The following is a 71,657-nucleotide window of genomic DNA, read 5'->3' as shown; positions in this document are numbered from 1 at the left end:
AAGAACAGAGGTCTCGATCTTATTAACAAGATACTGTCAGCACACGTTATAATTTGTATTTCCTATGATATTTATGAAGTGATTGAACCTAGAATGGTACGACAACAAATCATACACAACATCATCAGAAGATATCATTGCTGATTTCTTCCTCTTAAGTCTAATGGTTCCATTCTCCGAAACCATGATTTATATGTGTTGCTTAGGCAACCGGTCTGAAAGAAACCATCTACCCTCGATCCTGTTGCGTGCGACCCTTGTTACTGAGACTTGCATAAATTTTTGTTATGAATCTTCCAATACATATCCCCTCTGTTTCCATCACCAATTTCTTGATACTCAGAAGCCCTGCTGCATGCAATTTCCATTCTACTCTTTGAGCTTGACTAGTTAATATGTTTGTTTTCTTTTTAAGAACAGAGGGTAGGTAACATAACGTACATAACATACACTAGTTTACTACTTCAAACTTTGAAAACCACCCCCATGAACCCTTGACCAGCACCCTACTTAGAACTATAATTTCTTCCCATACATTAATAACGTCAACACAAGTACACAACTCATATAACATAGTGAACGAAATAGAGCAAAATCCTTTCTTCTTAGCAAAAAAAAAAAGAAGGGTTCTTTCTTGCATTTCTAGAAGATTCTATGAGCCATATGGATTGCACCTTTGATCATGAAATAGGGTTATAACATTTAGTGCAAGGTTCATTCATGATTTTGATCAACTGATAAGTAATGCTAGCCTAGGCCTTCGTTTTGTTGGAGGCCGAACAAATCGCAACACAATTTAAAGCTACAGTTCCCAATTTTTTTGCAGGGATTGAGCTGTGCAGCACAAGATAATGAAGCCACAGAATCATTGTCATCCCAGGAAAAAGAAGCTGAGAACTAGTCATTCCTCATAGTTTTTCCTTTCATATCTATATGTAATCGCTTGATAGATGTTTTGTCCTTTATTTCTCGGGGTACATGTAGTTTGTGCGCCCCTGCAGTGAAGACAAGAAAATCAAATTGCTTATTTGCTGTCTTTTGCAGAATATTAGCTGAGGCATTACACCATGTAAGAACAAACAATAAGATATACATGTTATCATACTTGTTCTAAGGCCTTGTTCTTGAGGGTCATAATTTGCAAAACCCAAATATTACATTATTCATCTACACTTCTTCAGTTCCAGCTCTAGTGGCAAAATATCAGTTATATTAAAATATCTGAATATGTTCTAACATTCAATAGCGGCATGCGCTTGTTCAGAGCATGTTCCAATGGTACATGGTTGGTACACTATAACATCTTAAATATGTTGTTACATTAAATGGTCATGTGTAGATTCTAACATCAAGCTTGTTTAGGCCCTCCCCTGCTTTAGTCACAAAAAGGCTGCACACTTAGAACATCTGAGTAGATTATAACTTGCTTAAAGCATACATGCAGTTGACAACGTGTTTAATCAATCAGATAAGCCATGTATTGTTTATTAGTTTGACACCAGTTTATGATTCTTGTATGAGTCATTTGATGAGGTTTCTATGCCTTTATGTTAAAATATTTATAGAAGAAGAAGAAAACAAGAGAGAAAGAAGAGAAAAAGGACATCATATATCTATTCCATCACATTCGGTACACCTCAGGAGTTATATATACTAGTGTACAGACTCCATACAAGAAAAATAATATAAGCTGATATAAGATTACGCCAACAAAGAAAATATTACAGGCTGATATAGATTGTTATATGATCTCTAAAATCATGCTAACAAGGTCATGCTAAGAAAAAAAAATAATACAGGTCAATATAGGATCACATTAATAAAAAAATATATTATGGGCTGATACAGATTGTTACATGATCCCTAATGGTTGACTAATCAAGAAAATAGGTTTTTGTACCTTTATGACATCTCAAGGAACCATAACCGATCCCTCATATCAAAGCGAGGGAAACATTGCTCAATTGATGACTAGGGGAGTAAAGCAAGTTTAGAATGGCTAGAATCTTGGAGAATTTGGGGGTGAAGGTAAGATATGGTTCAATCATCCACTTCTGAGATACTAATCAAAATACAGGGAATGCACAGAGAAGCCCAACCTTTATAGAGGAAAAAGGAGAAGAATATCTAATTATGGAATACATCCATTTCTGAGAATACTTTATTTGCATAAACACATGGAATCACATACTTCTACCTGCACATAGCTAAGTGTGTTTTCTTGTGTCAGATTATTAGCATTCCCTGGCCACTTGCACCTTTGGTTGGAAAAATCTTAAATTTAGTTGTCCAATAGGGAGAAGAATTAAACATGAGAGAAAATTTCGGTTATGACTGCAAAATTACCTGAATGGTCATGTCACAAGCACATTCTCCATGAATACCTAATCAACGTCGAGTTCTCATTATCCAACTTGAAGATGTTAGCCTGATAAAAAGATGATGCATCACCAACCATTCATCTCGCAACTTACATATGAGGAAGAGAGATGTGTGACAATCACTTCAAAATCGCAGAAAGATGGATCTTTGAATGCCTCCCAAATTCGAGCACCAAGAAAATGTGTGCTCCACAGCCTTGAGATAATAATGTATACAAGTATATAATATCAACATTTCAGATCAATTGTTATGCTTAATAAAGAAAAACAAATTATAACCTACAATAAAACATTTAGACACTGTCAAAAAAATTTAAAACAAATGTTCAATTAGTTCAAGAATTCTTCCAACCATGCAAGAGATGATACATCCAACAAATGCATAAATTATTTGCATTCAGTGGGACATTAAAGAAATACAGGGAGAAAGAACATAGAGGTTTTCTATAATTTGTTGATACTCATTCCAATGTACATGAGAAACTCTTCATTCACATGGTTCTCATCTGAGACACATCAAACTAGCCCTAAGTACTGCACTGCGACATATATCTGCTAAGCGGAGAATCTAACTAGCAGAATACAAACAACATCTAGTCCAAAGTTTCCAGGTGTACTGCGATAAAATCCACATGCCAGGGACTGCATAGTGATGTAACAAGGGATTTGATGACCAAAGACTCAGTTCACTCAACCTAAGTTCAGAATCAGAACATAAAGTTGAAGAAGTCAAAAGATAATCCTGAAAAAAGAAAGAAAGAAAGAAAGGAGGGGAAGAAAAAGAGCCAGAGCCAGAGAGAGAGAGAGAGAGAGAGAGAGAGAGAGAGAGAGAGAGAGAGAGAGAGAAGGGAGGGGGCGAATTTCCACAAGTAGTTCTGCAATTAACAGAACTTACAGTGTTTGTTGCAGTTTAGGCATGTCCACAAAAGTTGTCATTATCCATTGTGGTATAAAAATATCTAATTCATCGAATGTTGTTTAGAAGAACCAAACACATAGCCGTGGAGAATTTGCTCTACATTTGTGAGTGACAGACAGTATATGGATTCTGGTCTTGCTGGATTTTGGTAAATCAAGTCATTCTTGTCTAAGTGGCTGCATGGCGGGAATGATAAAAATCTAGTTGTGACAACTTGAGACATGCAAGTGCATGCATGCATACATATACACATATACTTGAAGTCTTGAAATGATAATTTATTATAGTCAAGCGTAGCCAAACCTATGAATGGAACATGAATGAGAGAGAGCCGCCACAGCAAGGTGAGTTGGCTGTGAATTACAAATTTAATGAGAAAAGGTAAAGGTAAATTAAATAGGGTGTTATTGTAAAGGAAAAAAAAACGTGGACCGTTCCCCTTTCCTTCTCTTCCATTTTGACGGAGAAGAGCAAATTTTGCAAGAGTTTTTGGGAGCCTTGACGCGTCTTCCCATCAGAGCTAGCAGACAGACACTCTCTACAAATTCGCTGAAAGAAAAATCCACACTTTCTTTCATCCCAGCAATCCTTGATTCCATTGCATACTTTCTGTCAATCCCTTTGCAAAACCTATGTTTGAAGAACATGATGGAGAACTAATATTCGCTAAACAAGATGATATATTTTACCAAAAAAAAGATGTAAAATTTTGTGAAAGGCACCAAACCAATCAGGAAGGGGAACAAGGGGAGCTACTGGCACAAAATATACATGTTGGGTGCTTCAAATCTTAATTCCCATAGTCTCCGATATCATGATTTATATATAGAATATATGATTTAATATAGAATATAAATTAGAATAGATGAAATTAAGAATGTTCTTAGAAATTCTTCTTGGAACCAAAGTGTGAGGCCCAATAGTTCCACATCGGAAAGACTCGTTTCAGAGCCTGGGTATATGAGGCAGGTATCTTCAAATCCTGCAGACGCGTTTTGGGATGAAAACAAAACTGGAGAGGGGTAAAGGACGCTTGCATGAAGCCTCGGAACCGGACAATATCTGGCAGGGGAGCCCCGTATTCCCCCCTCATGTGGCTCCCATGTGGGCACTGGGTGCCTCACGTGCCCCGCGCAGACAGAGGCGTGACATTTGGTATCAGAGCCGAGGACGGATCTTGTCTGATGGTGGAAAGAGTGTGAGGCCCAATAGTCCTATATCAGAAAGACTCGTTTCAGAGCATGGGCATATAAGGCGGGTGTCTCCAAAGCCTGCAGACGCGTTTTAGGGGAAAAATAAAATCGGAAAGGGGTGAATGATGCTTGCGTGAAGCCCCGAAACTGGACAATATCTGATAGGGGAGCCCCGTGTTCCCCCCTCATGTGGCCCCTACGTGGGCACTGGGTGCCTCACGTGCCCCGCGCAGGCGGGGGCGTGACACGGAGAATCTAAATAATCAAAAAGTTGGAACAGAAGCAGTAAATGAAAACAAAGTATATTTAAAGAGAGAGGATGGAAGAAGAGGATGAATAAAGTATATTTACTTTGCTAGTTTTGGATATATTGAAAAGAATAAATTAAAGTATTTTAATTTTAAATGTAAGATGAAAAATACTGTATTATATTATATTATAAAGATTAAAAATCAATAAAGACATATAAATGGATATATGAAATAAAGATATATGAAGTATAATAAGAATTGTAAGATATATTCAAAACAATAAAATAAAGCATGCTTATTCTTGTTTTCGTACGGAGAAAAATGATTAGTTTTTCATATGAAGGAATTAAGAGATACGGCAATGTTTCTGGAGTAACGCATAATTTTATAAGTAGAATAGTGAATGGTCCCAGCACTGTATATTTCTGTTCAAATCTTTCACTGCAGCATGGGCCCATATATTCCTTTCGATTGAATGGTCAGATATGGTTATCTTTCTCTTCAGAAAAAAAAAAAAAAAAAGTATCCCTGCAGTATAGCGCCATAAATGCAGAACAGTCAACCAAAAAAGGTATGATCATTTAAAATTGTTTCTCCTATGATGCAATCTATCAGGGTATCTCAGGTGATATCACGTATTCCTCTCAAAGATCTACCGTATCTCAACTAGCCAATGGTAGAATAAGGTTGATATCACTTTCTCTTCAGATATGGTTTTCTTTCTCTCCAGAAAAAAAAAAAAAGAAGAGTATCCCTGCAGTATAGCACCATAAATGCAGAACAGTCAACCAAAAAAGGTATGGATATCACCTATGATGCAATCTATCAGGGTATCTCAGGTGATATCACCTATTCCTCTCAAAGAATCTACTGTATCTCAACTAGCCAATGGTAGAATAAGGTTGAGCTTGAAAACTGTCATTCTATTTATTACTCAAAATCCCAACCTACAATAATAGAAGAAACAGTGAGCCAAACCTGTGGGTGAACTGCTCTATAAACACCATTACAAGAGATTTGAAGGCATCCGCACACCCATCTCCAATCTAATCAGGAGTATCATCTCTAGATTGCCGAGCAGATATGTTTCGCTGCACGATTTGTGGGCCTCAACTCCAAGGTATTTTCCTTTCAGATTTTGGATGAGTAACTCTATTTCAAATCTATGCATGTTGAACGTACAAGTGTTAATGGCAAGTAGGAGGCATCGATCCAACATGCTATCATAACTCCAGTCCTATACTGGCAGGCAAGCAATATGTTCGAATATAATTTTCAATTTTTTTAGAGGAACAAGTATCATTTAAAATAACGGTTGTCATAACGTTATGACTGTTGTTGCACCACATTTGGCACACCAAAGCATGCAGAATTACGATGTTGCTCGCTGCCAACGCTTCAAGCTAGTATGTTCGAGCACATCAAGTCTCTCGATAGCGAGAAATAGACATGGATGGCTGCTGGTCTCTGTAGTTCCATGCTGATGTATTTGTCATGCAGGAATTCTGCATGTCTTAGCAAGAGGATCATGCATGCATGTTTTAATACATGCGAGTGTGCTCGGATTACCACTGAATTTTAGTTCGGATGGTACGTCCTCTTGCCCTCCAAGAAAGAGGTTTCAATTCCTGACTAGTAAATCCCCTGTTCCATGAGCAGTGGTTCAGTCTGCTCGGGGTCCTCAGCTTCTAGCTTAGATGGGATGAGAGGAGCGAAGAGTAGCGGGTGGGGATTAGCTGCTTTTGTTTTCATTTTCTTTTTGTTTTTTTTTAAAGAAAAAACTATGCTCTAGTTGCCCAGAGCACTTGATAAATGCATGCATATTTGGACTGATCAAAATTCCTTGCTTAGAAAAAAGAAGAAAAGAAAGGGAATTGATCGAAATTCTCATCTATTATCAGAAAATTCTTTGCATTGATCTGCTAAGTGCGAACAGAACAAAGACAAAACTTACTTACAACATTACCCGTTATCTGCAGCTGATAATTTTAAGGTCGCATGGCCGGAGCTTGTAGGAGTCCCAGCTCTGGAAGCAGAGAGAGTGATCAAGAAAGACAATCCCTTGGTGGACACAATCGAGAAAAAGACTGCACCTGTTATTCTCCCAGTCAAATGTTGCAACCGTGTGATTCTTGTGCTGGACTCACTTCCAAATGGCAAAGTCATTCAAGTCCCTCTCGTTGGATAGGTCTCAAATGCCATGTTACCAAGTTATGCGTGTGACTAAATGCCGCATAAGCTTTCTCAAAATGGTCGATCGGAATGTCGAAGCTCATATCTGATGATATAATAAAACAGATTTCGCTGTCCTCTCATGCTCAAGTGTGCTCATGCAAGACATTAGCGCAAATTATTTCAGCTACAGCAGTGACAACAGCATCCATAAGCTATCAACCTCGTCACGTAATAGATGTTTGCTCATGCTTGGCAGAACCGATAAACATGCACATAATTTATTGCTTAAGCTCCATCGACCCTAGCTATTAACAACATGCAGACCAGATCATGATCTGTTACAACCTCGATTGCTTCAATCAAACTATACCTTCTTGAACTGAAACCCTGCAGGACTTTAGCTGGGGAAGAAAGACTCAAAGACATCATCCGTCTTGCTAGCTGCATGCAAGCATACTGCTTTCATATATATTGCTGCATTCACCATGCACTACGGCAGATGGCTGTCTGCTAGATAATACCATGCATCGTACATGCAAAGATCTAGTTTTAGCAATATTGTAAAATGGCATGATGAGATTCATATTGGTGCTCAGAGTTGATGGAGTGCTTGGCAGTCGCGTACCAAGCAGAACTCATTCAGAAGTTTAACACGAACAGATAGCTCTGAGAAAAATGCAATGACGAGTGGATGGTGGAGTTTCATACAGGGAATGCACCGGCCGCAGGGATAATTACAGAACGTTCCTCTCACGATTTACAAGGCCGTTAATTACCAATGGGCATACAACATTGGTCATGCGAACACTTGACCATTACAATATACTTTTAACACTGGTAACATACTACAAGTCCTACGAGTTATAGTTCCTATGCTCACCCAACTATAGTTTTATTTCGAGCTCATTTTGTTCCAGAACAGGTACAAATGCTTCCCCAGCTACAGATGATCTATGGGCACCATTTAATCATCCATCCTCTTGATAAAAGACTACCAATACAGAGCGATAGAACTTTTCCTGGAGAGGAGGGGGGAAATCAGAAGTAAAATAATTTTTTTAGAGAATAGATTACAAAACATGAAACAATACAGCCCTCTGTTTATAAAGAAATAAAAAGACACTATTATAACAGCCTGCCCGACAACAGAACGAGCATTTTTGGGTCAGGACTGAAGTAGAATTTCTCAACAGCCTGCGCAATCAAAGCTCCCGAGGCCATCAGAACAATGATAGACATGGGCTTACAATGGAATCACCTAGGTGATCAGCCTGTCCGCAATCAAGATCACCAATCAAAGTATTTGCTACAGGTCATCACCTAGGTGCGTGCTTAGGCAATTAAGTGAATTAGAATTCCTGGACAGATCCTGCCAGGATTTGGGCGAGAACCCAGGTTCACCTGGGGTGTGTCCCCATTGTTGTACATACATACATACACACAAAATATGCAGTCATTGGTTTTCTGTAAATGATACATGGATACAAATGTCAAGGTCCATCCCCTGGATTTTTTGCAGTCTCTCACACTGACCTCTATAACCACCATATAAGAAAGAGGAACCCAAGTACACAGAACAAGTTTGTTTAAAAGGACTCCGAGAACAGAAAAGGCAGAAGCTCTCGGTTTAGGTCCTTCCGAAGTAACCCCAATTCTTCATAGTTACATTTGTCAGATATTGCAGGAATTCTCCAAATGCAACTAAATCAACAAAACTGTGCAAAACCACATAAATAACGGAGGATTCTAATTGCTCTGAAAGGAAAAAGTTAAGCCGACACTATTTTCACAGACAATTCTGGAAAGATCAAAGATCTTCATTAATAAGGACCAAGTAGATACCAAAAATAATTTCCAAACCAGTCTGTCCATTTAGAGAACTCAATAGAGTTCATGTCGACGGATCCAGATATGCTTTTCTCCAAGGGAACAGCTAGTAGAGAAATTTCACTTAGCATATCCAACTGTCCTCTTCAAATTCTAATTCAGCAATTCATACACCTCTGAGTATGACCCTTTGACCAGTGGTTATTGCTATTTTAAGGTCAAACCAGAAAATTGTAGAGACTTCTAATTGGATCGTTGACCATTCATCCTAACCTGTGCAAAAAAGGTTGGCTTTATGGATCACAATATGATTCGCCAAGCCTTCATAATCTTCTATAGAGTTTCAATTCAACATAATCTTAAAGCATACAGAGTGTTTATTACAATGATGAACCACAGATTAATCTCATGCACACATTAAGGCACCAAATAATGGCATAGCTTGAAATAGGCCCATTCAACTATAGGTGGCATTCCCAGGTTGAGCTTATCCAACTAAATCATCCAAGTATCATCCACGTACCATCCCTATGAATATAATCAGCAAAGCAATCAATAACATGAAACCCTAGAAACGAAATAAAGAAGCTATAATGAGAAACCATGAACTTAGTAGAGTGCCCTAGGCAGAACCGGAAGGTCCCAAAATACATTAAGATTTCCTAGATGGTTGAACTCTGGAGATACCAAAAACTCTATAAAATATAGTAAAATACTTGTACATAATCAAATAAGAAAAATATAAGATAATCTGGGGAAATCCATACTGTTTTTTGGCACAATTTGAGGTACTTGGGAAAGAGATGTACATAAGGGGGAGGACCCCTCATTCATAAGAATTTAAAGAATTCTTTTTCTAGAATATATGTCTCTCTATAATAAATGTCTCTATAATTTTAACTCTCTTGCTGTCCAAAAACAAAGATACATGCTCCAGAGCTGTAAGGAGAAAGAAGGCTAATTGGTGCATAAGGGAGTATGCACAAGTGCTACACGGGTTTTACATAAAGAAATCTGCTGAGTTCATGACACTAAAACACATCACGTGTCCTCATATAGAAGTTGTATAATCAATAAGCCAAGTTTTTCTTCTGTGATAATAACAGCTGGAGCATCATCCATGGCTCACACAGAACAACTCCTCAGTACGTGGTGCTGGTACTTCCCAGCAGATACACTGGAAAGGGTTGCCTATTGGTGAACCCAAGTTTTGATGGTGACGATGTAATTGGGCCACATCATAGGTAAGATCAATGCATGTTCCATCGTTGTTACACAATGCAAGTCCATTGGATTTTCATGAACTCTAATTCTACATTTTGATAATTTATTCATTACTTCAATATTCTTTATGTTAAAAGAGAAGGCATATAACATAGCATACCAGAATCCACAACACCAGAATCACCGTCCCATGCAGGAAAGACATGTCACTCTCGTTTATCCTCCTCAAGGTCATCTCCCAGCCCAAATACATGATCTGCAGTTTTCCTATTCACCATATCTCCGATTCCCTTGGCGCCGCTGCCTGTGAGTGAAACTCCCTCCTCATCAAAGTCATCACTTATATCCTCAGAATATGCATATCTGCAGAGATAAGACAAAATGTAAAAAGATATGAGATATGGAAATCTAAAGCACCATTACTTGTTTATTCATATCATAGCACCATGAACAAAGACAGCCTTCCATCTTAACCACCGGGCTGATCCTGATTGAATGTGACAACTAAGTTCTCGTTCCCTTCATGCTCAAGTTCCAAAACAACTTCTAGCAATAAGTTCTGGCAGCATCTGAGGTTATAAAAGAAAAATCCAGGCTTACCTGTTACAGGTAGCAGGGAGGTTGGTAGATAGAAGCATAACTAAGATTTTATCTGCATATGGCCCGCATAAAATGGTACCCACAAGATTAGTATGCCATGTAATCAGATATCTGCATGACATCAGGACAAAAAGACTTGGACAAGTCATAACCAAGCGTCCTGGTGAGATATTTGACGCACACTGTCCTCCATTTCTTATAGGTCACTGGAACCAACTTGGCTAGTCAAATATTAATGCAAGCATCCATAAGTAACCTCCCAATATTTAAAGGCTGGTTTGACAAACCCAGTTCTCAAGAGAAGGAAACCAAGTTCCAATTCATGAACAAGAAAAACTTCCATCACAAGACCATCAAAATTACTAAAGAAAGCTTATGCCTGCCTGTGTATCAACTCTGACACGATGAGAATATTATCTAAAAGATCATCATACAAGAAAGAATGCAGCAATATTATATCAAGCTAATACTAGAAAATTCATGTCTGAGGCTATATTACAGAACGTAAAGAAAAGCTTGAAACTACGTGATGAAGCATAACCTTGTCCATTCCCAAACTGGTCAGCAGAAATGTAGAATTTCCATTACAGGGGGGGAAAATAAAACCAGAAGATGATGACTTTAGTAAAGGAGAGTACAATGTTTGGTAAGGTAATGTAAGGTAAGGTAGAGAAAGGGTTTTTGTGAGAAGAGGATTGACCTTTTATTTCAAAAGCTTCAAATGAATGTGTCTAACTTTATGACAGGTAAAACACATTCATAAATTTAATCTTTGATTTAACACATTATTTTTACCGTGGATCTCAAATGATTGGCTGCTACAAAGCATAATTTTGAGGGGAAAGAAAATTTTTTGTTATATATGACCATGGTGATCATGTACTTCCCAAATATTTCGCTCAACCAACAGAAGCTTTGATCGGAATGTCCTACAAAATATAGAATCTCATCCTCAAATCTTAGCACAAGATCATTCCTTACCAGAGTACAACAAAAACCTTATTTTGAAACACAAATTCCTCAAGAATTTAATATATAAAAAAAGAAGCAAAGATCAAGAGATTACCTAGTTGGGTTTTGTGATGGGGCCCAGAGGATGCAGATAATTGCAAGAAGTGCATAGGAGAGGACAGTCCAAAAAGCAGGGATGATCCAAGCCCTTTGCCACAGCTCACTTAATGGATCCGTTGCATTGAAATATAGCTGCATTCTCACAAATTCAGAAGTTCAAATTATTAATATTAACCAGAAATAAAAAAATAAAATTTCTCAACAATTAGTGATTTTTTGAATCATGGAAAGTGATACTAAAAACTCAGCATCATTTATAAAAGTGCTTTAAGTACTTGTGCAACATTTCATAGCACAGATTATCTGACTGTTAAACTGTTCAAATGCTTTAAGTAAAATTTCTAAGATCACCCATAAAAGTAGGACGTCTGCTTGCTGTTACTGCTTTTGATTAGTGAATCCAAAATTTGGGTGTCAACTACCTACCGTAACCAGTTTTCCAGAATAGTATTTGGGAAGGGGTACACACACACGCGTATATATATATACATATATATACATATCTATATATATGTATGTGTATGTATATGCATATATGTACAAATATATGTATATATATTTATGTATATATATATGAACCAGATGTTTTCTTCTTTTTCTTTTTTTCTTTTTAATGTTTAGCATTGTTCACTTTCCTGACTGATGAAAAACATAGCAAGAAAGGAAATACCTCATAGCCAATCCAGGCAACAGAGAGAAGCACAGATATCGCCAGGGAGTTTGTGAACTTCCGATACAGCTCAAGTTTGGCAATACTTCTCCGCAACTGAAGCAACAATGAGAGAACATCAGCTCATTGATTATAGGGACACACAAAATGTAAATATTTAAAATAATTAGTAGTTTGATAAGCCTCATTTTGCTCAGAAATGTGACATGAGTGAAAGAAATTATCCATTTTAATTTGTTCAAGAGACAATGACATTTGCAAGTAGCAGGTGATACTATCTGTAGCATATAGCTTGTTTCAACTTTAACATCTCTAACTTAGTTTTAACAGTTGCAAGCTATACAAATATTGGGAAAGAAAAAGAAACAAGCATTAAAATGCAAATGTCAGTTCTCCATCATAATTTCCACATATGATTGCTGATCAAATGATATTTGCAATCACATCAATGTGCAGTTGACATCTGCAGATGTGTATAAAGCATGTCCAAATAAATTATGCAACATGGAGCCAAAATGGAAGCTTAAATAGATCACAATAAGAGCTGCTATCAACCCAACCTAAAATCCATGATTTATTATTATAGCAAAGAAGACGTGACAGAATAAGTCGATGAAAGAATGAAAGATCTAGTCAAAAGCCTTACTCTTTTCTTGTAAAAGAGAAATTTTTGTATCATGCCTCGCCCAAATCATTAGTTCAGCTATCTTTTTGTTTCTTTGTCAAGCAAACAATCCTTCCCATCATAAACCAGACACTCTATCGTATTCCAATTGTTCATAGGAGGTTTCATGTTTAAAGTTTCATATTTGTTTTTTTTTTTTTGTTTATATTTCTGTCTGAGATGACCAGGTCAGATTCCATGGTTCCATGGCGACTTTACATAAACAAATTGACATGAAAAGATTAACAAATTCAAAACTAAATCTCAACTCAACAGGTAATAATGTCTGGTAAATTTTGAAGTTCATAAAATAGAACAACTGAAGAGCCAATGTGATGCACTGAGAGAGAGAGTGAGAGAGAGCAGAAAGAGGGAAAGAGATAACAATAGAGACAGAGAGGGGGAAAGAGATAAAGATAGAGACAGAGAGAGGGAAAGAGAGACAGAGATATAGAGAGGGAGGGAAAGAAAGATAGAGAGAGGGTAGGGAGAGGGAGGAAGGCAATTAAAGGCAAGTCATGGGCTGAACTGTGGATTTTTGTACAGGTTTCTTGCTTGAGAACCACAAGATCTCAATGTTTTAGAACTTGGCCTTTTCAAGATTTCAGATTGCTTGCTTAGTAGTATAGTGAGAATTTAATCCACACCATATCAGATTTTAATTGAATTTGGATTAAAGTCTTATATTCTTAATTTCATTATAATTAGCTTGCCCACAATAGAATAGGTGTAATCATTTAAAAATACAACTCAACAAGTCATGGGTTGGTTAAAATCCAAAAGGAAGTACATCCAAACATGTAAAATTTTGCATTCAAGTGAAAAAATTCAACTTTTTTAAAACGTCTATAATGTTCTTTGCCTTTTTCTTTTAACATGTAATTTTTACATTATAATTTATACATGTCTGCCTCCATATTGCTATTTGCAACTCTTGCCCATTATCAAAATAATTTCCAAATAACCCCTTGTTAAATTCTTTCACTATGAGTAATGAATTTTAATCATTCAGAGTTCTCCTTTCTCCATCTCTTCTCTCCCCACCAACAAGCTATTTTATTGTCCATCATGAAGCCTTTTAAATGTGCCTATTTCTCTCTCTTTCTTTGCCATGTCACTGAGAACTGAATAAAGATACAATATCCTACCTATAACAAATGGAAAATTGCAACATCTAATTTGAAAGGTTCTATAAAGTTTCAACTAAATTTGAAGGCAACTTAAAGTGTTTATGCATTCGTGCTTTTACACCACAACCATGAAATAAAAGTTTACCTGAAGCTTTTCTAGAGTTTTCGATAGAGATGAAAATATCCACACAATGAAGGTTGCATCCAAGACAGCCACAGGAAGCACTAGAAACAGTCTGGCTTTTCCAGCAAAGTCATTGATATTTCCCAAATGCTCAACAAGTTCAAGTGCCTCTGAAGCAACAAAATATATTACACCAAGAAGAGCGACCTTGAAAGTTATCCCACCCAATGTTGGTCGTACAACACCATAACCCATAGAAACTACTAAAAGAAGAAGGCGAGATACAGTCTTTTTGACAGCAGTAAAACTGACCGCCCATAGGGTTATGCCCATAGGTCTGGCTCCAGTAGAATTAAAGTTCGCATACTCAAAATACCAGAAAGCCATTTCACACATGCCTAGAGCAATTACAGCTGTGATATGGTAATGAAGATGCAATATATCTTTCCAAAATCGTGTAAATTGGAGAAACCACATAAGACCAAGCAAAAGATATGCCAATGACATGAAACCATAGAATGTCATTAATGGTGCCATTTTTCCAGGAAGATAGCCTTGTGGATTTCTCCAAACAGTTCTACCTGTGATTACAGTGCCCTTAAGTTGTGGATCACAAAACATGAAGTAAAGGTAGTACATTCCAGTGCTGTTTATGAAAGCAGTTTGGGTCATCATAGTTGCCTCTTCATTTCTCCCATCAAAAAATGTCTGAATTCGTTTCGGCCAGTCTGGGTTATCAGGATTTGGACGAATAATTACTTCCCCTACTTTACAAGATATCTCTTCATGTAGATCAGGGGTACAGCATATAGCATCAGAGTTAAAATATGTACCACCAATCTTATCCCTGTCTTGAATCTCAACAAGTATAGCTTCTATCAATCCTGTATTCTGTTGCATATCATGATGCCGTGATGCTGACTCTTTCGTTCGGCGGAAAGTTACAGATTCAAACCTGAAATAATAAATCCAAAAAAGAAAAGAACAAAAGTAAGAATATGAGATCCTGTTGAGAAGCTGATATATTTTACCAATGACAGTTGGATTTCTATTAACAGCATGAGATCATTTACAGAATGCAGACACGTGAAGGCAAATACATGAAGAAATTTTCTGACTCATTACATTCCTACCATTACACCAAGCACTTTTCAATTAATAACATCATATTGCATCATTGCGAACCCTCTATATTGTCTACAGATTAGAATAAAAATCAGTACTTTACCAGGTGTTTACACCAAGATACAGGATGCTGCATTATAAGATAATGTCTGTAGATAATCAAACCCCCATAAATTTAATATCCAAAGGCAAAAATTCCAGTACGCATAGTATATTGCTTCAGCATGAAATTAAAGGTACAGAAAGAAAGATGGATTACTTATCCTTCTATTCATACTGAATCAAAATGGAGAATCGGAAGAGATTTATAAGTGAAAAACTAGTTCTCGGAGTACAACAAAAGCATGTTATCTGTGCCCTCAACTCTGTTAGGTTTGCAGCTGATTCAGCATGCTCGAAGCAGATAAGAAGAAACTAATAAAATAGGAAATATATAAGACAGGAAAATAAGCTCAAAATCCAGACATTATCCCAGCAAAATTATCAGATGCCTAAAGATATCACGTAATAACCAAAACAACGACTGTATGCCTTCATCATCAACAAAACATATAAAATCTAAGCAGTAACCAAAACCCTAGGTCCAATCTCTCATCCCTATCGAAAAAAAACTAAGGCCCTTAGCATAAAGAAAACTCTTTTATAAGAAAAAAGATTGTTCTTGAACAAGAACCCTAGCAAGCAAGCCCACTAATTTGCAGGATTTGTGTTATGAATTTCTCAAACTCCAAATGGCCAAAAAAAAAAAAAAACCACAAGAACGGTCGAAATGTCGGCAAATTAGGGCATATCGAACAATGCACACTTTAATCGAATCAACAAGGATAAAAAAAAGGGAAGGACATAGAGAGATCACCGGATGAAGGATTTGCCATCGGAGTTGGGGGAGCTGAGATTGACTTCGGAGGCGTAGAGGCCCTCGCTGCCACCGTGGAAAAAGAAGGAATTGGAACGGGGAACGAAGGGTTCGTTGGAGTACTCGTGAATCGAGGCGAAGACATCGCAGGGGGCGGTGGCGAGGAGAAGAAACCCTAGCAAAAACCCTAGATCGGGGAAGAGGGGGCGAAGCTCTCCGCGACGCATCTCGCTATTCCTCTCGAATTTTCCTCTCTACTTCCAGAATTCCACTTTCGAGAGAAATGATGGAATTTCTCTTTTTTTTCCAGTAAAGACACAGTGGAGTTGAAATCGGAGAGATGGATCCGAAAGGCGTCGAACGCGCCTGCGTGTTGAAAAAACGTTAATTTCGGGGGTGCAATTCGATAAAAATGCACTTCCCAAGTAGGTTGGGTCCAACCTTATTCGGACGATCTTGGTGCTACCGATTGTAATGGAATGACAAATGTCATCAACCGTGGAAATGCATCCCCTCTTCCTTCGTTAAGGGATAGATTAAACCAAGATGAGTACTGATATTAATCGCCCAACCATTCAAACATCACCCCATCATAGATAAAGATTGGAAATTAAAAAGATTTAATTATTTTGGATTGAAAATGTCTGTTTAGATCTGTTTCGAACGAGTTTTTGAGAAAAAAGAAAATAGTATGGATGACCTATTTTGTCATGTTCTTCACTTAAGGAGAGAGTTTAGTGCTATAGACTGGCATACATTTTCTATCATTTAATATGAGAGTAATATATTGGGTAGTGGGAAAGAAGAAATAAAAGGGATTATAAAGAGATAAGCGTTAACTGACACATTTTAGCTGAAATAGATATCATCTCACATCATTAGCCATGGTTTTCCCAAAAAAAACACTAAAGGTTGGCAGGTTTGAATGCTAGTTATCAACCAAAGAGTTCTATCTCACTGATCTAGGAATAGCATGAACACACAACAGTCTAAGAATGAATAAGATACCTGTTGTGGTTCAAATCTGGCCCGAGGGTGACCACACCAGAGGAGCCAGGGGAGCTGCCGGAGTGCGAAAGAAAACAGGAAGAGCCACCTCCTGTGACCGGCGGTGTACCTGCACAAAATCTCACCGGTATTTTCGGTGAGGGTGCTCCGACGATCAAGTTAGAGTGGAGCTTTTTGGGTCCAGCTAAGCGTCCCTTAGGCGTTACCTATTGGGGTCCTTTATAGTCTTGGTAGGAGCGCTCAGGTGGTGGAGGTATGGCCCGTTCCCATCATGAAAGGGAGTGGCGCGTAGCTTGAGCTTACTTATGGCGCGCGGTGGAGTCCGTTCTGGGAAATGGTAAGACGTTGACAGATAGCAGGGCATGGCCCGTTCCCATCATCAGTGGGAGTGGCGCGCAGTGGAGTCCGTTCTAGAGAATGGTAAAGCGTTGCCCTTGGCTGTCGTGGGCCGATAGGCGAAACATGGCGTAGTGGCGTTGCAACGCATAGCTTTATAGAAGGGCGAAGACATGCACATGGGTGCGGTTGCTAGCGAGGTCGAGCTCATCGAGAGATTGGTTAGATAGGTGCTGAGACCAACCTAGCATCCCGGATTCCGGGGTGTACTTGGCAGAGCGCACCGAGCTCGAGGGCCAGGGTGTAGTACTTGGAGAGGGCGCCTGAGCTTGGTCAGGCACGTCGGCGAATAAGGAGGGTGCCTGAGTTTGGTCGGGCGCGTCGGCGAATAAGGAGGGCGTCCGAACTTGGTCGGGTGCGTCGGCGAATATTCAAGGTTGAAGGGGCCTTTGGCGGAATCTGAGACTGAGTTGATTTTGAGCCGAACTGAGGATACGTCTGGTTGGCGTTGGTGTCTGTTGAGCCGAAATTAGGTCTCCCTTTTTTATGTGGGCTGGACGATCCATTTTGCCCCCATCAATACCTATACACAAATATCTTTCTTGTATCCATGATTTCTTTTTTAATTGTGTTGTATACTTCTTTGTCTCATAATCCTGCCTCCTCGATTAACCAAATTTCCACCTTCTTTGGTGGGTATGCTGTAATCTAAACCATTCATATAGAAAGGGTACGCAAGCTTGATTTTAAGAAATAAAAAAAAGCAAAAAATATGTAATAATCTAGATTTTTGGGCTTGTGGGCCGGCCCGGAGTGGTCAGGCCTAGCCCGACCCCGATTAGCCTAGCCTGTGGGCTTGTGGGTCCGCTCGAATAGGCTAGGCCCGAACCTGACCCGTGCTCAGCATGTGGGGATCAGAAAAGATGACCCCGACTGGGAATCTTCTTCCTCTCCGATTCCAGCGGAAATGGCGACTCTCCAAGGGCAATCTGAGTTCGATTCGAACTCAAGGATCTTGCCTATTTAATTCTCCTCCTCCTTTGATTTTCTCTACCCAAATCGTCGAGAATCATTGTGATTCAAGCTCTTCTTCTTCGAGCCTCCTCCTTGATTCGTCACCGAAAAGTGCTGTCGAAATCTCGCCGTACCAAGGTGAGAGCTCTTCGCCTTCTTCTCTTTCTTTCTTGGGCTTCTAGCCGTTGTTCTTGGCCTTTTTGAAGCCGACGAATCGTCAGGAAATCGCAGATTCAGTCTTCATCCTCCCTATATCGCCGCCGCTGGCCACCGGTTGGCCGAGGTTGCGGCCGCCGGTTGGCCGAGGTTGCGGCCGTCGTGGCCCCCATTAAGTGGGGGGCAACTACTATGGCTGCCACCCCCTTGGATTTGCGAGAAGAAGGAGAGGAAGGGTCGGGCTGTTTGTGAATAGATGAGAGAGAGAATTTCTCTCTCTTCTTCTCTCTTTCTCTCTCCTCTCTCTAGTTTTTCTCTCTTTCTTCTTCCTCTTTTTCTCTCTTTTGGTGTCTCTCTTTCTCTAATTGACCTGGTTAGATGGTAACGAGATCTCGGGGGACCTACTAATAGACCCCTGGTGGATACCGGTAAGCAGTTTATGTTACTAATCCACAGTATTATTTTTTTTAGATAATAGAGTTCTATTCTATAGAGGGAGAGTCATCTGCACAAGAAAACTCCGATCGAGGTACTCTGCACCCCAACTCGTAGACCTTGAAGTGGGCTAGTGATCATTATGTTAGTTAGTCATCGGTAAAAGTAAGAATTCCGGTACTTGAATTACTATATATTTATATATATATGTTTATTGGTTAGTATTGCTAGATTTGCATCAGGAGATTTGTATAGATTTGACATATGACTATTTGCTTTTATATGATTTTCAGTACAAATATATTTATGCGGTTATGATCTATTTCAGATGTTGAGAATATGATTATATGATTAAAAATATCTTGAATTTTAAAGAAATTTATTGTATATGTGATAATTGATTTGACACGAGAAATTGGTAAATTAGACGGATAAGTTATGTTTTATACTAATCTCGCCATAGCGCTATGAGATGACACATGGAAAGCCACTACGGGCTATAACATTAGATTTGATAGCCACCATGGGCTATAACGTGGGTTAGATAGCCACCACGGGCTATAATGTGGGATTTGATATATACCACGAGCTATAACGTGGGTTGGATAGCCACCACAGGTTGTAACATGGTACATTAGACTGAGTCATAATCTTAATTAGTTCGAAGCCAGATAAGAAAATTGATAAGAAATCTGAAAATCAAGTTAATAAGAAATGGATGACATGACATAAGAAATTATTGTTAAACAATTAGTTGTATATGAGCTATACTAGTCCCTAAATTCTGTGGGGGTTTCTTTATCCATATTACGAAGTTTTGCCTAATCTACGTGGCCGAGGTCATTGCCCAATCTACAAAGTTTCTTTATCTCTAGTCTTTACGTGGGTACAGCATGCCAAGTCAAAAGAAAGAATAATACAAAGAATGTGGAAGCTCATCGGCATAAGTCCAGGTAAACCCTTCGGAGTACCGAGCAACATAGAAAGCGATCCAGTCTGTCTTTCTATTCGCCTTCCGGTACATATGTGCTGCCTGAAAGAATGCCATCTTGCTGACCAGTCTGCGGGTCTCTCGAATCAATGGATAGCCGTCCTCTTGTCGATCTACTCTCTGTATCCAATTGATCACTATAGATAAATCTCCCTCGAGGAGTATCCTATCAATACTGCACTGCCGTTTCAATAAGAGCCTTCGGATTGGTGCGAAGGCAAGGTTGGGAAGCGAAACAAATGGCGCACTTGTTCCTGCACTGCCGTTTTAATAAGAGTTTGCGGATTGCTGTGCAGACGTGCTTGGGTGTGATGACCCTGCCAGAAGTAGTAGGTAGTAGGTGGATCCGTTCATGCCTTGCTAGTGAGATGACACAGAAAGGGAAAAAAAACGGATAATTAACTTCCCACCCTCCGGATGACTCGGCTATAACAAACCGTCTTTGTTGACCGAAAATGAAACTTTCGGTCCAACGGCTCTCGAAAGTATAATTCCCGGTCTCTGGGAGGAAAAATATCTCAAGAAAATGTGCCAAATATGCCCCGATCCATGCCAACGCCAGTATTTTGAAGGCGGAAAATTGAGACGTTTGGAGTTTCCGTAATCCCTGGCCAACGGAAGAGGAGTTTCGGTTTGAAGGCAGGAGGAAGTAAGTCGTTTGGAGTTTCCGTAATCCCTGTTCGCGTGGCCAACGGAAGCCATATTCGGTTTGAAGGCGGGAGAAGGTGACCGTTGGAACTAGCGATATTCGCTATTCCTTATACTTTGGTCCAACACCGAACCGGTGAGTTTCCCCAAAAAAAAATCTATAGATAAAATTCTACTAGGGTGGAGGATCGCCCGAACTAGCGATATACACGTCAACCATAGCAGTTGACCCACTATGGCTGCGTATGAAATCACTACACTCTCTTCCCTCAGTTCCATTGTTGGATCTTTATGGATCTCCATAAAAGATTTCTTTCGGTAGACCTAACCTAACACACGGCATGTCTCTGAGCAATCCCGACATCATCCAATATCGTTCATGGAAGTATGGCAACACCTCCAACTTAAAAAGGATGCATGCTCCTGAACAGTTAATTAAGTGCAAACCAACACTAGTGACACTTGCTTAGTTGAAAAGTCTATATTATCTGGAAATCTTCCTTTAATCAGCCTGTGTGTTGTCTTCTCTACGTCACCCCTCTCGAGTTTGTTTCTCTAATCTCCGTTGATATGGTGCAGTGGAGTTTTCTCTGTACCCCACTTTTCTTTCAAGAAAGACAAGTGCTGAGGCAGACACCACTATGACGCAAAAGGCCAAGATCCTGGCAACTCCAACAAAACCTACCTAACTGCTACCAATTCCTGATGTCCGCTTCCACCAAAATGGACACTATAAACATGCACCTTTGCTGTGGAAATCTCCACAGTTCCAGTGCATTGGAGAATGGATTTGAGTAGGTATCCTTTGGATCTCATTCTGATGCCCTTGAGCATCTGCCTCACAGCAGGCTACCATGCCTACCTCTGGCACGCCTCCAATGCCAAAAACCCGGTCTCAAACGTTGGACTCAGCATGAAAAGGAGAAAAGCATGGGCTCAAACTATAGTCGACGTGAGTTATAAAAGAAACCGATCATTCTCTTCTCCCTTTGTTCTTTTTTTAGCTTATGTACATGGTGTCATGCAGGACAACAACAAGAAGGGCATTCTCGGCGTCCAAAGCTTACGGAATTCCCTCATGTCGGCGATACTATCCGCGTCGATAGCCATTCTAATCAGCACCTCCTTGGCTGCTCTGTCTAACAATGCATATAATTCGCGCCTTCTCCTTCGGCATGCAGTCTTTGGGTCACAAACGGGGCCTACCGTAGCTCTTAAGTTTGCTTCATCTTCGCTCCTCTTGTTGTTCAGCTTCCTGTGTAGCTCCATGGCGGTGTGGTGCCTTGTTGAGGCCAATTTCCTCATCAATGCTCCAGGGGAGTTATTCCAGGGGCAGGCACAGAGGATGCTGAAGAGGGGGTGGGTTTTAGGCCTTGTGGGGAGTCGTGCGCTCTATGTCACGCTTTCCATTTTGCTGTGGTCGTTTGGCCCTGTGCCCGTGGCTCTGTCCTCGGTAGCTTTGGTTTGGGTGTTTCATAACCTTGATTTCATCAATGGTATTGGATCCAAGGAAGTCCTCTCTTAAGCCCATGGAATAATTGGTGGAGGTGCATTATGAGGATACTGGAATAATATTATACCCTCAAGAGTTTCATATATAATTTTGAATTGGCCCTGAAATGATCCTTGCCCTATGATCACTTAGCCAAAATGTTCACAAAAGTAGTCTTCTCTTTCCTTTATGTTCCCCGGATCTTAAGTCACAGCACCGGCCAGACAACACATAATATAAAATAAAAATGAGTTTCTCTTTCGAATATAAAGTTTTTTCACATAATGGTCACCCGTAGCATATTTTAATCTTGCTATAGCAGTTGTTAAGAGATCAACACGATGTTCATCAAATTAAAATAACCTTTTCATTTGCTTATAGATATGTTTTCTTCTTTTTATCGTCTATATATCCAAAAGATGGTCCAACTTGGGTCAAATCATTAGTATTACCAATTATAAAAATTAGTTTCTAGTAACCAATATCAGAGTATGTTCTTCTAATACCTTCTCTCCTGTGGTTATTAAGTCGGTAATTGAAGTGCCAGAAGGACGCACGTCGTTTACATCCAATATAGATAGATAGATATAGATAGATAGATATAGATATATATAAAAAGTTTATTATTTTTTTTGTACTCAATTTCAGCTCAGATTGGGGCTGGAATTGACCGGGCTTTCAGGCTTTTGTAACAAACAAATCAAGTCAGACTTTGCAGAGTATGAAATCCAAACGGTGCCTACCTTTTTTTTTCTGGATGTGATCTTTCAGCCTCTTGGGCCAGCGCAGAAATCCAAACGGTGCCGACCTTTTTTTTCTCTACTCTCACCAAGCGGGCCCTGTAGAGGCATAGTGACCAGTACAGTGACAGGTTTCCGATAATTAGACATAAGAAAGTTCAAACCAACAGGTGGGCAGAAGTAATGCAAAGTCTTTCTTTCTTTATATATATATATATATATAAGGAAATAACCCCCAAAAGCTGCTTGTGGCATTATTGTTACTTTTTAAAAAAAAATTGGAAAAATAATTTTTATTTTTATTTTTTTAAAAAAAATTATAATAAAAAATATGTTTGGTTTTAATAATGAGGGTCGGCGATGTGGTCCTATGACAAGGGAGGGAGAGGGGATGGGGTTGGCAATGTGGTTGGGGATAAAAAGAGTTCAATGTCAGACAGAAAGGTAATCAAGGAAGCAACAAAAGGAGAGAGAGTGGGAATGGTGTCAGCAATGTAGCCAGAAATAAGAGATAGCTCGATGTTGATCCAAACAAAAAGAGAAAAGATTTTCTTCAACCCGCTTAATTCAAATATCTCTATAAAAAAAAAAAAGGAGAATGCAGAAGAATTGCGCAAGTAGCGCTTAAGTCTTATTTTCTTTTATTAATGATCCACCTCCTTTAAACCAAAGTATATTGCCCTATTTATAATATTAGTAAGACCTTTCCTTTCACAATTTGGGTTGGATTCCTCTCCTAGTTCGAATGGGACTAGATTTATAAAAACAAATATGGCAAATAGAAATAATTAAAAAACTAAAATTCTAGGGAAGTTAGATCTTAACTTTTTTATCAGCTTTGCCTTCTATCGCTCCATCTAATTCTTTGCAGATTAGGAGATAACGTCCAATCAAAGTCTTTTCCAAAAAGAAAAGTGTCATTTGACTAGCATGTTTCGAGGCCCAAACGATGGAATTTTGGTCCATTTAACCTCCTAAAGGGTTAGCCCAAGTTGTAGATCTCAAAAAGTTACCCAATTTCAAAAAAAAAAAGATCATCTTAATCAGATGTTATATGACCAAGTTATAGCCTTTTGAAGTTTGGCATGGGACTTCTACACCCCGTCTAGCCCTACTTATTGTAGCCGAAGTGATCCATATAGAGTATGAGGATACTCTTGGATCAGATGTTGACCAAAGAGATAACCGATGAAGCATGGAGGGTTAATATGGTTGGGCGGGGTCGACGGAGCTAAGGGCAAGATTGGGCGGAAGAAGAGGGGTCGAGAGAAGAAGGGTGAAAGTCTAATTTTTTTTAGAAATAATAGATGGGATTTTTTGTTTCTATTTTGAAAGAGAAGCAATAGAAAAAAAAAAAAGTACAAAACAAGGCCTAAGGGTCCTTTTGGGAGAAACCTTGCAAGATATAGTGAGATTGCTAGGGAATGGGAGTTAGAAAAGATGAGATATTATTAGGGAGAGCTGTTGTGGATAGGGCTGAAATCGGATCGAATATGAATCAAATAATGATATATTCATATCCATATCCATATTTGTTTTGTTTGACGAATAGAGATACGGATGTTAGTCGATGCAAAAATACATATCCATATTTGTTTTAAACGGATACGGATACCATCAGATACCGAAAGTATGGATTTAAATATGCATATAAATTAGATAATTAAACTTTATAACCACAAAATCAAATATATTAGTAAGTAGATAATAAATTATGTTAATAGCATGTGAATGCGGTCATTTATTTTTCTTAAAAAATTATTAGTGCTATATAAAATTAAATAGGTTTACAAATGAAATCGGATATTCGGATACAAATCGGATAATTGTCTATCCATATCCATATCTATTTCTCTTTGATGCATATGGATATGGATACGAATACGGATATTAGTCGGATGCTCAAATTTCTATCTATATCCAGATAAATTCAGATATGAAAATAGATCCAGACAGATATTATCTAATCCCCATAAGATAAAAAATATGGCATCGGCGCTATAAAGTCATCTATCACCTTTAAAACTCTACCATAGCTTCTAGAGTCTATTGTGCTAAGCAAAATTGGACTCCTATGCATATCCAGGATTGCACCTCACTTAGATTATCCATTGCTCATCAGACATCCCGATTTTTGCTGTCCTTACACCACCAATCTCACAAATTGCAGCATCAATCAACTAAATTATAACTTCCTTTATCTCAAAAGATCAATCCCTCCTGCAACCAACATAGTAAGAACTACCAAAATCCAAAATCCAAGGAAGTTTCCCGTACCTTCGAAGGCTGTAAGAATTTCTTCAAAATCACTATCATCATTGTTCTCTGCTCTGACTCTACCGCACTTTCGAAAAACCATCATTATTCTTCTGATTTCGTGCACGTTGCAGATACAATCATCTAATATGGGCAACTCCTTGGATGATAACATTGTATTTTGCTCTTATCTCTAGACTTTTATCTTAATCGTGCACTGCCAAATCCTTTCTCTAGTGATCTTCCTCTCGCTATAAATGCATTATTTGAAGAAACTACCTGAATACTCTTTTGTTGAGCCTCCTCAATAAGCAATACCAACACCATTGAGTTCATATGCTGAGAACTTTGGCACCATTAAAATTCATGATCAGACTGTCCCATGGATCAGGCATTAAGCTAAGCAGTATCGTAACTTTGTCATCGTCACCGATCAAAACCTCAATTGTTGCTAACTGTTTAATCAACTTATTCAACCAATTAAGATGCTCTTGCAATGAAGGTTCATCTTGTGCCCTCAAGATGTACAATTGCCTCTGAAAAAAAATTTCTTGTTCGGCATAGAATTTCCCTTATACACGCTTCTCAGCCTGTGAACCAAATTACTGAATTTCTTATTAGATAAGTAGGGCTATTGGTTTTCAATCAATAATTGGATCTTGAAGCTCATCCATTCAACCAGAGAACCTGATTAAGAACTCAAACTGTACTAGAGAACTTGTCCAATTTGGCCAGTTATTGAATTGCCTTTATTTTTCTATAGTTAACCAAATATTTTTCAGCTTTTCGTTTCTGTATTATTTGATTAATATTTTGCATGCATTACGCATATAAAATAGAGTCTTTAAATGGGTGACTACATGCACCATCAATTCTCATGAGATGAAGGAAATGCTATTTGAACTTCTAAAATATGTTTTTTATTTTAGATTCTCCAAGGAGAGAAACAAAACCAGTGCAAACATTGAAATAAAAGTCTACATATGAAACCCCTAATAATAAAATGTTTAAGCAAAAGATTTTTAAAGACCAAACATTTTAAATTAATTGAACTGCAATCTCAATATATTTTAGCTTGATTGGTTGCTCGGTATCCTTCTTCTAAGACTTTGCCCTTTGAGGAGGTCCATCTTCAAACTCCACAATCACACGTTTCAATCACCATATTTTGAAAGAATAAAAAGTAAAAGATAAGACCAAAAGCAAAAGAAAAAAAGCAAATAAAAATAAAAAAACTATTTTTCGGATGATAAACATGTGTTCTCACCAATTAACTATCTAAATTCTTATATAATTTTTTTTTAATGCTCCACTAATAAATTACCGCAACAATATTACTCATGCTCATAGATATGAGAATGTATACATCATAATTAAAGGTGACAATTTATGACCCGACCCATCGATCCGTCTGGCAACTAACCTGTTTAAATTGTTTAATCCATTAAAAACCTGCTTAATATATTTAATATAATTTGATTCGTTTTAATAAACGGCCAGGCTATTAGATAAAATTTAAATCTAAAATTTTGACTAAATTAATAAATAAATTATATTTAGATTGACAAATTTTTGATTCATGTTTCCAACCCGTCCCACCTGATCGCAGTTAGGGGTAGCAATCGGGTCGGGTCGGGTCATAAATGGGTCGGGTTGGGTCAGAAAATCATAAACCTGAACCCGACCTGTTTATTAAACAGGTCAGAAGTTATAACCTGAACCTGACCTGTTTATTAAACAGGTAACCCGACCCGACCCGTTTAACCTGTTTAATAAACAGGTAATCTGTTTACCCAACCCGACCCGACCTGTTTAACCTGTTTGCCCAACTTGACCCGTTTAATTTGTTTAGATCTGTTTAACATGCCCAACCCAACCTATTTAACCTGCCTAACCCGACCTGTTTAGATCTGTTTAGACCCGTTTAACCTGTTTAGACCTGTTTAACATGTTTAACTCGTTTAACCTGTTTAAACCTGTTTAACCTGCCCAACAGTTAAACGGTTTAAACGGATCAGACATCTAAAACCTATATCCGACCCAATTAATAAATAGGTTAAACGAGTCGACTTGTTTACGACCTGAACCTGTTTAGGCCAAACCCAAACCTGTTTATGGCGGGTCGAACACGGATCGGGTTGGCGGGTCGAACACGGATCGGGTTGGCGGGTCGGATCATATTTTGCCATCCCTAATCGCAGTCCCTTCACAGCTGCTTCAGCTGGGCACGCTACGTACCTTGGTTTGTGTCGTTGGAAATAACGTGGCCTTGGGTGCTACGTTAAAGCAGTTGCGTGAGGCACAGATGATACCAAATATAACTTCTCGCTGGCTGCAAGGTATCGCATGAAATTGCGACGGGTATACTAAGATTCTTGGAAACGAAGTGGCCTGTGCTTCCAGAAGTTGAAACACTGATACAGACAAATGAACTAATTAATTGCTTCTCTTTTTTATTGTTGTCTACGTGGTGGTCTCAACATCATCAAGTTAGTAGATTTAAGAGAGCAGAATGGCATAATGGAGTTGGCAACTCATATCAGAATCTGAACACTTTCGGTCAAACAGAGAAATTTATTCCACTTGCTATAATAAACAGGTTTCAAAGAGAAGTAGAACAGCAAGTTCGTGTGGGAACCAGAGTGGAAGGAAATGGGACAAAAATTGAAGGGGACTTGAACCCAGGCTTTTAGTATCAAACCCCACCATCTGCATGACTGCATGGCACGAGAATGCGTCAGGTTAGAAAGCGTTCCTGCAACATGAAAGAAACATCTACGTCGTTTTGGATGGGAATCTCTTCTCTTCAATTGGGCAAAAGATAAAAAATTCTGATCAGATTTGTGGGTGGGAGATCAATATAGCTAACCATCTTATTCCCATAACTGTTTTCCAACACTCCCAAGCAGGTGATATCCGTTTGCGAGCACATATGGAGATGGAGCACCAATGGATCAGTCTTCCCAATCTTATCAATTTATAGATTCATCAACCATGGTGACATCATTTGCTCGCTGCAAGGCAACAGAACAACCTTGAAGAGTTTCTTTTATGATTGGAGAAGGATACCACAACTAAGGACCATCATCTCAGCCTGGAATTGTCCTGTCCTGGCCGCCGCCGCCACCGCCGCCTGTAGTAAGTATATGGAGGGAAAGGGACAATGGACTAATTTTTCTGAAAAAAAAAAAAAGAAAAGCATGCAACTGGCAGGCAGTTTCTCTCTTTGCTACATGGGAACCATTTGTCGTACGAAGCAAAAAAAAAAAAAAGTCGAGTCCTTCTTGCGTTTATTCACCAAACTGTTGAAGTTGTGTGATGATTAACAATTATTTGCTTTGTGGGAGAAGTTCATTCCTCTCCCTTCTTCTGTAGATGCTTTTGTACCTATCATTCATCTTGATGAAGCTAGATTGAGATAGTCTTCTCATTTTTCTACAGAAATAGAAGAGAGATGCTATGTCCATACCTAATCTACGAACCTTTTTTTTCAAAGCTTCCATTAAAACAAAGCCTGTCACTAATTTTCTGCCAGGTGGACTTTGCTGGTTTTAGTTTCTTGACTTCGCATGCATGGGTTGCTCTCACTCATCAGCTTTAAAAATTTCAATAATTAAGTGAGGCGTACGGCATGATACAAAACGTATAACAAATGATCTCATCTTTAAAATCCATGAAAATACAGAATGCATTTAGTTTTTAAATGCTGGGAGGCGATCTTGAATTGTTTTCTAGAGCACTATGAAAAGAGAAATAAGTTGTTTACTTATCAGATTCATAAAGAACGATTCTGGTAGTTTGAGTAATACTCCGAATCTAGATGAAAGGGGAGGATTGTTCACATTTTTCATATGCTTATCTCATCCTAGTAGAGAAATCGCTATCAGCTCACCAGTTGGACATCGTATATGACCTTGGATGACAAATAATATATGGATGCAGTAGAGATGGGTCAACTGATGCCGAAGTTGAAAGATACCCAGCAAAATACTAGACCAGAGATACCACGGAAAATACCTGCTCAGCAACAAAAAAAAACTCCGAAATGGTTCACCTCTACAGCTTGTAACTCGCAGATTCATATAATGAAGATATCAGTGTTATAGCAATCGACGACTCAAGGTGTTATTGAACGTCATGGATGACTTCAAAATTTTAAAAATTTTAAACAAATATGGAACTTAGCATCCTTCATACGTTTGCAGATAAAAATATCGAACAAGGGAGCATCGAACTTCTGATAGCGAAGAAAGTAAAATGAACAATGCTGTATCTTGGACATTTTTTTGTACCCTCTCCAATCACATGAACAGGAAATTGCCTTTAAAAAAACTGCGTTTGGGCTGGGAACTTTCCTTCATAAGAGCCACCATAGAGGTAACCTTCAGACTTGCACAGCTCATTTCGGAATCCAAATCCATAGCCTTCTCGGCGGACAAGGATGTCATTAGAGTTTGTTGGTGATGATGGTAGGAGCACCATCCAACCCCTCTTTGCCTCCACCAACCAGATTCGGGTTAGAGGCCTCTCCTCTGATACAGCTCTTTTAAAGTTAATAATTCTTGTTGCATGTTCCTTTTTAGCAAGAAGAGTAGATAACGTTGTAGTGGCTTTAGACTGTCCGATTCATGCTAGGATCGACCGTGGTGGAGCTGAACTCTACGCACCATGCCGACGGCTCGACATCTTTAGATGTCCTCCTCCGGCAAAACCAGGATCCAGAGCCCTTTAAGGCAGTCCCTGCTGCTGCTTCACTTCCGATGGAGTCCCGAGATGGTGAGTCGGCCTTGCCTCATGACAGCACTCACAGTCCACAACCTGGTGTCCGCTTGGGGATGGCACCTTTGGCGGCAGTACCTCCAGCTCGGGACACTTCTCATGAGAACAAGTCCATGGAACAGCGAGAAGAAGGTCGGTCGAGGGGCCGTGATAAAAGAACAGTCCTTGAGGAGGAAGGCAGAGCCAAAAAAGAGTGGGTGAAGAGGACACAGGGCTTTATGATGGTGTTCACAATGATTGTCATTTCGACGACATATCAAGCCGGGTTAAATCCACCTGGTGGTTCCTGGCAGAATGATCCAGTAGCCACAACAATTTCTGCTGGTGCAAACACTAGCATCACGTACAACAATAGCAGCAATGCTGCTGCTGCTGCTTCTCTGAAGAACGTCAGCGAACGCCAAGCTGGGTATCCGATACTTGCAGACAAGTATCCGACACGATACAATATATTTTTTATTTCTAATTCTATCACCTTTGCCTACTCTTTAGGTGTTGTTGCCTATCTGCTGTCAGAGACAATCTTCCACACGGAAGGTATGTTGATCGATGCAAGGAAACTGTTGCTCCTAGACATGGTTTTTCTTCTGTTTGCATACTCGGCAGGCAGTGCTCGGGATGCATTTCGATCAACTTTTCCATTAGAATTCCTTGCCTTCTGTGTAATTGTTTTCTACGTCGATCGCTTTAATGCAAAGAGAAAACAAGCGAGGCGTTTGTCGATCGTTGGGGAAGATGTGGAGTCCAAAACCAAACAGCAACAACCTGTCTGATGGACTTTGTGGTCTTCCTCAAGCATTCCTGCCTCATATCATATGCTTCTCTCTCTCTCTCTCTCTCTCTCTCTCTCTCATTCCTCCTCTCCTCCATTTTGTCACTGTAACATATCCTTGTGTATGTAATCGGGTACTTCTACGAAGTTCTCCTTCGAAAGAAGAGTTGATGATACGATGATCATTGAATGAAGAACCTTCAGAATTTCACCAAATGATCACGGCTCATGACTGAAACCTTTGTATCGTGCGCTATCTAGAATGCGATCTGGACTGGTGTCCCCTGAACTGGGGGCATGGCATGACCTTACTCAATATTTTTACTAAATTAGCGTAGCATGAAGCTAACCTGGACGGGCTCAGGCTGTAAAATATATATCATCCCGAGAAATTTAGTATCTTTGAACTGATATGCTTATTTCATTTTAATAGCAGACAATTCGAATCAGATGAGTAGTAGAAGATGGTACGTAGTTTAATTTTCATTATAATTTCGAAAGCTACAAGTTTATCCAAGTCAAATCCCAGGAAAACAATCAAGATTAGAACCTAGAGCAGCAGATCCTTTGTCCCTTTTGGAGCTGGCTGGAGAACCATCAAGATGATCTACGTGGCATTCGCTGATTGGTGAGCTCTTTTTGCTGTCACATCTGGTTATGAAGTACAGATTGTTCGACTTCATGCGAGTATAAGTTGTTCATTTACTTGAGTTCTGCTTAACGGTTCTTTTGGTGAACTCGTTTTGTTGCGTGCTATAAATATGCACGGGGTACCGCCTTTGTTGCAGTGATGCTGTAGTTGGCTTGCAGACGAATTTTTTTCCCGTCTCCTATCCTGGTCCAGGGTTGACGGAGACTGGCAGCGACTATTGCAGCGAGGGCAATGACCTGGTGGAGAGATCATGCTATCATATTTAGGTTGCTGACATCTGATGCCTCGCAGATGCTAACAATGATCTAGAAACTGCACGATTAAATGGTAAACTAGATGACCTGCAGATCGTTATAAAATTACGCATTCAATATGAAAGAGGGAATAACGTTTTGTTTCAGACGGATCATAATTGGAAACATCCTGATAGTCCTGCTGGCTTGTTCCTCTTGATGCTCAGCCGAAGCACGTAAGTTCATTTTTTTTTCCACAGCATCAACGCTTGGGTTTGTTTGTTCATGGCGTCGATGCCTTGATTGCGAAGAGAAGCAGCCGGTGCAAGGCGTTTGTATCAGGCGGCGAGGAGATTATGGATCTGTTAATATATATATATAAATGCCACCTTTCGACTCACATGTTATCAACCAAGATAAATTCGGATCCACGAAAACAGGAGGTGCATCACCAACGCTCGAAATTTTTCTTTGCTTTTGCTTTCTCAGCAATACGGCCCAAGTCAGGCTGCAAGTAACGGTCTCAGTGCACCTTTTAAAAAAAAAGGAATGGTCTCCGTAAATCGTATTAGTCACTCACATATATAATTCTTCTTATACACATAAATATTTTGACTGGAGCTCACTGATATTGAAAGCTGCCAGAAGATGTTAAGAAATGACCTTAAGCAGAAAAGTAGTCATTTATGACACGAGCTCTCCGTTGCAAGGAAACCAACATATACTCACTATTCCATGGCAAGATTTGAAATGCTTTGAGAATTCAATTTGAGTAGCCTAGAATACACTGGACTATAATACACAATTATTCAAAAGCAAACATGATAGAAAGCTGCCAAGAGATGTTGAGAAACAACCCCAAGCAGAAAAGTACTCATTTAAAACACAAGTTCTCCCTTGAAAGGAAACCGACATATACTTACGATTCCATGGAGGCAAGAGGTCGTACTGAAACGCTTTAAAATTCATTTTAAGAAGCCTAGATTACAGTGGACTACAATACACAATTATTCAAATAAACATTTGAATAATATTACAGAATATTATATAAAAAGGATAGCCATAAAACAAAAAAAAAAATCACCACTCATCAAATAATTTCTTGTCAATTCCATTCTTTTCTTACAATCCAGATGAGGAAGTCCGATCAATTCGCTGAGCCCCCAGCTTCGCAGAGGCCGGTTTTGCTCCTCGGCCTCGGCCCAAAGACAAAGGCTTGGCTTTGGTACTTGGAGGAGGGGCAGCAATGGCTGCCCATGGATCACTGTCATCACTGGCCATCGTCGTCTTCAGATTCAGAGATTTTGCAGTTGTTTTGGGTGGTGGTGCAGCAATAGAACCCCAGAGATCGTCATCATCTTGCGATGATGCAGGCTTGACATTTAGAGATCTTGATGCAGTCCTGGGTGCTGGTGCAGCAACTGCACCCCACAAATCATCATCATCTGCTTTTGATGGCTTCAGTGTAGTTTTTGGCCGCATTGAACTTGCAGCTGAAAACAGGGAGAAGAATCATGAAGCAAAATAGAAGGCGGCCTCAAAATAGTCATGTCTTTTACAGCTTAAAAGAGCATATGAGTCAACAATGTGTGCCAATTGCAACAAAAAACATCAACATAGAAGGATGGTTGCTGTCAAACATACATAAATTAATAAATAGAGCTAAGCTGCCCTTTCACAAATTAGCTGGAGAAGGTTATTCGTCTTTAAATTTGGCAGAGACGATAATGCAAGGAATACATTGATATCACCACTTAAAAAACATCAGCCGAAAAGGCACTGGGCAGAATTCATTTTCATCCCATTACATAGAAATAGACAGAAATAGTTGAAGTTAAAACATGCACGCTTACCCGGCTTTGGTTGCACTACAGGCCTTTTCTGAGCAGCTTGTATACTTGCAAGTGGAGGTGGTTTCTGCTCTTCGACTGGATCAACATCATCCCAACCTTCTTTATCACCATCATGATCTTCATGAAGAAGCCCATTCTCAAGTTCACCCCAACCACCATCTGTAGATGTTGGAGATGAAGGCTCAGGTTGATCAGAAGCGTTGGTGCCTGAACCCGCATGAACTGGTACAGCATTCTGGGCATCCATTACTGCAAACAGTGCATGACAATGATATTAAAGATTGATATACTTAATACTTCTTGACAAACTAAAATAGTAAAACTTAGGGACCCCAAACCTTGATATCCAGATGGCAAGAGTATATTGCGCAAAGAAAAAGGTATGTGTAATTCTTAGCTCATAATCATTATATTGAAAGTCTATTTGCACACTCAACCATGCTTTAGTAGTCAATTGGAAATGCACCACTAATGTGAGATGGGTCAAAAAAAAGGAAAAGAAAGAAAAAAATTACCTGAGTTGGCATTTGAGGTTGTTGAAATTTGTGATGCATTCACATTTGCAGAAGCAAGTGGAGCATGTTCAGAAGCTTTTCCCTTCAATGTCAAAGAGCTCATAGCCCATCTGTTTATTTCATTTTCCAGTTTTAGTTTTAGTTTTAGTTTCCATGCAAAAACAAATAAAGTAAATCCCAACTGCAAATTTATATATTCTATATGACAACAAATACATAGCAAAGGAAACTAGACCACAACCAAACCATCAAATAAAAAACAAAAATTGGAACATCTTCAGCCATGTCTATAATAAAAAGAGACATCTGAACCAGAAAATCTAGAATTAGTCTATTTTCAAGGTGCAATTGACATCTGTGGCTAAAAAGTGTCCATGGATTTTAGTCCTCACTATCACCATGTAGAGAAGGAGATCCAAATTCCTGGTGACCAGAATAACCTTAACCAGATTTCTATTATCTGCAGTCCCAAGTACATAGCCTCTACAGAAATAGGAAACAGAATTCGACGTTTTGAGGAGTACCCACGGAAACAATGAGAACCCAACTACCTCATGTCAACAACCCACTTGGTGAAAATGGTCGTGTTGGTTCTTCCTGATTTAATTATTTTTCTATGCTTGACTTTTAGCAATTACTGAATGGTTCAGCTTGTGCTGATTAACAATAAAACAAAGTACGAAAAAGTTTAAGATGGAAATATACCATAAAATTAGGGATTATGCAATAGCACTTGCATTAGAATAAATGATAAAACAGAGACCTATGCCTTATTCGTGCTATAATAATTATGACCAAGGTACCAATACGACACAGGGCCCAATATGGTACCATACTGACACATGGTATATTTGTTGTCTCGTCTTCAGCAATGCACCATGTATCGGTATGAGTCCACAGGGTCCTGCTCTGAGACTGAAAAACCTTGATCACGACAACAGACAGCTCTACCATCATATGAAATATAATAAAATTAAAGAACAAATTCATGAACTTAATGGGTTAAGTGTGCCAAAAAAATGTTAACTCACCCAAGTAAGCTAGCATTTCCAGGTATTAATGGAGTCCCAACACCATCACTCTCGCTGGTATCTCCTGTAATGAGCTACAAGAACCAAAAAATTTGCAACTTATAATTACAGCAGATAAAATATAATAGAAGCGAACAATAATGCCAAAACTGTGTAATGCAGTATCTTAGTCCTCAATGGTATCCTCAAGTAGTACAACGATTTGTTAAATGATACAGATATCATACAAACTTATAACTTTGAAGCTTTCATTTGTATCGCAATAAATGTTACAAACTTGGTAAGTACATAGACAAGAACATATATGCACATAAAAACATACAAGGTATCATACAATAACTCTAACAATCCTGCCATGGTATTGGCTTTATGGATCCTCATGCACCACGCATTCCTCTTTTGGGTTACCTCTATTATTATTTCAAGTAAATAGGGGTTCTCCAGTATACATGAATGTCCAATTACAAGGTAGCATGTGCTAATTTGTTCATAGCAAGTTTTGTGTTTCCATCAAAACCAATCCAATTCATCTGAGACCAAACTGAAATTAGGGGCTGATTTTGGGCTTTGCTTTTTCTGATAGTTTTTGTCAATTTCCACTAAAATTGACCATTGTCAGTCCATTCTGTCAGTCCATTCCATTTTGCTAAACCTGGCCCAGAGCTAACCATGGATGTCTTTTTAAATATTTATTTTCGTGTTTATTGTGATATTGCTTTTATTTCCTTATTTATTTAAGTATACGGGATACATAATTTCAATTTTTGGTAGTTTTCGATTTCTTAAAAGAACAGATAAATGATGAACATAACCAGGAATAGGCCAAGGCCTCAAAATGGCCCTTACTACAGTACTTCATAACTACTAAAGCAAACAACTAACTAGAAGACACCATCATTCATAATATTTTTTTATGATAAAACAAATATAACATTCCAAAACTCTAAGTATTCAATTAACCTTAAAATATATGACAAAAAAATGCTGGAATTCAATAAAATTGTGAACTCTACAAATAAAAAATGATGGTAAAAATATTTGAACGCACAAGGCACTAGGCATTAAAGAGTTTCACAATTGCTAAATATATTGAATTTTTGAACAATTGAAGTTCGTAATCATAATCATTTAGTCTTTTCCTAACTATTTGGGATCTGCTTTATGGATTCTTTTTTTTAAAATGTTTTTCTATAGGGCCACCACGGACGTTACTCCCAAGTTTGTCATATCCTTCCTCACAACCTCTATTCATGTCAATTAAAGTTTTCTACTTCGTTTCTTACAACCTTCCATACAAACTAAAATACCTCTCCCTACAGGAGCCACCCTAGATCATGTCAATTTAAGTTTTCTACTTCGTTTCTTACAACCTTCCATACAAACTAAAATACCTCTCCCTACAGGAGCCACCCTAGACCTTCGTTGCACATGTGCATACCACCTCAATCGATTTTCCATCACTTTACCCTTAATTTGTGCAGCTCCTGCAGCTCCTCTAATATATTCATCTTTTAACCCATTCCTTCCTAGTTTTACTACACATCCAACTTAACATTCACATTTCTAGCACACTCAAATTGTTTCATGTACTTTTTTTATTGCCCGGTACTTTGAGCCATATAACATTGCAGGCAATACTGTTATTCTATAAAATTTTGCCTAAAAAAATCTCCAAGGCATGCCCCTATCATTTAATATTCCACATGCAACTCTCTGCATCACCCAACCAGCTCTAATTCTATTACATTTATTTTCATCTATTTCCCCAGTATTTTTTACAATAGATCCTAAATAACAAAATCAATCACCTTGTGATATCTGTTACCCATCGGTGTTAATTAAAATTAGATCTTCATTACCATTATCTTTACATTTTGACCACTGATTTCATGAAGTAAATAATATGGGTTCATAGTAAAAAATACTACTTTTATATTTATATATGTATATATATATACATATAATTTACTTCAGCCTAAGATAGTCTAATCGATATCCATAAACATCCTTCTGATTTAATTTCTTAGAAGTTCTACTCTATCACCATTACATTCAAGTGTTTTTTACTCGCCGGCTAAGCTTCAAGCATGAGCTAGAGCTTCACACGATAGTAAAATCAGATCTCTGACGATCCTGAAACCCAACCAGTACCGCATTATTTATATGTTTCCAAACATCCATATGATATCAAAATTCAACGGATACCTATAGTACAACAGGTAAGAAATATCTTCTTGACACTAGCTACTCAACCACATCAATTAGAATAAGTTGATGCATTTCTTAATTTCCTAAACCAATAACAAGTACATGCAAAAGAACAAACCAAAACACGAAAGAAAATCTATAACAACAAAAGCTCGGACGAAGTTATAAATATGATTTAATGACAAATGACAAGTACTTCATCTCAACAATTCTGACTTTGATTGTTCAGTAATTTAAAACATGAAATATTTCAAGATGCCTTAGATATTAGGATTTTTTGCATGTATACCTTTCTAAAAAATCAAATTTGCGTGAATACTTTCTTAAAATTTATATTTATTTCTGTACCCTCATAAAACACTGTTTTTGCACAAATGCCCCCTAATATAACGGTTCTTCTAACACCGTTAATAAAAACCATATATTATTTTAATTAAAACAAATAAATTTTTGAAATTACTTTTTTGTCCTCCACCGCAATCATCTTTAAAATGTTTTTTTTTGCACATCTACCCATTAAAGATTTTAGCCATTTTAATTTGAAAACCGTTAATTTTTTAACGGCGTTAGATGGCGTGGGTATACATGCAAAAACAAGAATAAAAAAAGGTAAAATAGCAAAAAAAAAGTGTTTTACGAGAGTATACATACAAATATCAATTTTGGAAGGGTATTCATGCAAAATTTGATATTTAAAAGGGTATTCATGCAAAAAACCCTAGATTTTAATATCTAATTAGCTGACTTGTTGATTGCCTTAATCAGAAGTAAAAGAAATAAATGCCATACCTTTTCATGATGCTGCTTGGCAAGAAGCAAAAATTGATCAACAGCCTGAAACGCCTTTGTTCTTACATCACTGAAGTGAAACAAAAAGCATAAAATGGAAATATTTCATAAAGAATCAAGATGAGAAAAAGAATTTTAAAAATTCCATAACAAAAATTATATCAAAACTTTCAGGCTTGAGCCCCAATTCATCAACTAGACCCCCAAAGATCTGGGTGAATTCCAAAAAATTCAATCAACATCAACTGAAATGGTCCCCAAAAAAAAATGATGAGATCATTTGCAATGAATCATAGTGAAAATAAATGTGGAATGTATTTCAAAATACTAAAATGATTAAAGAGCTACATGTCACATTTAACATGTGCATATAAGATCTTTTATAGCGTGACAATCTTTACATATAACAAGGGTGCAATTTAAACCTCAACTTTCTTGCCAGACATATAGGTAACCGAAGCCTGAACTGTTGGTTTTTGTTTCCAACATATAGAAAAGGTATGTGCATCAAAAGAAGGGGTTTATTCTTCACCAACAAAATAAAAGACAAATTAAATGTCACAGATGAGATCATGACCATTTTCTTGAAAGAAAGAAACCAAAAAACTGATGCAGTGTTTTGCAGGGCATGAATTCTAGTGCCCTAACCCTCATTCTTCTCTCCCCCTTCGATCTGCCTTGTTCCCTGTTTCCTTACCCAATACCTTGCCCTGTTTCCTCCTTCCCTACCTTCTCCCTCTTGTTCCTCTCTCTTCTCCTCCTGTCCCCTCTCCTTTCATCTTTCCTCATCTCTGCCTTGAGCCAAGGCCATAAACCTCCATCTGGGGCATGGCACCCGCAGACCAGAATCTGCAGCACACACCCCCCCCCCCCCCCTCCTGCCCAAGGCAGCCCAAATTCCACCATAGCTGGGTCACTGCCTTCTCACATTTTCATCACTCCACCAAGCCCTTGATCTGTTGCCACCAGAGCCCACGACCTAACCATCCCCCACCACATTACAGCCCACCGTCTATCGTCACCTGGAATTGTTCCTCACTGTCCATCAACCACAGTCCACAGACCCTCTCCACCACCACTATTTCCTACCGCTTTCTTCTCTACCTTTCCAGTGTCAGGTTCCAGTCAATATAGTTGACCGCCCATTGGTTCAAGTAGAGGATTGTGACCTGCTGGCTAACTGGTTCAGGCTCAGGTCAAGCTGGTTGGGAATAGCAGAGGTTAACCAGACCTGACTCCACCTATTGATGCCCAGAATATAATAAGAATTTTCATACATCATAGCATCACGTTTAACAATTTTTAAAGCCTTCATAGTTAAACTTAAAACGCAAAGTATTATAATATTTGTTTAGTGAGAAAATATTTAGCACACAACATGATTTACCAATGTAGAGTCAATAGAGCATGGGGAAGGTCTGAAGGAAACCAAAAAAAAACGAACCATTAAAGTAAGCTCAGTGTTCAACTCACCCATCTGGATCAATAGTAAGTACAACAATATTAGGTAGAATGCGTGTCGCAATCTCCATCATGTCATAGTATGAACTAGTGGCACTTAAAGCCATGATTCCTGCCACATTGCAAATTAAGTATTAGATACCAGTAATATAAACAAGCTAGTGTATTTAGAACCTCAGAAGAAAAAAAAATGATGCACGTGATCTCATAATGCAGATTAACAAGAAAAACCACATAACAGAACAAAACATCTCAGTTCAAAATCTGGATCAAAACATAGATGCAGAGACATAGACCTCTGCAAATCACATGCCTGCTGCACGAGCTGGAGCAAAATTATCCCGCAAAGCACGAACTGTGAATGCATTAATTAAAACTCTCCTCCTAGTCTGTAGAATGAGTACAAATCAATCAGTAAACACTTCACAGAGGTAATATCTCAGTCAAATTCTATATCAGATTTGTAACAGCCCAAGTTCTTACAAATTCATGGTCACATTGTCTTTGTACAACCGATAACATGCTATTACTAATGCTGAAGTCCTTATACAGTCTCCAGAAATAACTTAACAATCACTATCGCTCAGAAACATTTAAAGGAATCAAAAGCAATGTAAAAACAAACAAATAATGACTTAAGGACACACCCCCTCATTAAGATAGCTTGCTATGTTTCCAAGCAAGATTGTAGTATTTGTCCTGATCGCGGGCTCTTCATCAACCTGTATAGACCAAATTATAGATGGTAAATGGACTCTTAAACTAAAGGGAAACAGCCTCAGTTTGTCTAATTAAGTACAAGAGTTTGTTAATTGGCATCTATGACATCATTAGCAAACAAGCAAAGGAAATTAATTAGTTATTTTAAAAAAAATCAAGAGGAGGAAATCTAGTTTCACAAATTTGATAACCAAAGTTCAAAGATACCTGTAACTTTGAAAGATATTTTAACAAAGATCCTGAAATAGTTCGCTGAGACAACTGCAATATAGAAAATTTAAAAGTTTAGGAACGCCAATAGAAGCATTAATCAACTCCAAAACATACATGTGGTATGAAATGTTTGTGCCCGTGGTTGCCTCATAAAAGCATACCTTCATCAACAGAAATAAGTCATAATAATTTTTCTCCTATCACACTAAAAGCAAAAGCTCATTTCATCATAAGTTCAGGCTATTCCTTGAAGAAATCACAAGGGAGCATCCATTCTCGGAACATCTTAACCGTAATAATTGATTGACTAATTGAGAATTGCTCACCAACAATAATATGTCTATCAAAAAAATGAGTTACTTCAGTTAGTCCTCTTATACCCATGGTTAAAACCTAGTATAGAAAGTATCTATGTAACCATGATTATATGACCAATTGTATATTGTATTTTTTATTTAGTCCAAGTTAACTCTCTTAGGCCCCCCTTTTACAAATGAATTGATTAAGTCCAAATTCTGGAAAAATGAATAAACAGACCCATATAAATATATGCTATGAACAATCTGAAAATAGCTATACTTACTGAAAAATTGCACTTTTTAAAATTTTTTACCAATTACAGAATAACTTGAATATGGATAGAAAGGTTTGGGATGGCGTTAACCGTTTCGATAATATATCAAAATCCATTACACTTTGATCAAAAGAAATTCCTATTGATCCAACAAAAAAAGTAAATAGTATCAATACAAGCAGAAGAAACAACATTGTCTGATTGATGAGGATACATGGAAGTATATTAATTTCCAAAGCACTAAAGTAGTGTATATTATCATTATCAAAAAATTTATATGTATCTTTTTGAGAAGAAAATTGTAGCTTGTCTATAATTTCCCAGGAGCCATATTTCTGATAGACTGTCATAATAGAATAGTGAAGTATAAAGATAGATACACTATTAGTTATTGCCATGGATAAATGTATCGAATGTACAAACCAAGCATATCATACAAAAAATCAGGGAATCGGTATAGTACAGGGGCTTGACATGGTACCGCACCACTACATGGTATGGGTGTTCTTTCGATTTAGCAGCCTTACCATGTGTCAGTATAGAGGCATATACTATATTGTTCCGTGCCACCTCATACCAATAAAAGCACCAGTGCAAGACCCAGAACTGAAACGTAAAACTTTATCGATACACATCACTCCATATGGCATAAAAACTGAAATTTTTTTAACAAACTCATAATGTTTTTCCCAATACCATGTGCGGGTTGGCAATATTGAAGATGACAAATCAAATAATTCAGTAAGAGTTGAAGCTTCGACCCATTCTTGTTAATAATTTCCATAGCCTTTCATAGTAACATTCATCACCATTCCAAGCTGTTCCATATGATTCCACTTTATTCTCCTCTCATTTTAGTTATGCATAACTGTACCAGCTAAATCAGTACCTCATCATTCACTTTCAGTTTGTTCGCCTCTCAAGTTCCTTTATTGGAATTTGTACCAAGTACCAACTGTGCCCTCCAAAGTCTTATTATGCTTATAGCTTGGTAATCTTGTACCTCTCGTGCTAACCAACATAATTCATCCCTTTTGACAACAGTTCAACAGACAATTTTCATGTTTATAATAATTTCCATAAAATCTTCTATTAGGTCATGCCAAAAATCCAAGGAACATGACACCTCACCCAAAGCACATCAAAATTCAGGAAGAACGTCTCTACAACATATCTCTCCTCCGCCAACTTACACTAATCTAATTGGAATCATCATCATATACCTGTCTATTAATATTTAACTAAATTGTTCATAGTCATGTTAAAGATAATCAAGTTTCAAAAGCTGCAGCATATTTTGGTGCTCTTCTTCAGGTTGTAAAGAATTCTGATCAGTCTCTTGCTCGCTTGCAATAGTTCAGCTACATTTGGACCAAACTTGCAAATTTATACTCTCTTCTTTGGATAAATTGATGATTGTATTATAAAAACTTTCCTCTTCCACAGTTACTTTAGTGTTCAGCTATATACTCATTCAATCAACTCTACATCATCCACAAATAAAAAATGAAACGATCAAAACATGAACACCACACAGCAGAACCACCTTCCCAACAAGAAAAAGAACTCTTGTGCATGTCTCAACCTTCTTACAAGCCCTTTGCAGTTTGTAACAAGGTTTTAAATCCCGTGAGACAGTGGCGTCCCAATTTCTCCATGGAACGGGATGCCCCATTATCCCCCGCCTTATCCCAGTGGTGCCTTCAAGCATCCTGGTAGGTACCTTCCATCTCTCTCCCCTTCTTTCTTTTATTATTTTTTGTTTGTTTGTTTGTTTGTTTTTCTTTTTCTTCCTTCCTTCCTTTCTTCCTTTCATTTTCTTCTTCTTTTTTATCTTCTTTGTTCTTTCCTTTCATTCATTCTCTTCTTCACTCTTTATTCCTTTTTTTTCTCCCCTTTCTTTCTTATTTCCTTCCTTTCTTTCTTCCTTTTCCTCTTCTTTTCTTCCTTTCTTTCTTTTCTCTTTCGCTTCTTCACCACGTGGAAGGGATTCGGAGTTCCACCCCCATTCTGGTCCCATTTTCTCATAGAATTGGGCGAGGACAGTCGGGATGCCTCTGACCTAGCTGGAACATAAAACCTTGGTTTGTACATTAATCCTCCACAAGACATGTATTAAAACAATTAAGCCAAATTTCTCTTACATTAAAAATACTTCTTAAAATTTCATAAAGAAATCAAGCATGAGAACAAGTACTTGTTATCATGATTAAAAGCAATTCAATAACCTTCTTAAAAATGAAAAGCCATGCATAGACAAAGACCATGATGGCATGATTATATACCATATGTAGTATCATGGAAAATAAGCATCACAAGCCATAGCAGTTTTATGAAAAAGAAATTAAACACAAATGTTTCAATAAGTTGGGCCGAAGAAGAATTAAGTTGCATACCTTCGGTGCTAAAACAAGCATGGATTTTAATGTCAGCTCACGAAGAAAAGCAGAAGTATCAGAGAAACCAGTGGCAACATGAGGAAAAACCTATAAAAAAGCATCCAAAGAAAATTAAGATCTCCAATTAGCTCGTAAAAATTCAATGCAAAAAAACCTTTGGAACTCATGATAAGTAACAGCTCATGAATGGCATGCGGTATGTTCACACTGAAGCATACTTGCTCGTCAACAATTTGTGCTGATAATGATTCTCCAAACTGATCTATGTACTGAAGCAGCCCAACTCGAATAGCTCGGTCGTTAGAGGCAAAAAGTTTAACAATAGTTGGCAACACCTGTAAGAAGGAAGATTAGATGGTTTACAAGTGATCCAGATAGCAATAATTAGATTATAAGTTAGAATACTAAAGGAAAAGAGATAAGCGACCTTCACACTGAACTCTTCCACTGAAAGCCAGGAACCCATTTTCAACAATGCAGTCAAGGCAGGAGCAGCAGCTGAACCAAATTCCAAGGCAGAAGCCAACAACGGAAGCAACTGTAATAGCCAAAGTGCAAACTGTGTTAACTTCAATTGCTTAAAATGATAGAATGAGTTCTGTGATCTCTGAAAGCACATGTATGACTTATAACTGCCAGATTTTAGTACCTTCTTCAGCACAATTTGGCGAGGAAGCTGTTCAGCTAAGTTTGGAAGCTTGCGGAAAAAGGAATCTTTCTCGACACCATCTTTTAAATTTAAAATTTCCATAAACTGAATAGTCTCCACCAATTTATTATGAAAATATTCTGCCAACATGGAACCTAGGTCAGCATTCGTGGCAAACACCAAATTGAAAAACAATAATAAAACAGTTTGGTCTAACCAGGGAAAACCTTAAAAAATATGTGCAGAAGGAATGATATCTTTTAAAGACATCAGATTTTTTATGACTGCTAATAACCATATATAGAATAAGATGACAAAAAAAACAAATATTATATCTTGTAAATATAGAAAAGAAGCCATGTCATCTCCATGCACCCTATTTCAAGAGCTAGAAAGTTGAGAAACCAACTGGAGATTTGACACTTGTATCTATGCATAGTGGTTGAAACCCCTACATACCCAAGTGTTGCATCCAAAGGGGAGTAACATTAGCAAATGAAACAAAATAGTTGGCAATTATCACTTTAAGAAACAAAGGAATTAGATTCGTAAACATAATCAAGAGCTATTGCACTCCATTTCCAAAACTACTAGCTCGAATGTAAAGAAAATGAATAAGTGGCATGGAAGTCGCATATAGTTGTACCTAAGATCCGTAGTTTCGGTACTAGGTACCATATAGATATATGACCGGCACAGTATGACACTGAAACATACTGTACCGACTATTGACACTCGGTACACAAATGCATTACCAATTCGGTAGCTGCACAACATTTTTTGGCTTTTTTTTAAAATCCTTTTTTTGTTTTCAAGATTATTTTAAGGCTACTCAAACATTTTAAATCTTTTTAAGTTGAAGGTGGATTGTAAAACTAGAGTTTACCATGAGATGAACTAATTCATTATGTATAGTGCATCCACTGATGACATTCTATTGCATAGTAAAATTGGGATCAGGATAATCAGAGGAATGACCTAAGTGGTGAATTGGGATAATGCTTAACGGCAAGTGACCATTAATTAAAGGTAATGAGTTATAGGAGCTTTGATGTAAATGATATGTAGAAGCTAGTAGGGTGTAGTGTTAGTGATCATGGAGGTCAGCATGTGATTCAAGAAGCTATGAAGATGAGTTGCAGAAAATGTAATCAGTAGTTAGTGCACTTGCACGAGACAGGGATAATGATCAAATATATTAGTATAAATACTATCATCTGCAGCTTTTGTGTTGTCCGTTGTCTATTAGGTGAATAAATAAAATGCTATTTTCTTTTTGTACATGTATTTAGTAGCTTCAGTGTTTTTTTCTTGGGTGACCTAGATCTTAAGTTTGTTGTGAGATTCTCACTAGTTCCATTCTTTCCTTGAAAGAAAGGTAGAGAAGAAGAAGAAGAAGAAGAAGAAAAAAAGAAAGAAAAGTAGGAAGGGAGAAGAAAATTAAAGAAAGGAAGAAAGGGAAGAAGGAAGAAGAACCCTGTATCGAGCCGAACCTCCAAACTGATCTAAACCAACCCAATACTGCGCCAATTCAGGCCAGTACACCCCAAACCAAACGGTTCAGCGTACCTTGGTTGCCCACTTCCTAATTGCTAGATAGGAACCACGGATGCCCTCCTTTACCATATGCAGTTTTATGAAAGTAATAGACCTCGAAAATTTCACAGTTTTACCAGGAACATCAGAAGTAAGAACCCTGGACCAGTACTGCTTAACTTCAACCACAAAAGCTTCAATTCAAGACACCCCTTTCATCCAACGTTTCAACAACAGTGATATTTTGTTAAAACGGACCCCCAACAGTAACTACTATTAACCATTACAATGGTTACTTTATGACAGCAATTATAATGGCATTATAAAGTACAATAACGGACAATAACAGAAAACAACAGCTTTACTTTCCAGGCAACTTTCAGTTAACAGAAATATTATTTTTTTAGACTGTAAATCTCTTTTGCAGAGAAATTTGGTTAAAAATTTTGAATTTTAAAAAGGAACACTATATTATCTAGGAAAACCATAGAAATGAAGATAGTAGCCATTATTTGCGTTATAACAGACCACTATAGTGGCCTTGATCATTTACCATGTTATTATTGTAATGACAGAGGCCCAAAACCATTATAACAGCCCTTACAGCATTACAATGGCCATTGTTTTAAACCTTGCTTTCATCTCAAACAATAGATTGGTACACTCCAAGAACAAACAAAAAAGAGATTATCATGTCACTCATACAAATAGCCTTGCAAATTTCAAATAAATAATTAATAAGCAGTGAATATACTATCACACTAAACTGATGATGGGGACCAGATGAGCTTAGCACAAAAGGATGATAAGGGATGCACATCCATCCTCTCCCCCAAGTTTTAGATGCCTATTTGAACTATACAAAGTATTGTAAGTTTCTAAAATTCCTAACAATTTTCTTGATTCTCAAATTCCTTGTTCTTCAGATAAACCTCCAAACCAATTCCCAATTAAATGTCCAGCCATTCCTTTTTCCCTAACTCTTAAACAAAATAAACTTCCAAATTCCAATGCTTGACTAAATTTGGTAGTTTGCTCCAATCAACACAAAAGTATCAAACTAAATCAATCCCACAGCATAAGTCAGACTGTCCCACCAGATTATAGCACAGAACTCATAGTAAGGTTCCCTCTACACCTTTTTTGACATATCTTGTCCACAAAGCAGTAAAAAAATGTCTAATTGAGCGAAAATTGTTTCAAAGTTGCCATGCTAACTTATTAAAATGAAGGAGAGGACAGAGATGAGGATTCCATTCGAATAAAAATTGCAAGGAATTAGCAGCATTAACACATTACCGCAAAAAAGAAAAGCATTAACACAAACATTTTGTAAATAAATTGTCGTGCATTTGACATGAATCAGTTGTGATTGCTGTAGTCCTTGCCGTCTCACAGAACATATATATTCATCCATTCAGGTCTTTTATATGTGTTATTGCTTTTTTGTTCTCCCTCCATTCTATTTCTCTAACCAATAAAAAGAACTTAAAGGATATTATCACAAACCGTTAAGAAATGATCCAAGGATTTCAGACAAACAGTTCGACAGTATTGGGTAGCCATATCTGGCTAGTCAAGCACTGGTACTTTAATAGAAACATAATACTTATTTTAAGTGGCAAATCATGCAAGAGAACAGTTGCGATGTTTTCCAGAAATTCCGGAATCTAACTATAATTTAAAGTTATGAACAAAAATGAAAAATGAGCTCTTAAAGATTCTGACAAGAAATGAACTTACCACTATTGTCAATAAGCTTTGACGGATTCATCCTCCGAGATGGAGCAGAACTTAACAACCTCTGATAATCTGGAAGTAGCGACTGGGAGAAAAAATATTTATATAACTGGATGTTAACACCAATAATATGATACAATACAACCAATGAGCACCTTATACTAAGGTTTTGAAGTGTGAAGTGGACTATCCCCCTCAAATACTCAGATTTGAAATATGAACAAGATGATTGGATTTTCATTATTTATAATTTAAAATTGGCATTTACACTATGTGCTAAAAAAAGTCATGCATAAAATTACTCCCAAACATCTAGAGAGAAAGAAAAAGGTACAGAGAAACATGAAAAGAAAACAGGAGACACTTCAGTAGTTACAAGCACCAACCTTGGGAATAAAAGCAGTGTTACGCAGCTCCTCTGTTTTGGCCAACTTCGTACCAGAAAATAGTTCATATATTAAACAGCCTGAGAAAATATTGTATGCATGCTATCATGTAAACCAGTCGAACAGGGAGTCAAAGTCGCATCAGAAAATGATAAGAGCAATAACAAAGAAGCAACTTTATGGGAAATGCTGCATATATTAAATTCATTCCTATCATCGTTAGCCATCACTCTCTAACACTTCAGTCCTACATTTTCTGACAAACTCCCAACGTTGGCTCAAGCCACCCCTCATGAAGCAAAGCATGCTCTACAAAAACAAGATGTCCATGTCTTTGGAGTGGTTACCCCATAAGATGGTAGACATACATGCATGAAGCATAATAATATTAGATATTGGCATTACGAAATGAACACATTGAACACAAGAAGTGTAGCTTTTAGGGCCTGTTTGGGTAATCTAGTGAGAACAACAGGAGCCAATCCTACTGGATTCATGGACTAGATAACCATTTGGGCTTCGCCCAAATCAACCCACTCCACCCCCAGAGCATATCCTGCAGGAAAGAAAAAAAAAACTTACGAGGTTTTTTTCTTCTCATGGAAACCGGGACCTATGGATGGTAGACAAACAGACACGAAGAAACACTATTACATGTTGGCATTACAAGCTAAACACGATAAGCGCAAGAAAAGTAGGCCCTTTAGGGCCTGTTGAGTTAATCCAACGAGAACAGCTGTGACCGATCCTGATGGATTCATATACTGGACGACCATTAGGGCCATGCCCATATCAACCAGCTGCATCCCTAGCCCCTATCCTATAGGAAAGAAAAAAAAGACTTTGTGAGGTCCTTTTCCTTCCCATGGCCTCTTGCACTCTCCCTCCCCATCTCATGCTCTCTCCCTTTCACTCTTTCCAGCCCATACCACCAGATCCAGCAAGATTATCCCAACTACGCCCTTAGGAGGAAAATCATACTTCAGATAGAAATGTCAATCCAAATGAAACAGACCAGAAGAACTGACCTTAGGCTTGGTGCCATTAGTTTAAACATAAAGAACTTTTTCTCAATGGAAAACACCCACATATACCTCTTTTTACCTCTTTCTAAAGGAAAAAGATGACTTGGGAAACAGACAGATAAAGAAATCTTGCATTCTTTGTATAAACGACTATGAAGTCCCAAAGTCTTTAGTATGAATTTTTTGTATCTTCACCACTCACCATGAAACAAACAATGTACAAAAAATAGTGATCCTACTAGCCTACATGGCCCACTTAGGTATGACAGCATAGACACCCTCCTCAATTTGCACCATTCAGGTATGAGGATGGGCAGGTTTATAAATTAAGGTCTGTTTGGATAATCCTGCCAGATCCATAGGATTGGGAATAGGATTTCCAGCATTAAAGGATAGCAGGCCTAGGGTAGCCCACATTAACTGGATCTCCCCAGCCCATTACTGCTGGGAATAAAAAAAAAAGACCTCTGTGGTTCCCTTTTCTTCATGCAATGTTCAATCCTCTTCTCCCCCTTGCCCTTTCTCTCTTTGATTTAATGTTCTCAATCCCACAAATCCTAGTGGATGGCATCAATTAAACAAACAGATCCTTAGTAGTAGATTTTGCCACATTGATACCTTCTTATTTCATCTTATTTGATAAAAGTTATATTCCATCTATGGCATTATATGTCACGCCCCAAACCCACCGTTGCCTGGGCATATGACACAGGCCCTCATTCCCTAGGGCAAGGCCCGAGAGAATATGCAAGACCTATAGATTGAACATAACCTCAACATTACTGGACAATATGATCCTTATTTCAAAACAAGATAAAATAATTCCATTATTAAGAAGTAACAAAATTTGTCCAATTGTAGATTTCGGTTACTTCACTAATATTAGTGACACACTAACTATTCCTCCTCTCACCAGCAATCCCAAACCATAGCCAAGTACTGAGCATGCCCCCACATACAGCTCTAAAAAATGATTGATATGATCTAATGGCTAGGTAAGAACACCCCCACATACATCATGTGTAATTATCATGAAATCATAAACCAACTATCCGACACTTGTAATTACTGCTCAAACAAGCCGATATATAAATATATCATATATCATCAAAAATAATGATTCTATTCAAAATGGATATATCATGTATCATCAAAATAGCTATTCTATTCAATAGAGGTTTCAAATAATTTATCTGCCATTTTCTAATTAGCACAATCCAGATCCAACAATAGTTAGCTTCCTAGCTTTCGACTAACCACGGTCACCTTCCAATCTATAAGGGGTTCACTATAATACCACATTCCTGCCCATGGCAAGGTTATCCATAAAGTCATTCCCCAACCCATTAGTGGCAATCCATAAAACCATGTTTCTGCCCATGGCAAGAATATCCACAATGTCATACTCCAGCCCGTGGCAGACAATAAGGGTGTGCACGGTTCGGGTCAGGTCAGTATGGAGATATACCTAAAACTGAACCGATTAAACATAGTTCCCTAAAATTAAAAAGAAATCAAAAAGAAATCGAACCAATTGTTAACAAAAACCGCTTGACATCGATCCGAGAAATTTGATTCAGTTCGGTTCGGTTCGATTTATCAGTTTGATGTTCAATGGATTGGTCTAAATGAGCTAGGCTAAGTCTAACATAAAAAACTCCATTTTATATGCAAGAGAAAATATAAAAAAATAAAAAATGAATATATATAATATATGGGTTGGGTCGTTTTGGTTTGAATCGGTTTTTTAAGAACTCAAACCGAAACTGAACCACATTTTTTTGGTTCAAGCCCTTCTCAAACCGACACCAAGTTTGATTTCAAAAAAGCCAATGTAAACCAAAACCGAATAGACCAATGAGGTCGGATTGGTGGTCCGACCGGATTTTTTGCACACTCCTAACAAGCAATCCATAGTACTACTTTCCTACCCAAAGCGAGGCTATTTACAATGTCACAATCCAGCGAGTAACTTGCAATCCACATTAACAAGGATAGTCCAAATACCACCAGCTCAACCAACCAATTATACAAAATTCAGTCTTATGCTTTCCAAATAAAAAGCAACGTACCATATTCCATGCAAATCAAAACATCAATAACATGACTCATATGCATAAAGAAGCATATACATATATATGTATGTATGTATGTATGCGTGTGTATGTTTTTTATGTATATACGTGTCATATATCAATGATTTTGGTTCGCACGGAATATGATACCTGTTTACATTGAACTTTGCAAGGAATATAGTATTAAATTATTTTTTATTTGGCAATATAAGATGGAATTTTGTATAACTGGATAGTTGATTAAGAGGTATTTGGACTAGCCACACTAATATAGATGGCTAATCACAAGCTGGATTATAATATTATATAGAGCCTCACCAGTGGCAGGAACGTGGTACTGAATTGCCGGTCATGAGATGGAGCATGATATTATGGATATTCTTGCTATGGGCAGGAATGTAGTATTATGGATTGTCTTTTTTTTTGAGAGAGATAGGAATGATACTATAGATTGTTAGTTACGGGCTAGAGCATTACATTATGGATAGCCTCGCCACAAGCAGTAATATGATATCATGGTTTGCTAGTCACGTGTTGCAGCATGATTGTGATTAATCCAAAGCTAGAAAGTTAATTGTTATCAGATCCAAATCATGTTAATTAGAAAATGGCATATATTTGAAACCACTGTTGAATAAAACATTTATTTTGATGATATATGATATATCCCTCTTGAACATATTGGTTATTTTAATGAATTATGATGTAATTATATATATGTGCTTGTTTCAATAGTAATTACAAATGCTCGATAGTTGGTATATGATTTCATGATGAATTCATTTATTTCGGTCTGATTATCTGCTAAGTTTTATTATTAGATTATTTATGCTAGTGTGTGTGGAGGGTGATTTTTACTAAGTTGTTAGCTCAACACCACTCTATTACTTTCTTTTCAAAGCTACATAATGCTTAGTACTTGGCTATGATTTAGGATTACTAGTAAGAAGAGGAATAGTTAGAGCATCACTAGTCAAATAATTGAAAGTTGTAATTGGACTTGTTAATGATGGAATTATTCCATCCTACTTTGAATTGAGGGTCGCATTGTCCAATAATGAAGAGGTTGTGTTTAATCTTGCATATTTTCTTGAATCTTGCCCTACGGAATGTGGCCCTGTAACATGCTCAGCACGAATAGTAGGTATATGAGAACCCATGCAAACATATGTTTAGTCCCACATCGAATATGTGTGGAGATGATCTTAGATACTTATACAGTGCCAAAGAACCTAAACAATATTTTCTAGCTAGCCTTTTTGGGTACGATCTTGGTTTATTACAAATGGTTGAGTGGAATTAGCTCATAGCTCACGTGGACTAGGAGGCATTGCAGCATAGGCCCATTTAGGACTTACCATGAACCGGCCGTGGTACTTGTGATTAAATTTGATTGAATTGGACCATTAACCTGGCTAGGACACCAAGGCTTAAATGGAAGGGGTATATAAGAACCCGTGCAGGCATATGTGCAGTCCCATATTGGCTACTTACACAAAGCCAAAAAACCTAAACAATACTTTCTGGCTAGCCTTTTCAGGTGAGGTCTTGAGTTATTAATTATATCTTTGTAGATTTCTCACAATCTTTACTGACATTTTTAATTCATTTATTTTTGAGCCACCTTGACCATTGAGTGCACACCTAGCACTAAGGCAATTTTTCAAACCATAGGAAGCAATTTATTAATTTTAAACTTTATATTTTCTTTTTGTTCTTTTACTTCCATTGTAGCTTTTAACTTGTATTTCTTAACATCTTTCGAGTAACTTTGATTGGCAAGTTTATGAGGTCCCATTGTGAGTTAGAAGCCGTCAGTTATCGAGACCATCCACAACCTCCCAAATCCCTCCTACTTCTCCACCCTCTCCCACTTCCACTTTCAACTGATCAAGTACTTCATATTGTTTCTCATCCATTTTAAGATATAACACATGGAAATCCAAATGCCCTTGAAATGTGAATATTGCAATAAGCATCTGATAAAGAGGTTAGTCCGAAGAATACTAGATGTGCCATTAGTGAAGACATGAGTAGCTCCAGGCTCTAGAACAACATGCAAAAGACCAGCATCACATGCAAGCAAACAGACTGACCAGATATAATAGACAAAAAAGTTGGACTTACCTAATCCCCATGAATCAAGTGCCCATGGAGGTGACTTTCTAATTGCTGCCCAGTCTGACTTTAACAACTCCATAGGTTTGTATTGTGATCCAACCAGCCACTCAAATTGCTGCAATAAGAACATAAAACCAAAATTATCAAATTCAATAGATATTTACCACCCAAGTTTAAAAAAAGACAATATATGATAATATGTCCAGCAAAGAGAAAACAGATACTTATCAACTTTTGAAATTCATCATGTTGCTGCATCTAGTACCAAAAAGAGATAAGTGGCAACTATTCAAAAGATTTCCCCTTAAAAACATTAAGAACTTGGACACCATAACCAGAAGGAACATAAATTGATATGCATATGGAGGTTACCAGTTTTTTGCTAACTGGACCAAGAAATCAAATCATTGACAAAAGGGAAAATTTATCGAATTAGGAGAACCACATACACCAAGTGCCACATAAATACAGATTATAATTACTGAATGACTTCCTTCAACAAATTCCTACACATGAAAAAGAAAACATAGCAGTACGAGCTAAATATAATATACATGTATGATGTATCCATTGGTCATATGCATGATTTTTTTTTCTCTTGCATTCCCATTACCCATATTCAAAGCTTATGAAGATATTTCCTATGATACTATCTTAGCCAAATATGCCAGCCTACAAAACTTGTAATTTGTAAACAATTGAAAAGACAGACATAGAAATTTGCTTAGCATACTTTGAGCTACAACCAAGGGGTTAAAATAATAGTACCACAAACATACAAGATTATTATAAATTTGCATAGAAGCAAACCTTGGCTTCTAGTTAATGATGGGGCTCAAAATTAGAACAATTAGTCTTCCCAAATTGCTCATGTAGGCACTAATGTTTGTGTCATACTGAGCAACGGCATCACTTTAACATCTTCTTTGTTTTTCTAGGATTTGGAATGCTGACATTTCCAAAAACATTGACAACATGACCTGGCACATCACTCCAAAGACACCACAAAAATTTGAGTTTCTAGCTTAACTTAGAAGTGGCAGCACTTGGCACAATTTTTGAAGTTTCTCATCAAAAAGTGCACTTCAGTGGAAGTTTTAAAACATAAACACATAATTGATTCAAGTATTAAACAGCAATAGAAAGTTGGATATCTCCAAAGAGTTGTCAAATTGTCACAAATTTATCTTCTTTTTAATTCGTGTAAAATGATATGAAATGCATGCTTTTTGTCACCATCAAAATGGAGTGCCCTACCTACAGCAGTCAGTAAGTGCCAAAACTTGGCAGCTTTCAAAAATCCTATCAAAAGACACTCTAGTGCAAATTTTGATCTATCATACCTTTTTATTTTCCTTTCCCTAATGCAATATAGATTGAAATGTTATTTTTTTAATAAGTACAATGGACTACTCAACTCAGTCCGGTAGTCATTACTTGTTGACATATCTATATAATATATTTGTGTATGTGTGTGGAAAATGTGTGCACACACACATTTGTATATATAATCATATTTATATTTGTATTCTTATATCTTCTTTAGGAGTGCCTTGTGTCAAGTTTTTTAGGGCCAGGGAGTTGGAATATTTAGAGCACCTGAAAATTTGGCATTATAGAAAGGTGACATCGTTAAGTAATTACATATAACTCCATCTGCAATACAATAACCTTACTTGAGCCACTAGAAAAAAACTGAAAAAGATTCGAGAACATGAGGTAGAAAAGGTTGGTGGCGGAGTGATCATACAACATCCAGAAAATACACCCAGTAAGCAGCTATATGCATATAATTTGAATATTTTGAATTTGTACTTTAATTTTCTGAAACTTTCTGATTTAGCTGCATTATAGAACCAGGTCAATTCCAATTCCCTACATGAATTACATAAACAAATTTAGCTAATGTTCTTATCTAAAGCATTCTGATAATTTGAGCAATCAAAAGTTGTGGAATGGCAGCAAGCAATGATAAAATAAAACAGAACTCACCAGCATAGAGCTGTTAGAAGCTTCACTGTTCCCATCAAACTCTGATAGGACGTCAAAGGCATGCAGCTTCCAGTCCAATGACTGAGTCACAACGACACTAGCCAAACAGACATTACCATGAACCTGAAATGGTAGTACAAAATTCTTTAGATATAGCAATTTTCGTACTAGTACAGTAGAGATAATGGCTCATATTCATATAATCAAACAAAAAGAAAGTGCTAGAAACTTTGAAAATTTTAAGAAAACTGTGATGGTTAGTAACGATGACTTGTGTAAGAGCTACATGTGCCACAACAATGAAGAATACAGTATTCCTCAACCCCTTGTTTTGTTGATAAGGAAACAAAGATCGATAAAACTAAAACGGAAAGCATTAACCTTACCTTAAGCACCTACATATATTACTAAATATATTTCTCAGAGTATTAGGACTTGGGAGATGAGAGCTTCTTATGCATGATCAAACAAAGATACTCGAATGATTTATAGGATAGCGTGGTGGTTGGATTTTCCTGTTAAGAATGGCACTTGCAATTTCCATGGACAGCTCAGAATGGGGGGAAAAGTATACATGCTCATCACCATAATTTTGTAGCAACAAAAATGCACAGGCAATATGTTAATTTCAAACCAAACCAACTCTCCATCCTATCATACATTACATACTAAGGTTCAAGGATCACATGATGGACTAAAGAGAAAAGGATCCTAGGAATAGGAATTACTTTGCCAGGATGTAACACGAGCTAGATGATGACATGCAAACTAGGAACAACATTGCTTGCTAATTAATTGCCTTCATCCAGCTGACTTTTTATCCATGGCACTTCTTAAAATATTTCTCTCATAGGGACAGAAGGAATATCATCCTTTTCCTAAAATATGGCATTTGAGAAACAGCTGTACATGCATCTCCACCAACTTGCCCCCGTGTCATAGTGGATCAAGTTTGATCTTCTCCAGAGAAGTTGGTGAGAAGTCTTTTTACAACAACAAGCACTGCAGTATATCGCCCTTTAGCATATTAAAAACTTGTTATGACACTGCAACAAGCAACATCCCTGGATCCAATCTCTGAATACAGTAATACTAATCTGACACGCAAAGGAGACAGCTCTCTAAGGGGCTCCACGTTCCTTCCATTTCATTACTCATACACAAAAGTGGAAGAGGAAGCAAAGCCTTCCTCTTCTAGAATCTGTTGAAGCATCCAATACATTCAAAATGTCATTTAATTGAAGCAGCAGGCCCATCGCCTCTGAAGATCAGTCATTTGAAAGTCATAGTTTCAAAGAATCAAACCTACAGGACCATTATAATAAGATGATTTATGATCAAAGCATTTGACTGTGGAAGAGAGAGTTCTGGGCCACTTGGTGACATTACGAGATATGCCGTTTTATACAAGTAACATGTATAGCTACTTTAAGAGTTTATTCTACAAAGTCCCTTTTTGACATTCCAATAGGTTGCTTAATGACAATTCCAGTGTTATAAGATACCATTTTTTTAGTAATTTACAACAGTTCATCATGGAGTTTTAAAAGTGAGAGTTAAAATGCATATCCACATAAAAGGAAATCCTGGCCTCTTGATAAGTTCATATAAGCCCTTTGGACTGGATAACTGTGCCGGGATCTATTACTTGTTACTATGTCTGATTTAAGTGGTAGGCTTGAGATTCTAGGTAATAGGATCTTTTTACTGGATAGATGCATATTGGTTCCTGATGCAGTAGGATTCAGAATAAAATTTTCTTTGTCCTCCCTTCTCTTGTAAAAACTTGGATGCTATTTTTGCTTAACACCATCCTCTTCCTGCATATACTTAAGCTAGAGCTAATCAATCCCTGGGTCAGGCCGGGCTCAGGCCGAGTTCTATAGCAAAAGTTAGGCCCAGGCTTGACCCAACTTTGCAGAGCCAGTCCCAGGCCCACCCGCCAGGCCCGATCGGGCTTAAGCAGATCAAAGCTGCCTCAAAACAGAGAATAAAAAGAGAACGGAAAAGACTGCCACAGAGGTGAGGGAAAAAAAGTGACCAAGAGAAAATGAGAACAAGCTGAAACTGATGTCTCAAAACGGGCCAAGAAGACACTTTTTTCAGAGATCAAACTCTTTTAGGGAAAAATTGAAAGAGAAATAAACCCACATAGTTAGACGGAGCATTTAAGCAGTAGATCGCTCTTTTCTCTCAACCTTCTCTTTGCAGGTCAAATAAACCAAGCGAAATCACATATGATTAAGCCCAAAAAAACAACTTTTTCTACAAATGTATCTAACATCAAATCCCAAATAACCCCCAAAAAAAATCAAAACCAAGAAGCAATAGTCCCTTACCAAGCACAAGAACTCAAAGAGGCATGAGAGAGGCGTGAAATCAGCCAAGGAAGAGAGAGAGATGGGCGCGGAGAGGTGCCAGTGGCTAAACAAGCATGAGAAGCCCTAGAGAGAGTAGAGAGAGGAGGGGCTTCAGCGGCTACCAAGAGGAGAGATCTGATAGAGTTAGAGTTTCTTAATTCTTATATGTATATACAAGCCGGGCCTGGCCGGGTCAAGCTGTCTTTTAAATTTTTTAGGCCCGACCCAATTTTTTGATCAGGACTATTTTTTTGCCCAAGCCTGTCCCACTGGCCTATTTTTAGTGCCCAGGACCACTAACTTTCGGGCTAGGTGGGCCACATAGCATGTGATCAGCTCTAACTTAAGCATAAGCAAACCTTACGTGCTATTCGGCTGTAACCACGTCAAAAGATTTTAAGAAAAAGCAATTTAAAATGAACTCAAGCTACTGGACATTTGCTGACTAATAGAAGGAGAAACGACGGACATGATAAGTCTTACTTAGCAATGGACAATGATATTGACTAAATGCAGAAGGCATTATAAACTTAATATTGGATGACACTGTAACAAATTCAACAGTTTCAGAGTTACGTACAAGTTTGCAATCATTATTTAAAAAGCTCACAGCTTTAGATATCTGGTGGAGACCCCATGCAAAATACTCATCCCTGCATGTCAATGACAGATAACAAAACATGAAAACCCATAAAATAAAATGTATACAAAACTAATTCTATATATTAGAACAATGCACAAACTACTGTGCTTCCACATTTTATGTATAAACCCTTACAATTAAATTATAATGCCAAGCTACATGAGGAAATCATCATTAACATAAAATGAAATTCACTTTGATACTGCTAGTGCAAAGAAGTCGCAGCCAAACAAATCAGCAAAAAGATCACTAATGATTCAATCATATGTTACAACAGATTTCATAAGCATCAACAAGACAAAGTCATTCCAGTATTGACAAACTGAGATGGGAACATCCCTTCTACAATTAAGGAAAGGAGCAATGAGAAGTACTCACATCTTTAGTGAAAAAGGTTATAATAAAAGAGGAGAAATTATAGAACTTCAAACAATTTAGGTGTTGAAGGAAAAAAGAAACAACATATGCATGAGAATAGAAACAATTCAAAGTTAATTCATTTTAGCATGCCAAGATATTAATAGATGACAGGATTTTTTTTGCTTATTATGGATTAATGACAACAAAAAAACCTGACTGATGCAAACAAATGACAGAGATTGTTACTTTAAATACCAAAATGATCCATTAAGTATGGTGTTCGTGTAGTCTGCCTGAATGATACTTCTTACCAAAAATTAGTGCTTAGTTGATTCTGCAAAAGGAGTACAAACATAAGCATAGTTTGCAAAAGGGAGTTCATATACCTTTGGGTACCTTCTAAACCTAATTCTTTTATCTTTTCTGCAAGGGGTGTCACTGGTTCAGTTACAATGTAAATCGTATGTTTCGCAGTAGATCCATCAACAATTTCGGCCTCAGTGCTATGTAGGAAAGACAAGATATTTGGATGCCTGACCTGCAAGGTACCAAATAAAGCTTCTTAGCCAGCCTGTCATAATGAGTTAAGACATCACTGGCATGTGTCCGTTATAAGGAAATATAAAATTAAAATCTCACAACCAATATGCAAGGCAAATTCCAAACTGAAAAGCAAATAATTTGAAACTTAATTACATAACTCTATAGCAAAGACCTTTATTATGGATCCAACACAAATTTACATGAAGGTAGCCTTCCTAACTAGCCAAGTGCAAAAAAAACACTTTGTTATGTAGCTAACAACAGGTTAAAAAAAAAAATTGCAAACATCCCAATAGATAAACTAGACTCTAATGTTATGTAGTCCCAGAAAAAATGAAAATTGTGACTGAATCTGGTTTTGTTAAACTTTGGGTATGGGTTGGTTAAGGTGCTCTCTATTAGAAATGCACCAACGTGGCACTTGCAGTGAACAACGAGCAAGGACACTCACAGCAAACGGGACAAAGTTGGTTCCAACAAAGGAACAGCTGGTTGCCATTTGGGGCGACCCAACACTGAGACATAATGACAAGGTGGTAATATGAGCGACAATAAGGATGTTAACCAAACAAATCCAGTCCACAAACAGGAGGAACACCAAGGTCTACAAGCTTTATTATGTGGAGAAAAATATTAATACAAAACGAACTCAAATAGGGACAATAGTGATGATAGTGACATTGTTAGCATGGATGCACCAGATATGCACTTCAAAGGAAAAAATTGAAAGACTCATAAGTTAGTTAACACAAGGTAAAATAGAGACAGGTTTGTAACTTTCTTTCTATAACGGGAGAGACATATGGGCATTAGCAATTGCATAGTGGGTATGCGAGTATACATGGAGATCAAAAGTTTAGCACTAGGAATTATAAGCAGATGTGCAGATTGAAATAAGTACTAACAAATTTACCAAAAACAAAATTTCTTTTCTTAGGATTAGACCCAACATGACTGGATAATGCTTGTCCTTTAGGTGCATATTGATGTAGTAAAGAATAAAGGCTATAACATATCCCAGAAGAAAGTTGACTGCCCAAAATAATTTAGACTATATCAGTTCGCAGATAAGAAAATTCTAGAATAGCAAAAGTTATGCTTACAGTAATAGTTATGCCACACATTATATTGTTTCTTTGGCTACAATTCTTCAAATAACTTTTGGGTTTCTGTTTTTTCTTGTTTTCCCCAAAAGAAAGTAAAAAGTAGACACAACTGATACCTTTATGCCACGAATAGCTTATAACAACTTCCCGTTGGAATGGTGATGCCTGACATAAACAAGTTTGACCAGCATGACTATTCCTTACTTATGATTGTTTTATACAGTCGGTTGGCAGGCATAGGGCTTATTCCAAGACTTATGCCTGTTTTGTTCCATGACCAAACTCTATCTTACTGATTATGAATTTTTATTACAAAGCTGAAAAATAGAAAATAGCGATAACCAAACAAAAGAAAGACTTCATCTAAAGTCATAGCAAAAAAAAAAGATGAGAAGCCACAAGATTCTGATCATCCTAACCAAGATTTGCCGTCTCGGTACTAGACTCCGTACCGGTGCCACACTAGCACTAAATTGGTACCGTACAGTACAGAGTCTTTTCGGTGTACTGACACTCGGTATATCGGTATGCCTCTTGTACAAAGTACCGGTACTGAACTGGTACAGTACAATACGCCCTATAACATCTAATTTGAGCCGGTACAGCCAACTATGATCCTAACTCTAGAGTCATTTCTTGACATAGTTTAGGTTCATGCTCAAAAAACATAAACTCGTTCCAATGTATATTTTAACAAGAACCATGTTGAAAGATATACTGAAACAAAAAAAAAATGAAAAAGATATAGAATTGTCATCTGATTGTACTTGAAAGCTCAGAAGCATTCCAATGATCCTCTAGTAGATAAACAAAATGAGACCGATATAAAGCCTGAATTCTAACTTACACACCCAAGCAACAGATACATATGATGCATAACTTACAGTTCTCAGGCGCTTAACACCATTACGACCAGCAGCCAAGTGACCATCTTGACTGTTACTTCCTGAAAGAGAAAAAATGGATACCATCGATCCGTCATCCTGGAAAAACAGACAACAGAATCTGAGGAGCAAGCAAAAAAAAGAACAAAGAGAATAAAACAATATAGTACAATCATGCATTTCTCAAGGCAGTATAGAACATTAAATCTTTCAATATATGCTTAAATACACCTATACAGATATGAAATGGCTGTGAGTGTGAAAGCTTAAAAAGAAGCCAATTACAAACATTAATATGGCATATCCATGACATTAGGGTGACTATCGGTGGCATTCCGTAAGTATAGTCTTTCATCTCTTCATAGTGGTAAGAAAAATAAGTGGCTTCTAATCAAGGGAAACATCTCAAGTTGTTTGTTAATTCCAGCAGTTTGCAGGCATGAGCAAACTTATAGTAGATCCATGCTAAGATAGCAACATAACCATGAGCTCTATGATCCAAAATGAGAGGACAAGTTGATTGGCAAAAAACAGATGCATTGGAGATCATGTGGTGGTAAAAGCAATGATAATGGAGGGTGCATGATATTTCTGAAACTATTAGAAGGTTAGAAACAAAGAAACTATTATAAAGGAGAAGCAAAAGTAAATGAAGATGAAGGCATAATTTTTTGATAGAATTGCAGCTAGTAGCACTAACTACTGGGGATCAAACGCTAGCTTGCTTTAGGATGGGTTGTTCCTGACTTCCTAATAATCCTACATGCAAAAAAAATATTGGCTTTGATCTTCTAGTCCCTCTAATAATCAAGAGACTGCCACGGGCTTCCCTTTATTAAATATTGGCTTTTTATTTAATTAAAAAGAAGAAGGCAATATTATCATCACTTTCCTTTCAAAGAGATATCAATGACAGTTAGATTGCAATTAGGATTTAACCTATTTTATAAGGACTTTAAGTTGTCTCTCTTAAACCTTACTGATAGAACTAAAAAATATTTTTCAATTTAGGATTGGGCTGAGAACTAATCACAAGTATGCAAACAGTGTTGCATCAAGGCAAAAGGAACAGGTATGGACCAAGGCTAGGATGCAGTTTTTGTGAAAAAATATTGTGTTAAAGAGGGTAATATGCAATGTGTCACAACCTAAGGAGCATGCTAAATGAGGAAACTTGGCACGTGAATTGTGGTTGTCAGTTCTTGTCACAAGTATGCAAACAGTAATGCATCTAGGTAAAAGAAACTCAAACAGGTAAAGTCCAAGCCTAGGAAGCAGTTTTTGTGAGAACATCATGTTAAAGAGTCTAATATGCAAAGTGTCATAATTCAGAAGCATGCGAATGAGGAGACTTGGCACATGAATAGTGGTTGCTAGTTCTTGATCGACGATAAAAAAATAGAAAAGCCTGATTATTTAGATTCAAGAACCATGGGTGTCTCATCAGAAGAAGATGTTCATGGCCACGTATCTGGATGAAAACCACAGACTAACACATTCATTCACTCCTCATATGATGTCATTCCAACAAATAACCAAAACAGTCATACAAAACAACCACTAGAACAATGTGTGGCCTGGCAACAGCTAACTTCCTAAGTTGAAAACAAACACGTCTGTCAAACTTCACCAACGCAGTCACACTGAAGCAACAAACTTTTATGAGTGCAAACCAAATTCTTGATTTTTTTCCTCTAGAATTATTATAATAACTCGAGAAAAGATCCTACACATTCAGAAGAACTTCTTTGACAAGTAGTTTGTGAAACAAAGCAAAATCTTTTTGTGCACTCATTGATCTCATCCTTCCCCATACTCGGATCAGAATCAAGAAACCCTACAATTCTAAAACTCCCTAATAATCCCAAGATCGCATATCTTTCCCGATTTAAAAATCAAAAAAGAGCAGCGAAGAAAAAGACGGAAATCAAGAAATCAAGAAACAACAAAAGGAAAAAAAAAAACACTGAAATTCTCAACAAGTAGATTCCAATCGGTAAAAGAAAACAACCTTCCAACCTAATCGATTTCTTAACATGGTGACAAGCCAAATTCAACATTATAGCGCCAATCAAGATGCGATCTTTCCAGACATCATAACAACGATTCAATGAATAAATCAAGATAAAGAGAAGAGAGGGATGGGAAATTGGGGAACCTTGGAGGTGCCGCGGTAGTGAGTCCAGGATCCCCAGGCGGAGGGGTAGGGTTCGCCGACGTTGTACGGGAGATCCCTGATGCCAGCGCCGGATCCGGCCACCACACCCTTGAGAAATCTGAACATTGTTTCCTCGCCTCGGAAAAGCGGAGAGAGGAGAAGAGAAGAAGAGAGAGAGAGAGAGAGAGAGAGAGAGAAGGGAGGCGTTTCTCCGATCTGGAACCGGGGAGAATAGAAGGAGAAAGTAAAGAGAGAAAAAAATTGCTCGATGAACGTATCGAGTTACCTGGGTATTTCTGTAAATAAATAAAAGAACTCGGTAGACTGGTCCGGCGGAATATTTAGATTGGGGCTGTGACGGCTCTATGACATGTTATGTATCCGAATCTTGAGGACAGGTTGAGGCGTGTTCGGCGTGATAGCATGTTTAGCGACGTGATCCGCATGTACCATGTATCTTCAGTTGCGAGCTGCGATCGGCCACCGCCAACTAGGGCAAGGAGAGCGGCCGTCCCGTGCTTGCATCCTTGAACCTGGGAAAGGTCTAATACTCGTGTCAAAGCCTGTATTTGGAAGCAGGATAAGCAATTCAGGGATGATTTGTTGTTATCCCTGGATACAGCAGTTTCCAAATAAAGTGAAATAACCAAAGATAATGCAAAATTTGTAGTTGAAACAAGCAATTTTATTTTCTTTTTAATCATTACATAGCATTGGGATACCAATTGTTTTTTTAGATTAAAAAATATATCCTCGCATTTTTTAAAATTATTTTTTTAGAGTGCAATTTGCTTTTTTTTGGTATTTCCACTGATCAAGTGGAGATAAAATGCAGGGATAATGGAATTCTAGGGATGCTAGGAAATCATCAATCTAACAATTTTCTAATTTTGGTCTGGATTGGCATTTATCCCATAGGCATTACAAGATAAATGCCTCAAGCCACCTCTAATCTCATGGAAATCAAGCCATTCAAGTGTTCCGCATATGCCATGCAAGCAAAAGAAAGTACTAAATGTAAGGGTGCAAATGGGTCAGGTCGGGCTCACAGCTAAAATTTTTGACCCAACATGTCATTTGGGTCGGATCCACCTATAATCCGGCCCCAACCCAAAAAATTAAGCCCGGATAGGCTCTGAATCGACTCTGGGTCAGGCCTGCATCAAGATTGGATCTATATTAATCATTTTTATTCGGCAATGATATCTCCTGAATTTGTTAGAATGTATCTACTACTATTTTTTGTAAACATACTACTGAAAAAAAGTGTGCATAGGCCAAGACAAGGAATATAGTTTTGACAATGATACATGACAAAGTTTAACAATCGCAAAAAGACTCATCATGAATCTATTTTTTTTATATGGCAAAATTATACTCTATTTTGTCTTCATTAGTCTAAATTTCTTTTTAAGAGGAACAATGTTTCTATTTAATGTAACTAACCTAAGCCTTAATGTAAAACTCATGCCATTCGACAGTACACAAAAGACAATCTCTTCCATTTCTTTCGTCCTCAAACATAAGAAGAGATTAAAATAATAGAGAGTTAGAAACCCTTGAGCACTCTTTTGGGTCCTAACGATGTACCAGATTAGGGTTGGGTCGGATCAGAATTTAGTAAACTTAGACTCAACTCAAAAACTAGAATGAGTTTAATTTTAGAATCCGACTCGGCCCCACATATCCTTTAAATTGCGTCGAATTAGGTCTAAGCAGGTTGGGTCATGGGTCAACCCGACCCACTAGCAGCCTTAACTGAAGGGCTATTTTAATGCAAGAGGAACGATTAATAGCTATGACTAGATTTTATATATTAATACAGATTCAATTTGAGCTAGTGTGCTTTTCTTATCACCCTTATTTCTATTTTTTTGAGTGAAAGATAAATTGATAAATCAAGGTAGGATTGGGTTCGCCAAGTCAAATTTGGTCATGGCGTATTAAAGATGTTAGATTGGGTTGAATAAGAACATAAAGATATGCAAAAATTTTGGACATTTTTTATCAGAATAATATATAATGGATTGAGGTCTCAATTATTCATCAAATTGTTTGATACATCATGCGCAATTTAACAAGGCCAATATATAATCATATAAATCTATAGGTAATTTATGTGAAACATAATATATATGAATTAAAATGTAAATACTATTTATTCATTTGTTTGTTTATTTGTTTATTTATTTATTTATTTGATTGGTTGGGTTAGGGTTGAGTTTGGTTAGGTCCAGGATAAGGTCAAGTTTGATTTGAGTTGAGGCCAATTCTAAGCAAACCCTTCTTAAGATTGGGTTGGGATCTTTAAACCAAGCCAACCCAAATTAATTTATAACACCTTCACCAACCCCGTTAGATAAATTTTGTATCCAAATCACTCACCTTGAATTGGCATCATGAAATGTGCTGCATAATGAAGCAACATGGATGGTGCAACATATAGCTGAGTTACCTTCTCAAGCAATATTTCAGAGTTTCCATGTCTTTGCACATTCGATAATTGGAGCACTTGCACATCTAAATTTGCAGGATTTGTTGCTAGCTTCCATGTTTCAACTGTTGTCTGAGTTGAAGAAATATTGAACGTGAATAAAACTTTCCATTGAAAGACCAAGTTTACCAAATAAATATAACTTAGATCTTTTATAAACTTTAAATCTTAAAGATGTTGAAGCCAAGCGACGATCAAGACCACGAAGACCCTGACCTTCAAAAGACTATACACAAGAATAAGTGCAAATTTTTCATGAGGCTGGAGATATGTAGAACAACATTATCAACATGCTTTACCTAATCGATCAGCAAAATATTCAACCACTGAATAGAAAAACATGATCAGTTCTGCTGTCCTTGCCGTGCTTACATGTCATCCTACAACGTCCCAAGAGTAGCATTCTCCTCACTAATTAATTCTCATCGCATGAATGTCTTAACATGACCTAGTTTTAATTAACAGCAAAGCAATAATTGCTTACATTATTTTATTGGGTTAACTAAGAATAGTCAATGAATAAAAGAGCTTGAATAAAACAGTAAACCCATGATTTCCTCAAATACATGTTGCAGTACAGAATGAAGAACAGCACAACCATAGATAAGCATACAATCACATCAACAGTCGCATGTTTTCAAATTACTCCCCAACCACTTTAAAATCCAAAGACAAGACAAATACAAGAACAGCACCAGAATAGGGAGCAACACTTCAAAACACTCTAGGCTTGCAGACGATGGTGGAATGCTTCAATATGTGAAGACTGAACTGCCCTCCCTTCTCAGAGGTATCGATCTTGCTCTGGCCCGGAGGCGGCAGTAGCTCAAAGTTCTGGACCAACTGGCCGATGGTGATGTTGAGAATCGGCAATGCGAGTATAATTCCAGGGCAGCTCCGGCGACCGACACCGAAGGGCAAGTATCTGAAGTCATTGCCATTGGCTTCCACCTTGGCTTCCTCCTCTAAGAATCTCTCGGGTCGGAACTCCTCGGGGTTCTTCCAGTTGTCGGGGTTGTTGGCGAGCCACCAGGCATTGACGAGGATCTTGCTCTCGGCGGGGATGTCGCAGCCGGCGAGCTTGGCGTCGTGGAGGTTCATGTGGGGGACGAGGAGGGGGATGGCCATGCGGAGGCGGAGGGTCTCCTTGACGACGGCCTGGAGGTAGGGGAGCTTGGGGATGTCGGGCTCGGTGATCTGGACGCCGGGGCCGAGCACGGTGTCGAGCTCCTGCCGGAGCTTGCGCTGGATCTCCGGGTGGTTCACCAGCTCGGCGATGCCCCACTCGATGGACCACAGGGTCGTCTCAATGGCTGCATGAATGGCGGTGGCAAAACGGACCTCAGGCCTTGGAACCACATAATAATAATATAAGACTGTAGAATAAAATTATAGTGTAGACTTGGTCAAAAGAAAGATAAGGCTCTCCAGCTCATGGACGTGGCTAAAAACTGCCACCTTCTTGATTCAAAGAAAGATGTCGTTGGATTTTTGCTAGTAATCCTATGCGGCAATTGAGGATTGGTGCCAGGGGTAGGTAAGAGATGTGGTGAGCGTATTGCCTGGATATCATAATGTCAGCATCCACTAACCTTGGAAAATGTAATTTAAATTTTTCTTGGTGAAATGTCTAAGATTGAAGCCTCTTTTAAGGAAGATTATGAACATCCATTAATTGCGGTTATTCATATGGAAATATATACAGAGAGTATAGCTCTAATCACGTCCTAAAATCAAGCTAATAGAGTTGTAATTTTATTAAGCTGATTGTTGTTGTGATGAGCTGTATTATTATTATTATTATTATTATTATTTTTCTTGCTTGGTTGAGCTGATTAGGGAAGGATTAATATATTGGGGAGTTTGGTTGTAAGAAGAAATATTATAAAAATAATATTATTAATATATTATTATATTATTATCAAAATATTAATATATTATTATCAATATTATAAAATAGATTTTAATATTATAAAATATTATATTAATAGAGTTGTAATTTTATTAAGCTGATTGTTGTTGTGATGAGCTGTATTATTATTATTATTATTATTATTATTTTTCTTGCTTGGTTGAGCTGATTAGGGAAGGATTAATATATTGGGGAGTTTGGTTGTAAGAAGAAATATTATAAAATTAATATATTAATATATTATAAAATTATTATTAAAATATTAATATATTATTATCAATCCATTCGAAAGCTCAAAAGAAATAATTTGTAAAAAATGATTTTAATATGCATCGATAATAGAAACTGCAGACCAATTTGTCTTACTCGTCTGATTTTAGTGCATCACGCTACAAAAATCTTGCGTTTTCCTATTAGAAATATTATAAAAATGTTTATGTTTTCAAGTGTTCGTAGTCGTTTTGACATTTCTAGCTTCTGAGCTAGAATAGAAAATTGTGCCGCCTAAATTTGGTAAAAAAGAAAACGGGTCCTACACGAAATGTCTCGTAGTTTTAGGTTTTTAGGTTTGCTAGATTCTTAGAATCCTTATCAACAAGTCCGGCTAGTTTTCTTTGTCGACAAGTTGACATTTTTTATTTATAGTAATGGTTGGGTCGAATTCTAAACGAGGCTGACATTCGAGTGTCCTCTTTCTTAACCATTATCGGACAACTAGGATCATCTCCCTGGTTCTTATCACTAAGTCAAGTTACATAATGATCAATTAAATACGAATTATCTTCACTCAATAAACCAAACGCGGATGGCCATATCGAACATAATATTCTTTTCATTTAAACAACAGAATAATATTATCTTAAATTTCAAAAAATAGTATAAGATGCTTAACGGACTCATAAAACATTGTTCTAGTCCACATGGTGATGACTTCACCAGGTTGCAACTTGGACCAACCCCTATTGCACTGCGCCAGATTCTTAGAGTTGCCCCAGTCCCCAGATGTCACGCGAGACTAGGAACAATTTTCCCGTGACTGGAGGGAGCTTATAGCATCACTCCCCAAATTTTCTTTGCATGTTCCGTATACTTGTGCCCTTAAATATGGCAGCATATATGGACGTGAACAAGAGCGGTTCGATGCATTGACTTGGGGGCCTAAAGCGAGAAATGTATTTGAAGGCCTCAGTGCATAAATAAAGAAAGAAATACTAAATTTCTTTAGATAAGAGATACGTCCCAACATAAATACATTTGAAGGCCTCAATGCATTTATAGCTATAAAAATAGCTACCATTTGAGGTCCCTAAGGCCCCAAATGCATTAGAGGCCTCAATGCATTTGGAGGCTTACCTTGAAATTTACTATAATAAATGCATTTGGGGGCCGGAGCTACCGTTTCAATCGCTTAAGGGTTGAGCCGGCTCCGGACATAAAGAATTAAAGATAGAATTGCACCCATATAAATAGATTTTGGCCTTCTTGTACAGAAGATATCGTCGGTTAGTGATATTTCCCGATAAATAGGTTGTCTCCCTCTTTTAGTTATAAATCGAGAAGTTATTGGTTGAACTAGGTCCACTAGCTCGGTTGCCAACCATGAAGCAATGCTCACATACATGGATGAAAAAGAAGCGTGTTGCTCTGGGATTGGGGTCCAACCAATAATTTTTATCTATAAATATGCTCATATCTAAGAGGTTGGGGAAAGAAGACTTTCCGTGTGCATCATATACGGAAAGACGGAGCTTAGTTTATCATCCACCACGTGACTCAACTACATGCCATGAATTCTATTCACCACAGTGCTCCATCCACCAGTCTATTATCTAGTAGGAGTAAGACCACAACCTCCCATGGCTCCATCCATCCAAAACTGAAGCCCAGTGGAATGCAAGGAGGCTCTTTTCCCAATTGGCTCCAAAAGAAAGCCTTGATCGTATTAGATCATATGAACACTACATATCTCACAAGCTGGGACAACGCTTTAGAATGGCACCGTTCTTTTTTTTTTTTTTTGATAAATCAGATAATTTAAGTTAATTGAGTACAAATATATCTATAGAAATCAAAAAATAAAATATGAAAAAGTAAGTTCTTTCTCTTTAATAAAAATATAATATGTATTTCTTACAATTTTCTTAAAAAAGTAAATACTCGGCTAAATATAATCACTCTTTCATGTTCAAAGAAATATACCAAAATTATTTTTTTAGGCATCATATTTTTAGAAATTATTTTTTAAAAAAATATTTTAATAATAAAAAATTATTTCCGAAAAAACAAACCGCCCAACTTATCCTTCCTTAACTTTGCCGGCTTTTATATTAAAAGTCACTGTAAAGTCGTTGATTCCAAAATTGCTCTCGTTTGTCTCGTATCCGCAGTAAAATGAACAATGGAGCAGACTGAATGGCTCCTTAGGTAGCCAACCAGAACTATTTTATGAAATATCTTGGATTAAGACAAAAATAAACATGGAAGAAAAAAGAAATATGGTAGACGTAAATAAAATAAACATAGAAGAAAAAGAAATACAGCAGGCGCAAAGAAAAAGGAGGTAGAAGAGTACCTGCAACGTTGATGTTCTCTACGATGTAGAGGACGTTGTCCTCATTAATCTCTCCCTTCCTCTCCGCTTCTAGGATGTGATCTATGGCACATTTGAGCTCCATATTGCTCGCCCCCTTGGTACTCGCCAGCTTCCTGTTCCATTTTCACCCACAGATCATATATGTCGTCGATAACAAATACAAACAAGCCAAGCAGTCTTATCAGCTAATAATTAGCATTACTTTCCCCAAGAGGACGTCTTAAATACGACTCTGGATGGTGGCGGCCCACCAACCACCATTCCTGGATAAAAAGCAGCGAGCCCACAGCATGATGCAAAAATTTAAATAAAAGAAAAAGTGAAGGCTGGCAACAGATACCTAACCCACGCAAACACCATGAATATCCCATAAATAACCAAACATCAGTTAAATCTAAAACCTTATAATATGATAGCATATATAATATAATACGAACACTTACTTTCTATCCTTGATGAAGAAGTCCTTGAAGAGCTGCAGCCTGCGGTCTTTGACCTCCTGGCAGATCTTAAGATACCCCCTCAAGAAGGGCCTCAAGATGGGGATGAAGTCCCCATAATTATACTCAAAACTCTGCGCCAACCTGCTCCTCTCTCCATTGAGTGCCTTGAGCTTGTTGAAGAGAGGGTCGTCCTCGCTCTCGAATCGCCGGTCGAACATAATCCGGTACATGTTGTTGTACATCATAAGCTGCAGCCTCCTCCTTAGCACGATCCCCTCGGTGGCGGCGTTGGGGTTGGCCTTGACGTCCTCCACCACCCGGCGGGCCTCCTCCTCCCAGCCGTGGCGGTTCTGCTGCACGACCTTGTTGGTGAAGAAAGGGACGGTCATGATGCGGCGCATCTTGCGCCAGTGCTCGCCGTAGACGGTGAAGACCATGTCCTGGCCTTTGCCGGTGAAGATGTCGAAGACGACGTTGCGGGTGCGGGAGCCGAACTCGACGCCCTGGGTGTGCAGGACATCGCGGGCCATCTCGGGGGACGAGACCACGACGAGGTTCCGCTGGCCCATGCGGAGGAGGAAGATGTCGCCGAAGCGCTTGGCGAGGGCTGTCAGATTTCGATGGTTGAGGTCGTCGCCGACTTGTAGCCAGTTGCCGAAGATGGGGACAGGGAGGGGTCCGGGGGGCAGCCTGAAGCGCTTCCCCCGGAGCTTGGACACGGCGATGGCGAGTGTCACTGCGGCGAAAAGCCCCAACAGGGACTTCTCCAGGAGGACTAGATCCATTACTCTTCACACGAGACCAAAAGCAGAGAGAGAGAGAGGGGAGCCGGGTGGGTGGCGAGGATTGGGATGGAGTGGATGAGAGGTGGGGTGGGGACTTGGGAGGGTTTTAAAGGGGGTGGGGTTGACGGAGGGCCGTTAGGGATGACGGAGTAGGTGGGAACTGAGGTAAGGTGGGCGCATGGCGTGTGGTGGTTGACATTTATAGTGGGCCTTTTGGTGTGGCCCACATTGGGAATAGCTTGGGTACGTTTCTGATTCGGGATCATGGTCCCTGTTGGTCAACTTAATGTTAAGTTGACTTAATTTGCAGCTTGCACCATAGCATGGGATGCCTACAATGTTACCATAATGTGGGAACTATAGAAAA

The 71,657-nt window shown here is 37.9% G+C and overlaps 6 protein-coding genes across 11 annotated transcripts in view; 3 read left to right on the top strand and 3 right to left on the bottom strand.

Annotated features, from left to right (window-relative positions):
- The window catches only part of LOC103702146 (uncharacterized), a 2,868-nt gene extending 1,702 nt beyond the window's left edge, over positions 1–1,166 (top strand). For both annotated transcript variants that reach the window (XM_089924711.1, XM_008784456.5), the window contains one exon: positions 827–1,166. In XM_089924711.1, the coding sequence (XP_089780837.1) occupies positions 827–901 (75 nt within the window). In that variant the 3' untranslated portion in view covers positions 902–1,166. The remainder of the gene's footprint in view (positions 1–826) is intronic.
- A 6,414-nt stretch (positions 1,167–7,580) lies between these two features.
- Positions 7,581–16,779, bottom strand: LOC103702145 (uncharacterized). Of its 4 annotated transcripts, XM_088702500.2 has the most exons (7): positions 16,652–16,779; positions 16,211–16,576; positions 14,251–15,184; positions 12,312–12,407; positions 11,637–11,773; positions 10,131–10,333; positions 9,055–9,274 (listed from the first exon to the last, which is right to left on the bottom strand). In XM_088702500.2, the coding sequence occupies exons 2-6, from the start codon at positions 16,435–16,437 to the stop codon at positions 10,177–10,179; spliced, it is 1,551 nt and encodes a 516-aa protein (XP_088558626.1). In that variant the 5' UTR covers positions 16,438–16,576; positions 16,652–16,779; the 3' UTR covers positions 9,055–9,274; positions 10,131–10,176. The 4 variants fall into 4 exon arrangements, with proteins under 4 accessions (XP_008782676.1, XP_008782677.1, XP_088558626.1 ...); XM_008784454.5 differs by lacking the exons at positions 9,055–9,274; positions 16,652–16,779 and adding an exon at positions 7,581–7,938 and having other exon boundaries at positions 16,211–16,626; XM_008784455.6 differs by lacking the exons at positions 9,055–9,274; positions 16,652–16,779 and adding an exon at positions 8,716–9,019 and having other exon boundaries at positions 16,211–16,626.
- Positions 16,780–21,565: 4,786 nt separating this feature from the next.
- On the top strand, positions 21,566–22,432 carry LOC103702144 (uncharacterized). The gene is made up of 2 exons (XM_008784450.5): positions 21,566–21,750; positions 21,826–22,432. The coding sequence occupies exons 1-2, from the start codon at positions 21,583–21,585 to the stop codon at positions 22,321–22,323; spliced, it is 666 nt and encodes a 221-aa protein (XP_008782672.2). The 5' UTR covers positions 21,566–21,582; the 3' UTR covers positions 22,324–22,432.
- A 7,166-nt stretch (positions 22,433–29,598) lies between these two features.
- LOC148702624 (uncharacterized) lies at positions 29,599–30,952 on the top strand. The gene is made up of 2 exons (XM_088702499.2): positions 29,599–29,802; positions 29,903–30,952. The coding sequence occupies exons 1-2, from the start codon at positions 29,728–29,730 to the stop codon at positions 30,836–30,838; spliced, it is 1,011 nt and encodes a 336-aa protein (XP_088558625.2). The 5' UTR covers positions 29,599–29,727; the 3' UTR covers positions 30,839–30,952.
- Positions 30,953–32,619: 1,667 nt separating this feature from the next.
- LOC103702143 (uncharacterized) lies at positions 32,620–63,339 on the bottom strand. Of its 2 annotated transcripts, XM_008784448.6 has the most exons (21): positions 63,064–63,339; positions 60,906–61,004; positions 58,759–58,910; positions 57,950–58,022; positions 55,010–55,132; positions 53,024–53,132; positions 47,797–47,876; positions 47,414–47,495; positions 44,135–44,274; positions 43,913–44,023; positions 43,704–43,820; positions 43,483–43,572; positions 40,507–40,560; positions 40,227–40,301; positions 39,893–39,968; positions 39,592–39,691; positions 38,119–38,188; positions 35,122–35,195; positions 34,091–34,200; positions 33,576–33,824; positions 32,620–33,215 (listed from the first exon to the last, which is right to left on the bottom strand). In XM_008784448.6, exons 1-21 carry the CDS (start codon positions 63,187–63,189, stop codon positions 32,845–32,847), a joined length of 2,481 nt encoding a protein of 826 aa, XP_008782670.2. In that variant the 5' UTR covers positions 63,190–63,339; the 3' UTR covers positions 32,620–32,844. The 2 variants fall into 2 exon arrangements, with proteins under 2 accessions (XP_008782670.2, XP_088558624.2); XM_088702498.2 differs by lacking the exon at positions 40,507–40,560 and having other exon boundaries at positions 63,064–63,336.
- A 2,747-nt stretch (positions 63,340–66,086) lies between these two features.
- On the bottom strand, positions 66,087–71,384 carry LOC120110174 (trans-cinnamate 4-monooxygenase-like). The gene is made up of 3 exons (XM_039124365.3): positions 70,506–71,384; positions 70,042–70,175; positions 66,087–66,870 (listed from the first exon to the last, which is right to left on the bottom strand). Exons 1-3 carry the CDS (start codon positions 71,288–71,290, stop codon positions 66,272–66,274), a joined length of 1,518 nt encoding a protein of 505 aa, XP_038980293.3. The 5' UTR covers positions 71,291–71,384; the 3' UTR covers positions 66,087–66,271.
- Positions 71,385–71,657: the final 273 nt, after the last annotated feature.

Source organism: Phoenix dactylifera, chromosome 8, assembly GCF_051530095.1.
Source record: "Phoenix dactylifera cultivar Ajwa chromosome 8, Ajwa_hap1_PhDact_Kaust_v1.1, whole genome shotgun sequence".
NCBI classification, from domain to species: domain Eukaryota; kingdom Viridiplantae; phylum Streptophyta; class Magnoliopsida; order Arecales; family Arecaceae; genus Phoenix; species Phoenix dactylifera.
This window is presented reverse-complemented; position numbering and strand designations above follow the sequence as displayed.

Coding starts and splice junctions, on each gene's coding strand:
- LOC103702144 (XM_008784450.5), top strand. CDS start 21,583: ATGGATTTGAGTAGGTATCCTTTGGATCTCATTCTGATGCCCTTGAGC. Junction 21,751..21,825: donor GGGCTCAAACTATAGTCGAC/GTGAGTTATAAA, acceptor GGTGTCATGCAG/GACAACAACAAGAAGGGCAT.
- LOC148702624 (XM_088702499.2), top strand. CDS start 29,728: ATGTCATTAGAGTTTGTTGGTGATGATGGTAGGAGCACCATCCAACCC. Junction 29,803..29,902: donor CCTCCACCAACCAGATTCGG/GTTAGAGGCCTC, acceptor TAGTGGCTTTAG/ACTGTCCGATTCATGCTAGG.
- LOC103702145 (XM_088702500.2), bottom strand. CDS start 16,437: ATGCGTCGCGGAGAGCTTCGCCCCCTCTTCCCCGATCTAGGGTTTTTG. Junction 15,185..16,210: donor GATGGCAAATCCTTCATCCG/GTGATCTCTCTA, acceptor TTATTATTTCAG/GTTTGAATCTGTAACTTTCC. Junction 12,408..14,250: donor AAACTCTAGAAAAGCTTCAG/GTAAACTTTTAT, acceptor TTGTTGCTTCAG/TTGCGGAGAAGTATTGCCAA.
- LOC120110174 (XM_039124365.3), bottom strand. CDS start 71,290: ATGGATCTAGTCCTCCTGGAGAAGTCCCTGTTGGGGCTTTTCGCCGCA. Junction 70,176..70,505: donor TTCTTCATCAAGGATAGAAA/GTAAGTGTTCGT, acceptor AAAATGGAACAG/GAAGCTGGCGAGTACCAAGG. Junction 66,871..70,041: donor AGAGAACATCAACGTTGCAG/GTACTCTTCTAC, acceptor CCATTCATGCAG/CCATTGAGACGACCCTGTGG.
- LOC103702143 (XM_008784448.6), bottom strand. CDS start 63,189: ATGTTCAGATTTCTCAAGGGTGTGGTGGCCGGATCCGGCGCTGGCATC. Junction 61,005..63,063: donor ACTACCGCGGCACCTCCAAG/GTTCCCCAATTT, acceptor CTGTTTTTCCAG/GATGACGGATCGATGGTATC. Junction 44,024..44,134: donor GCCAAATTGTGCTGAAGAAG/GTACTAAAATCT, acceptor TGGCTATTACAG/TTGCTTCCGTTGTTGGCTTC.